The sequence below is a fragment of the Pteronotus mesoamericanus genome, unplaced genomic scaffold (assembly GCF_021234165.1).
Source record: "Pteronotus mesoamericanus isolate MK-2021 breed Mesoamerican mustached bat unplaced genomic scaffold, CSHL_Meso_final scaffold_174, whole genome shotgun sequence".
NCBI classification, from domain to species: Eukaryota; Metazoa; Chordata; class Mammalia; order Chiroptera; family Mormoopidae; genus Pteronotus; species Pteronotus mesoamericanus.
The window spans coordinates 42551238-42623132 of record NW_026555309.1 but is presented as its reverse complement, the minus strand read 5'-3'; the positions used below and the strand labels follow the sequence as shown (position 1 = coordinate 42623132).

Below are 71895 nucleotides of genomic sequence, written 5' to 3'. Positions count from 1 at the left end.
GATCAGGAGGCTGGGATTCGAATTCCCACTCCGCCTCTTTGTAGCCCTGCAGCTGGGGCAGGTTATTCCCTGGCCCATTCCTCGGCCCTTAGGGGTCACGAAGGGAGACTGAGAGCGGTCCTTCCCTCAGCGGGTCGTCCACTGAAATAACCTGTGAGAAGCCCTTGGCACTGAACCCAGCGTGGGGCAGATTCAGTGGCTAGAAAAGGGAGAGGTAAAAATGACCGCTGATATTCTACCTGCAGAGTCCAGGGGACAACCAGAAGGGGTAGGGGTGGGGACGACAGGACCCTTCAGCGCGGATTAGGGCCCTTCCTCCTCTTAGCGCCCCACGTCCACCCGTCCCAGGGTGCACCTCTCTTAGCATACTTTTTTTTCCCCCAGATCTTTCTCTACCACCGGATTGTGGCCTTCCTGTGGGTAGGGACCATGTCTCATTGACCCCACGGAAGGGAAGCAGAGTTGTCATGAATGAGAGGGGGTGTTCTCACTCTTTAGCTCCAGGGAGTAAATATCAAGAGTGGTCATTATGGGGGGGAACCTACGGAAAGCCACCTCCAGCAAGCCTGCTCTCCTGTCCCAAGACCTGAGCGCCCTTTTCTCTGGCCTTGAGTCAAAGGGACCCCCGGAGACAAGGGCCCAGTTTGGAGCCTTTGGACGGACTCAGTGCTCTTCTCAGCCAGAGCGTCCCCCACTCTCTTCCCTCTTGGGTACCTCCACTGCGCTGTGTATTTGACCGGCTCCCCTCCTAGATTTTAAACTCTATTCAGAGCCAGCAAGAACATGTTCATCCATGCTGGTAACCGCCATCAGTAAAAAAGAAACAAAAATAAGTACAAGAAAGCAAGAACTATTGGGACTTAATTCAATGTAAGGAAGAGCTCGCACAGTGCGAGAGCTTTCCAGAGAGGGAAGGGCACCATGCCTGCATGGAGGTTTGCAAACGGGAGCTGCAGCCGACTGGGGAGGCACAGGAGCCTCTGAGGAAGCCAGAGGTCAGATCGGTGGGCACCGAAGGGCATTTCTGGGCTCTTCAAAGCAAAAACCTTTGGGTACCAGGGTGAATACATTCTTCTTGGATAATCCGGTCCCTGTGCCTGCACAGAGGGAGGGACAGAACCCCAGAAACAGCCTTCCCAAATCAGAGGGTCCCTAGCCTTATTGCTCCATGGTCCCCACACATGGCCCCGCTTGAGCCTGGCTGACCCACTTCCGGGACAGCCTCCTAAAGGCAGCTCCACAGAAATGCCAGGCATACAATCTCCTAATTGGACATTTGGCAGACAATGAGGAGGATTCACTGGCTCCACTGCCCAAGCCTACATGTAGGCAGGCAAGGGAGAGAGTCTCAGCCAGAGCAAAGGGTGCCAATTTCCACTTGGCAGGGTGGCGGGCACTTCAGAAAGGATTACAGGGCCATTCTAACCAGCTGTCACAAGGCCGAGGGCTGTTCTAACAGCTGCCCCTGTGTGAAGCTTCCTCTCCGGCCAGGCCAGCCGGCCCTGTCCCCTGACCATGCCGTGCTTGCTTCTGCCCCCACCCCCCACCGTGTTCACACTGTGCCCTCCCCCGAGGGGCAGGCTGGCTGCTGAGAGCCCACCCCACCCCACCCCCCAGCCTCCAAGGCGCAGACGAAACCCATCTCCAGTTTGAAACCTCCCCAGACCCCAAGACCACAGGGAGCATGGCAACTCCAGAACCACCTCCTGGCTATTAGATTAATAACCACAAATGTCATTTATGAAGCTCAGGAACGCGGCCGGCACTGCGTATACGCTGTGCTAATTCTCACTCATTCTGCAAGGCAGGAAGGTGTTCTCACTTTAAAGACGAGGAAATTGAGACTTGACACCGTTTGTGAAGTGAGTGCACGACAAAGCCAGGGCTTCCTGGCTCCGGGTCCCACATGCTTTCCAAGCAAAAATCAGATGTAATTCTTTTCTTATGGGCTCCCCTTGCCCTTGGAAAACAGCCTGTGCTCCTTGAAATCATGCACCGTACCCCACAATCCTATGTCCTCCGATGTACTTATCATAAGGTATGAGCAAAACCCCTTCCAAGAAATTTTCCCTGGTGCCTGATCTATTTCAAATTGGGTCCTGTCATTTGCCATGAAGAGAGTCCTAGAAAAACACGGTTTGGAAATTTATTTCTCATTGTACAATCATAGATTTTAGGGTGAGAACGGGCCTTCGATGGTCAGCAGGTAATGAGATAAACCCTGGGCATCCCCACGCCACGGACTGGCTGTGATTGTGGTCTGTAAGTGTCTAGCTCACACACTTGAATGATCTGGGGACATAAATGAAATTTCCCCACACTCTTTTAGATTAGGTGTCAATATATATATTTAAAAAGCACATTACATAAGAAGTCTCAGGGCAGCTGGACAATGAGAGGAAATTATTTGTGTTGTTCCAACTGTGAGCCATTCGATTAGCCAAAGAGGCTGTCCCTCTCGCTGCGCCCTCCTCTGCCCTCCCCTGCACCAGCCCCACCCCATGCTTGCTCCACGCCCAGGTTGTTCAGCACTCAGAACATGGCCACTAAGAAGCACTGGAAGCGCCCAGCTCTGTGCCTGACACGCAGTGGGGCCAGTCAGAGGACATGCTGGCATGATGTACAACGACCTTGGCCGTATCTAGAACAAAGACCGTGGACTCCCAGGCCTGCAGAGGCCTGGTGGGTGCACAGAAGCACGAACAACAGCCACCAGCCTCCTTGCTGACGGGTGGCCGACTCCAGCTTCCAAGGTGGGGAGACCAAGGAGAAAATGGTGGAGCCAAGGCGGGGATAGCCCACGAGCTCCCTCCACCGGGGCCTGTCTGCCCAGCGGTTGCCCGGTGTGATGATGTGGTTTATAACAAGAAATGTATATTTGGTCTTCATCTGTTCTTGGCACAGAGCTCCTAAAACTCTTGGTATTTCCTGAGTGATGATAGGATAAAGGTCTTTTGTTCCATGAATGAGGTGACTTTTGGAAAGCACCTCAGGATGAGACTGGCTGCCAGCAGAACCAACCATGTGATGAAAGGGTTGGAACTCCCTGTACCCACTCCCCACACCCCACCTCGCCCTCCCAACCTCCAGGGAAAGACAAAGGGCTGGAGATTGCATGAATCACTGAGGGCCAATGATTTAAGTAATCATGACTGTGTAATGAAGTCTCCATAAAAACCCAAAAGGACAGAATTTGGAGACGAGGTTCAGGGAGAGTACGTGCCTGGAGGGGACATGGGCTCTCCCACACGCCTTGCCCTGGGTGTCCCTTTAACTTGGCTGTTCCTGAGTTACATCCTTTTATAACAAACCAGTAATCTAGGGAGTAAAATGTTTCCCTGAGTTCTGCAAGCACCTCTAGCAATGTAATCAAATGCGAGGAGGGGAGTCAGGAGAACCCCTAATTTACAGCCAGTGGGTCGGAAGCACAGCCAACAGCCTGGGTTTGGGCTGGCACCTGAATCTGAGGGTAGGGGCAGTGGGCCGGAACCTCCAGTCCATAGTTAGCCAGTCAGAAGCACAGGTGAAAACCTAGGCTTGCAAATGGTATGTGAAGTGGGGGGCTGGGGAGTCAGTCTTGTAGGACTGAGCCCTTAACCTATGGAATCTAAGTGACACTCTCTCCGGGTAGATGTGCGTCAGCCTAGGACACCCCGTTGTGTCTGGAGGGTGGCACGTTGGCGGCGCGGGGAAACCCTCTACACACACACTGAAACTGAGCCTGGGATCCCAATGACCAGGTCAAGTCAGGCCTGGAGTCGTTGGCCCTTCCCAATTTTCCAGAGAGGCCATAAATCCTTACTTTTCTGTGAAATCTACTCATCTTTAAATGTTGGCATCTCGTAGAAACTGTTTTTAAACATTTGCCTGGATCAACAATCCCAGGTGCAGGCTGGATCCTGTCTACAGGGACCGGGTTATGACCACCCGACAGGGGCCAGACCTGGGCCAGGAGAAGCGAGGCGGCCGGCCAAGGGCACACGGCTCGCTGGTGGCAGCGGCAGCGGCAGCACCGGGACTGGGCCTACGGGTGGCCAGGCCAGGCCTCTGTCCTCTCCAGCCCCTCACCTACAGCATCTCAGCCCAGTGGGACTCCCCACCAGGGATGCTCTGAGGACACGCACCTGCACAGTCATGGAAGGGCCACACCCTTGCCCGTGTCCCTGCATGTCACGCCCGTGTCCACCTCCCTAGCCCCCGGATCTGCAGTGACTCCCGATTGCTTCTTGGACTCCTTCTTTCCCTTCCTCTGTGCTTCCTCCCACGTCATTCTGGGAGCTTTAGGATTTGACTCATTCATGCACCTACTTGTCCTGAGCACCTACAGCACAGGGCATGCATGGCACTCAGCCCTGGGGACGTAAGTCAAATCGGACCCAGGCTCCCCTTGAGAAGCTGCAGTGGTCAGTTTTATGTGTCCACTTGGCTTGACCAGGGTGCCCAGGTATTTTGTCAAACCCCAGTCTAGATGCTGCTCTGAAGGTATTTTTTAGATGTGACTAACATTTAAGTCAGTGAATTTTGAGTGAAATAGATGGCCCTCCATAATGTTGATGGGCCTTGTCTCATCTGTTTAAGGCTTTAAGAGAAACGACTGAGGTCTCTGGAAGGAGAGATTATTTGGCCTCTGAACTGCCTTTGGACCCAAGTTTCCATGTCAATTCTCCCCTGGGTCTCCAGCCTGCCCACCTGTGCTGCAGGTGTTGAACTTGCCAGCCTCCAATCTCATGGGCCAACTCCTAAATTCTCCCTCTCCCTCTCTCTCTCTCTCGCCCTCTCTCTCTCTCTCTCTCTCTCACACACACACACACACACACACACCCTCACTGGTTCTATTTCTGCAGTGGACCATGGTTAACACAGGAACTCATAGTCTCATGAGAAATACGCTGGCTACAACTTCCTTCCATCACACTGAGTTCACATTTGATGTCACGGCACAGGAAAGGCAGGAGAGGGTAAGTCGTCCCCAGACTTGTAATATCTGTGCTACATGCATGTTTTGGAGAAAAGCATTGAAGAATTTTGGACCCACCGGCCACCCAAAATTCAAGAGCCACTCACTGTCCTTGTCTTGAACAGCCCTTCCAAGCCATGATGTTCTGTAATCCAGTGGGACATAAAGCATTTCTATGGTTTATTTTGCTCTCACCAACCAGGGTCCCAGAAAGCTTGCAGGGCTCATTCCAGATGAAACCACCGAGGAAAGACAGAAAGTGTCCTAAATGCACAATCTGATACTTGTGGGTTCAAACTCTGTCTCTGCCACTTACCAGCTCAATGAGTTAACCGCTCTGATTAACCTCGCTGATCCCCTCAACTGTAGAGTGGGAAGATAGCAACCCAGAGAGACCCACGATGCCCGGCCCAGGGCCTAACCTCCAGCCGGCGCTCTGTAAATGTCCCCAAGTTAATCGTACAGATGTGCCCGCGTCCTAGGGAGCCACCACCCTCAACCTGCAGATGGACTTCAGCATAAGCCACCCAACGTCTAGGTGCTCTGCTTTCCATCTCGGACACACGCGCCTGCTCAATGCATTTGCACTGAACCACAAGGAAAAAAATATAGCTCCTGTAAATTCAAACTGCCAGGGCGGGACAAGTACTCTTCCCCTGTAGAGGCAGCCTCGCCTCTCCAGCCACCAACTGGGGATAAGTGTACCTCTCTCAAAGAATTATCACAATGCCAGTACAAAAGTGCTTTACTAAATGCCTCAGTCCCTCCTTTCTCAGTTCCAGAAGACAGAAACGAGCAAAGGCCTGGAGTCTGGGCTCTAGAGCCAGGGAGACCAACCCCCAGTCCCACCTGAGACCATCCTGGGCTTGGGGCTCTGGTGTGCCCAGCCTCTAACAAGGTTGCTAAGACTGGGCACCTCATAGCTTGCAAGGACTTAATGAGATATGTCCTACAGGGCTGGAGCACCCAGTCTAGTAGGGACTAGAAGCAAGTAGCAATATTATTGTTACCACCCTACCTGTATCAGAGAAAGGTGGTCCCTGAAGTTCCCACTGCAGATTTCTCCTTTGCCTGACCTCTTTTGAACTGGCTTTCTATCTATCGCCTGCCACCCAAAGAGCCCTGGCAAATAAATGCCTCTTGGAAAGGGACTTCTCACTGGACATCTTGGATCATTGAGCCGGGCAGGCTGTTAGCTCTCCTTCCCCTTTCCAGAAGAGACAACTGAGGTCGGAGAGAAGAAGCCACTTGCCCAGCAGGACATGGCTAAGGAGCAGTGGCAGCCGGCGGCTCTGGATTGTTTCTGCAACATCTTTCTGCCTGTCTGAGGGTCAGAGGTTGATACAGCAGCCAAGAGCTTCTTGGCAAGAGCTCCTTGGTCGAGGGTCACAGAGCAGTAGAAAGCATGGGAATTTTATCCCTAATCATGTCCTGTTTAACTTGGCCCTCCTTATATCCCTACAGCCAGAAAGCCAACTGCCAGCAGAGCTCTTGCCCTTGGGTGGTCATGGGGAATTCTGACTTCTAATTTGGGCTGATTACTTTGGACAAGTTGCCCAGGCTCTCTATTCTCATCTTCCCATTTATAAGTCTGGGATAATAATAGCTCCCTCTCTTCGGGAAACATTTCAATGGCTTCTTTTTTTTTTTTTTTTAAACAGGATTACATCATTTGTCCCCTTCCTTTGCTTTGTTTGGGTAGGCAGGAAACCATTTTCAGCCAGCGTTCAGTAATCGCTAATCACACCGACAATTTGTAACAAATGAACTGCCAAATGTAGTTCAAGAGTAGATCTCTATTTCCTAATGAAGCGTTCCCTTGGGAGTGGGTTTTAGCCGGAGCCCAAGTACCACGTGACTCTGGTTAGAAGTTGGACTAGAATGGAAAGATCAGTGGACCGGAGTCTGAGCCCTAGGTGAGGCTGGGAGACCCTGGGGACATCACGTCACCTGTCTGAGTCTCTGATTCTCCAAACATAAAATGAGGATGTTGAAGTAAAAAGACTTTCAGGGTCCTCTACTTCAGCAATGCTCTCTGACTCTACCTACGATGAGCATTTAGTAAAAATAGTTCTCAGACACCCTGGTCCCTCCCAAGCTTCACCCTTCCCCAGCTCTACCCACCCACCCTCCAGGCAGCCACCAGCCTAAACTGAGTCACGTCCCTCCCTGGGTGAGACTCCTCTCATAGCAGGGGAACAGACAGGAAAATCATGGTGTCTCGTTCAAAGATATATCATGCAGTCATTTAAAATGATGTATGAAGAGGAGCTTTTAATAACAAGAGGAAGTGAAGAGCTTAGGTGAAAAAGGCGGGAGGCAAAATTATAAAATAATATCCTCAATAATTAAAAGTGTACATGACAAGGACTAGAAAGAAATATCACAAGACGTTAACAGTGGTTAAGTGACTCAGCCTGCTAAGTGCCAGGGCTGGCACTCCAAGCCAGGTGGGGAGATGGTGGGCGAGAGGTTAGAGAAATAGAATGCAAGGATAAACATCGAGTGCTTTGAAGCGTTCAAAGACAAAGGAGTACAGGAATCATGACGCATCTGCCACGTACTTTACCATCGATTATAATAAAATAAAGTTAGGGAATTCATTTTTTCCAGATCATTCATTTTATTTCTTTCCTTCAGCAAAATTTCTGCACGCATTAGGAAGTCATGTTTGTTCATCCTTCAGACCCACCCTCCAAATACCTGTGGAGACAGCAGTAAATCTTTAGCACGTTAAGCAGTGAATCGTTTTATTTACCCCATTAGATTACCATTAGAGATCCTAGGTTATTAAATAGCTAAATTGCTTGGTAGTTCAGACAAAAATGGTTCCTTTTTCTCTGGGCTGGACCGCTGCCTTTGAAATTATATTCTCCTTGAAAGGGCAGGTCATGTCCCCTGTCTCAGCATTCCAGGACCCCCGAGATGCTGCAGGGCACCGACCCTGACCATCCCCTCTCCCACCGACCACCCGTCGCCCGGCGTGTCCTGGGACAGCCCCAAAGTGTCCCGCTCACGGACTACAGACATACCCCCGGGGCTGAGGCTCACTTCTGGGACTACAGTAGGCAATAGGAGCTAGATAAGTACTAACTGAAGAGGTAGGTGAAGACCACTGGATGTATTATTTTCTTAAAGAAAAGGGTCAGCTCCAAATAAAAACTACCCTGTTTCACGAGAAGATGAGGCACGAGGCCTTAATGTTGGAAAATAATTCTACCTCAGTGGTGGATGAGGAACTGTTCATTCAAGTTAACTGGTACTTCATGGGGCAAATCTCTCAAAACAGGGAAAAAAAATGTAAGACCAAACATCAGGCAGTATTTTCACAGAAATGGCCTTGTGCCTGGCATTGGGAAGCCAGGATTCAAGTCCCAAGATATTACATTTCTTTCGTGGGTTCTCAAGCCCCCATAAGCTTCATTATTGCCATCCCCAAAAATGCAGCTAAGAGATATAGCACATAACTGGCCCTTTAGAAAGTGCAAGTGGAACATAAACTTAAACATAGAAGGGAAAAAATCAATAGCCCTTCTTAGATAGATAGATCTTTTTAAAACAGGACTCATAAGAACACCGTGTGATCTATCATGGTAGACCGTTGCTGCTGAGAGGGACCTCAGGGCTTGTGGGTCTGGTTTTTGACTGGAACCAGGCACCTCCAGGGCAGCGATTTCCAACCAGTGCCCCGCAGGAATTTTTAAAACATGCAACATCTGACTATCTAGTCAGGGACACTGACCTCTTTTCCCTTAGATTGTCCGCTTTTTAAAAAAATGACAGCAGCCAACAAAACAATAGCTGCCTCATGTGAATGAATCAAAGTTATACCTATTTTTTATCTAATCAGCAAAAAATGTATGTTTCGGCGCGCCGCAGAGTTTTAGTAACTAGTTTATGCCTGCCACGTGATGACAAAGGTTGGAAACACCTGCTCTAGGGGTTCCACAGACCCACAGCCGGTAAATGTGAGACGATGTCAGTAGTTTTCCTCTCCCAGCATCCACTGCCACTTCGCATGCTGATGGCACCCTAGTTTTCTTTTGGGAAACCCCCCTATCACTCTACACAGTCCAGGTAGGGCCAGCCCATGCCCTGTTAGAGTGACAGGCATACGGCCGATCCAGCGTCCATCCCACCGCTCAAAGGGAGAGCGTCAGGCCTAGGCGTGACTCTCCACAGAACCGGGAGAGAGCGGTGCTCTTTGTGTTGGGTTCGCTCCGTTGGTGGGATGCCAGCCCGTGTGGCTGAGGAACATGTTTGCAATCACTTGCACAGACCGTTACTGAAAGAGAAAGCCCACCACTCAGAGAGCACTGCCAAGATATACAAAGACACAGGTCCCTGCTGTCAGCGTTTGGGCTCCTGGATCCAACTATGCCTAAAGCTGTAGCTTCCTCAAAGCTTTTGAGGTCCATGAACCTTTACACTGCCTTTTGGTGTATGCCAGTTTGAGCTGAGCCTGTATCACGTGCAACCACAAAAGAGTCCTGACCAACACAAGAGAATTCATGAACTCTTTGAAAGAGTATGCAAATTTCATGTAAATATGCATAGGTATATTTTCCCGCAGAGAGGATCAGCATTGTTAACGGGCTCCCGAACTAAAATGGTGAAAACTAAGCATTTTAATCCAATGTTCACATCTCACAGATGAGGAAGTCAGGACCCCAGTCAAGAGAGTAACTCGCCCCAGAGCACACAGCAAGCTGGTGCCGGAGCGGGGCATCTACAGGACAGGACCCTGGTTGTTTGCCCTGGTTGCAGAACTGGGCGGTTGGAGTCTTCTTGTTCCTTCCCGTCCTTGAGACATGCATACCATCTGCCTTCCCTGCACCGGAAGCCACCCAAGGGCACAACCTTGAGACAGTAGGGTGCTGTGAGGCCATCTGGATGGCACATGTGATTAAACCCAGTTAGGGTCTCTGCGTAAACTTTGAAGATTCTGGTCAAGATCTGCAGAGATCTCATCCCTTGGCCCAAGACAAACCTGGTAAGCACATTCCCTTTCTCCTTTAACCCGCCACCTACCAACCTGGAGTGGCCCGCCGTTCCCCAGTCTCACCTTACCCTCCGTGTAAGGGGCCAATTTGCACAGCTGGTGACAGAACCAGAATCCAGCTCTGCTGAGTCTTCCTAGCCCTGCATCTCCTCCTCACCAGGAGCCCACCTCCGGCCACTTGGCATCACCAGGCTGCTGCTAACTGTCACCACGGGCAGGCTCCCCCCCTCCCCGGGAAGCAGAGTGACTGGGAGTGAAGATCCCAGCACTGATGGAAGAGCCTCACGTGCAGTCAGGGTGCGTGCCCTGCCTCACAACATGGACACAATGATGAAGAAACACATACAACCTTTTCATTTATTCTGACATTTATTCATAAACATTCAATAAATACCTTACTGATATAAAATGGAGTGTCTTGCTCTACCTAGGCAGCTGGTACTAGGCGTTGAGAGGCAAAATTGAAAAAAAGACATGAAAAACACTTTATCTCTTGCGTAAACAAAAGTAAGAACCACCCACCCAAAAATGGGCTACTTTTAATCCGCAGAAGAGCAGAATTCTTGGCAGCCCTGCCTTCAAATTCTCAGCCACCTAACTCTCTTCGTCTCTCAAATTAAGTAAACAGTTCCTTCAGAAAATACAGTCGAGTGTTTGCATCTGTTTGAAACAGTCACACTTAGGGAATGTATGGCATTTGAGTATATTTACAAAAATTCTCTTCAAGGGTAGAGTTTTTGTGTGATCAAAGTTAAATTGCTGTGAGCATAAAAACAGACTGCTATATCAGTAAGATGCTTTATGTAAGCCTCATGGTAACCACAAAGCAAAATCTTACAGAAGATTCGCAGAAGTTAATGATAAAGAGAAGGGAATCAAAACGCACCCCTGTGGAAAATCATCGATTCACAAAGGAAGGCAGGAAGAGGGTGAGAACAGGGAAGTACTAGAGAGCTAGAAAACAATTAATAAGATGGCATTAGTGAGTCCTTACCTATCAATAATTACTCTAAAGATAAATAAGTTGAATTTTCCAATCAAAGGACATGGAGTGGATGGATTAAAAAAAACAAACAAAAATACCACCGAATATATGCTGCCTACAAAAAACTCACTTCAGCTTTAAGAACACACATAGGCACAAAGTGAAGGGATGGAAAAAAGATATTGCATGCAAGTGGAAATCAAAAGAGAGCAGGGATAGCTATATTTATATCATACAAAATGGACTTGAAGCTGAGAACAGTAACAAGAGACAAAGAAGTTCATTATATAAGGATAAAGGAGTCAATTCGTCAAGAAGAAGATATATGTATGTGTATACGTGTATGTATATATATATGTATCACATCAACACATTGTATGCTTTAACCTTATACAATTTTTGTGTCAATTCATCTTAATAAAGATGGAAAAAGTGTTTTAATTGTTTAATTCCCTTTAAAGAATGCAGTCCGTAGATAAGCGTACCCACTATGTTTTTCTAAAGACACCTACCAACTTCCAATAGAATTTTTTCCACGGTCCTCTGCGCAGTGCCCCACCCCACCCCCACGCCCTCCTCATCCCATTAGCGGCTGCCATGCTGGCCCAGGCAGGTGCGCACCATTTCTGCCACTGCAGAAAGTGCCACTGCACCATGCTGACCCCGGAGGGCACAAGAGGACAAGAGAGAAGAGTGGTTTGTTTCAGGGAGTCAGGCAGGGCTCCGCATACTCAGCCAGTCCATGGGGGGAAAAATAAGCAGGAAAGAGAGACATAAAAACCAGCCTACCCCCTTCAACACGTGGTGAACCCATCCAGCAAGGAAGTCCAGCCTCGTCTGTGCTTCAGGCACATCACCCCCTCAAGGTGAGAGGGAGTTGGGAGAGAGGGGCAAAAGATCTGCTCTGCTTTCAAGATGTGCGTATCCGGCTCCTATGAGCCAAAAACTAAAATGAAAAGAAAAGCAGGGGTCCGCAGCCTGGAGTGAGCCCACGTGCTACCCTGGATAAGCATGACATCCCGGAGAAGGCCTGACTGACCCAGTCAGCGTTGGGCGCCCCACCTTGGGCCCCTCTCGCAGAAGCTGAAAGAATATGGCAGCCACAGGAGTGGCTGTGAGATCGGAGCGGGGCTCCTACTTAGGGACACCCCACTGCTGCAGGCAGATAGCAAGGCTGGGGTCCGTGACACTGCAGGGATGTCCCTCATGTCACTTCTCACACTGTTCAGCTAGTCCGAGCTTGCTTATTCCTGGTCTTTGCACCTTCGAGGACAAGGACCCCGTGTCCTCCGCTATGGCCAGCAAAGCGCCTGCCTCATGGTATCCTCCTGGTTCTCATAAACCTTAACTGGATGGTGGGAGATGGCTTTCCTGAGACCTGCCTTGGGCCAGACACAATGCTCCATGCATCGGCTCTATGCAGTACCTCATGTAAGCAGTAAGCTTTAAGCAGGATTTTATTCACCCTGTCTTTCAGATGAAGAAACAGAGCCTCCTCAAGGTAAAATAACTTACTCAAAAGTGCTGGATGTGGAATCCAAACTCCCAATGATGTGACTTTTCATGATGCTCATTAAAGAGAATGAGTGAATGCTAGTGTAACGGATTCACTTAAATACCAAAACTACTCGCAAAATAATTGTTAAAAATTGAATCCTACTAGAAAGCAGATATCTGGAAGGCCACATTCAAGAAGCCGTCTGAGTGTTAAAATCGATGTTTTCTATGAAGACAAAGCCACATTGGAACCATATTTAAGAAGCAAAAATGTGGGCTGGCACTATGTTAAACACAGCCTAATTAACAAGGGTGTTCTAAATGGAAACAATAAAATCATGAACGAAGCTGCCTTCCAGCCTTCCCACCTGGCACAGCCAGCCTGATCCTAGGCCTTCACCCACTTCCATTGCGCAGTTGGCCTCTGAACGGCAATGGCTCACAGTCTGTAACTGATATACAATTAGCACCCAGGGTGCCCTCCGGCTTATGTTTCTTTGCTGGAGCCAGTAGCTACAGAGTGAAGCTAATCCTACCTTCCTCAGTTCCTTATGTTCGAACTCAAATACTCTTTGAGTTTTTTGCCTCTCGGTGCTCTTCAAGTGGCCTGCCCTCTAGCCTGGTCACTAGTCCTAGAACATGCCTTACGCTTTCCTCTTTTGTGCCCTTGGTCATGCTGTTCCAGCAGTGGTATTGCTTTATTACCCCACATAGGACTCATTGAGCCCTAGGCTTTGGAAAAGACCAGGGAAACTCATGCAAAATGAAGGTGAATAACACAAATATTTCTCTGCCTTTACGGCCACAGGAGATATTTAGTATTTGACATAGGAAAAGCCAAGGTGCCACAAATGCGAGCTCGATTTTCAAGCTGGGCTTTGTATCAGTCAGTTTTGGCTGTGTAACAAATAAGAACAAAAATCTTGGTGTCATGGGACTATAAGCTTATTGTATAAGCTTCGTCTACAAGCAGCTAGAGTTTCATTGATCTAGGGTGAGCTCCTTTAGGTTTAATAACTCCAAGTGCAAATTGGGTTCATGTATGCTCCATATTGTAAAGCTATTAAAAATTACCAGTTAAATCAATTAATGCTAATCTATACATCATCTGTAGGGTGGGAGCCTTTTAAGGCATCCTATTCTCATGGCAAAAGTCAGAGCCATAGGGAGTAAGCCCACTCATGCAAGCATATCTCAAGCTTCCGCTCACAGCATATCTGCTGACCTTCTACTGGCCAAAGCTTGATGTGGCCAAGCACAAAGTCAGGGAGTGGAGACAGCACTTTCCTTTCATAGGGAGAGAGAAAGGGGTGAATCTTTGCTGAACCATACTTAATCTCTACAAACACTGCTGCCCAGTTAAAATGTCCCTTCATTAGCTGAAGCAGGCCGGCAAATGCAACCCCAACAAAGAGGGAGGAAACCCCTCTGGGGCAGGCAGGTGGCAGAGAAATGAGGCACGGCTGAGGCACCCACGGCCTCTCCTCGGGTGATGAGGAGATGGAGCCCTTTGGAGCGCATGGGGGGTGGCAGCAAAGTGTCCTCAGCAAGAACGTGGTATTGGCAGGGACTCAGAGGGACCCCAATCTGGTGTCGTCACACACAGTTGATGGGAGCGTGGACTGATGGAAACATTCTATTTGTTAATACACACCCCATTTTGTAAATGCACATGGCCTTTGACCCACATACATATACACTGCTAAGGATGTGCTCTATGAATAGAATCTAGCAAACATGTACATTGTACTCATTTGTTTGTTATTGCAAAAAAAATTAAAAATAAAGTAGAGAAGAAACAGAGAAAACAAATGGAGTACCCATCTCTAAAGGTCTGATTAAGTGAATTATGGTACAGCCATGTGGTAGGTTATAAAGCTATTAAAATTAAAAATTTAAATCTATTAATGCTAATTCACTCATTTACAAAAGACCATTTATCGTGTGTCATATTTATCATGTGTCTCCAGTGCCAAATCCTGTTCTCGGCACTGGAGATATGGCAGAAAATGAGACGTGGAGGGTCTCTCTTCTCAAGGATGAAAAGCAGTGGAAGACAATTAAAAAGCCTACCAATCAATAAGATCGTCTCAGGAAATGATCAGTGTTGTGTGCCAAAGGGAGCTGGGAGAGGGACTGCCTTTGATGGGTGTCCAGGGAAGTCCTTTCTGAGAAGCAATGTTTGAGCTGAGACCACATCGACAAGAAGGAGCCAGCCCCTTCTTGAAGAACATGAAGATGTAGGGCAAGAACACGGTAGGGAGAGGAAACAGCAAGGGCAAAGGCCCCGAGGCGGGCAAATGCTTGGCTTATTCAAGCGAAGGACCGAATGCAGGTATGGTTGCAGCAGAGCAAGAGATGCAAGCAGTGGAACGAGCTGAGGGTGGGGAAACGCTGGAGACCCGTGTTTCTTCTTTCCTTCCTCTTACACGTGGGCCCTCAGTTTCTCCATCGGTAAAGTGGAGCTACTAGTCATTGACAGCTCGTACCTCCTAGGATCTCTGCGAGGAGTCCGTGCAACAGGCCGGACAGGCATTATCCTTCCCCACTTTATAGGTGAGGAAAGAGACTCACAATGTTTAGTGACTTAGCCCAAAATCACTCATTTGGAGTCACCAGAATCAGGACTCAAATTTGGGTCTCCCGACTGCTATCACAATACCCTGCCCACCACACTGTAACTTCCTCTCCTTCTGTGTACTTCAGTAAGGGCAACCCTGCATTCTGAGGTGGGCCTTATCACCCCCAACACTTTTTAAGAGGGCTTTAATCCCAGTGATATGGATATACTGAGTTTTTTCAGTCTGCAGTTTAAGGCCACCATGCGTTTTATTTTCAACATAAGTTATTGCCTACATATTTCTCTCTCCTCCCAAAATGTGAGAGGTCAGCATGTCGGAGCCGTCCATGGCGCAGAACTTGGGCAGTAAGGATGGTCAGAGGTGGACTGGGTGCTGAGGGAAACCAGCAATGTCCACGGTCACACAGCTTGTAAATTGTGAGACTGGAATTTAAACTGTATTTGTCCAAGTCAAAGGTGTGTGCTCTTTCTAACAACTGGGGTGGCACATGGGAAGGAGCAAGCCAAGCATCTGCCACATGGTAGTAGCTCAACTAACTCTAGCTGCTGGATTGTATTGTGCACTGTGTTTTTAGAAGAGTCTCTCCCTCGTCATCTGGTCTAACGTCAAAGAATCCTCCTGGAGATCCGTGGAATTAGGAAGTTCGTGTTGTGAGGCTTCCAGACGATTCCATGCCACGAGTCCTCCCCGTGTAATTCATATAAAAGCTCAGTGGGCTCGCTCCGTTTCTCAGAACAGAATATGCTGGGGACTGGGAGATTGATCAAACTTCATTAATTCTGCATAACACACCATGGCAAGTTCACTCACGCACTCAGGGGCAGGGTCATAGATCCCCAGAATGGAAGTTCGTCTGTCTGAGTAGAGGCCCAGCCTGCGCTTAGGCCCTGGGAGTGGAAGGTCAGGGCATCCGTGGCTTCCCTGTGGCTTCACTGCTCACTGGGCCTTCCTGTGACCCACAGGCCCAGGTGCTCAGCGCCCATTTGATCATGAACAAAGTCGTGAACCTTAGCCCGGCAGTTCCGAAGGGGCTCGGGGGCTCTGTGTGTGCTTTTGCTCAGAATAAGTAAAGACTGAATAAGTTACATTCAGGGGAGATTAGAAGTTTGAGAGGCAATGATTTGTTTTTCAAGCTACGACTTCTTTAGTCAAAGCCTGACTAGGCCTTAGAGATCCAGAAAGGATTAGTCCAAGGTCACACAGTCATTAAGAGTAGATCTGGGACCAGAACTCAGGACTCTTATTCTCAGTCTAGTGCTCTTTCCACTCCAGTGCATCTGCCCAAGGGCTTTCAGTAGATTAGAATACATTAAAAAATATTTGCTCCCTCCTGGGACAAGTCTATTGTCTTCCCTGGTTTTCATCACGAGACTTCCCTTGGCCATGGCATAAAGCTGACCGACTACAGGCAGGGGCTGAGATTGCTGGCACGATTGGGCATGCTCTGCCTTCAGCATAAGAAGGGTGTACCCAGACACGTTCATGGGTCCAAGGGAGATGAGAGGCCCGTGCAGCAGACCGTGACCCAGCCAGCAGCTCAGCCTAGGTCAGCCGGTCCCCGGCTGATGCCGAGACACAGGAGTGAAATAGCGACCATCTCTGTCTCAGCAATCGCCATTGGCTGGTTCAAGGCTCATGCTGCAAACAAATGCACAATTCCAGTGATGCAGAACAATGCACTAGAAGGGTCCTGGGCTTTGACAGAGTTCATTTGAATCTTGGTTTGAGCATTTAGTTACTTTGGGACCCCTGGAATATCATTAATTTTCTCTGACGCATGATTTCCTGAACCTTGAAATAAAAATAATACTTACCTATAGGAGAATACTATGGACTTAATTAGGACACCCTTGCAAAATCACACATTGAAGCCCTACCCCGCCCTCAGCGTGCCTGTATTTGGAGATGGAGACTATAAGGAGGAGGCAGTTAAGGTTAAATAAGGTCAAAAGGGTGGAGTCCTGATCAGATGGGATTTGTGTCCTTATAAGAGACACAAGTGTCTCTCCCCTCTCGCCTCCAGCCCCTAAGCCACCCTTGAGGACAGAGTGAGAAGGTAACTGTGTACAACTGCTGATCTTGGACTTCACAGCCTTCAAAACTGTGAGAAATAACCTTTTATTGTTTAAGCCACCCAGTCTGTGGAGTTTGGTTATAGCAGCCTGCACAGACTAATACAGAGAAATTGAGAATTTTATACTAATTGCCTAGCACTCAATGGGATTGAGATTGCAAACCTCTGGCCACAGAGTAGAGGAAAAGTAGGTCATTACTACTTGAAAATCAGTAATGTTAGAAATGCATTCTTCTCTAATGTGGTCATAAAACCCTGATTTTTAGCTAGACACAAAACACCTAAAGTAAAAACTATACTTCCTAGATCTCTTTGCAGCTAGTTCAAATTGACTATGTGACAAAGTTATGCCCAAGAAGATATAATTGGAAGTGCCATATACAACTTCTGAGACATGCCCTTGAAAAGAGGGAGGACATAGTCCTGACTAGTGTGGCTCAGTGGTTTGGGCGTTGTTCCACAAGGCAAAAGGTCACCAGTTCAATTCCCAGTTGGGGCACATGCCTGGGTTGTGGGTTCAGGCCCTGGTCAGGGTGCATATGAGAGGCAATCGACCAACGTTTCTCTCCCACATGGATGTTTCTCTCCCTGTCTTTCTCCCTTCCCTCCCCTCTCTCTAAAAATAAAAATAAATAAGGAGAGAGGACATCCTTCCCCTCCCACTTTCTCATTCTTATTGGCTTGAATGTGGACGTGATGGCTGGACCTCCAGCAACCATTTTGGAATAGGAAATTCCATGCCACATGTAGCAGCAAGGAGACATGAGCCTAGGTTCATTGCAGCCCTATTTAGAACCACTCGGGAGCTTGTAAGAAATGCAAATTCTCAGTCCCCACTACAGATCTCCTAAACTAGAATCTCTGGTTCCTACAAGCTCTCCAGGTAATTCTTAGCTCAGTAAAGCTTGAGAGGCATTGATTTAGAGATTTCCACTATCTCTGTCCAATATGACAACTGAGGAAGCGGTCCAAATCTGCAGGTTTTGTCCAGGACTTGGCAGATGATATAAGCCTGGAAGGGCAGAAAAGCCAATAACTGACAGCGTCAAGATCTAACCTGGTTTCGACAGAGTGGAACACTGGACCAAAGCCAAGCAGATGAATGTCATGGGGATGTAGAAAAAGCAAATCAAAATGTCCTTTTTTAAAATGTTCTTAAATTAAAAAGAAATATAAAATTACATATTTTAAAATACAGCAAATAAAGCCATAAATCAATGCCAGTTACGGCTAGTGAAAGGAACAAAGGAAAGAGAGAGGACCGGGAAAGGGAATAAAAGCAGAACCCAAGGCAACAAAGAGATAGAGGGTCAAGGATGGAAAAGGAGAAGCGAGGCCTGGCGCAGGACCCATCAGTGGCTGCTAAGATGACCTCTGCGACGGGAGGTAAGTGTCAAGACGAGTCAGGTTGTACTGAAACCTCCCAGGAGCCAGGCACTGGGTTGTAAGCATTATGCAAATGTATCCTATCAGGAGCATTTTGGGGTAAGATCTACTATGATCATTGTTTCTCAGATGCAAAAGCTGAGGCACAGAGAGGCTCAGTTTCCCAAGGCCACACGGCCAGCGCAGCTGGAAGCAGGCTGTGAACCTGGGTGGCTAGAGGTCAGGGTTGCGACCTTTGGTCACCCCAGTCTGCTCCACCCTGTGGTGCTGCCCCACTCTTGTGGCTGATCAGTTTCTACTGATTGGAAGCCTGGCATAAAAATAGGGAAATCCGTTACTTCATATCACTGTTAAGTCCAGAGATAGGGTGGGTTCCAGGTGCAGCGGGATTATCAGCTCAAAGACGTCATCAGAGATACAAGTTCTTTCCATTCCTGGGTGCTACTATCCTCAGCATCTGGCTACATCCTAAGGCTGACTGCATTCATAGTTCCGAGGTGGCAGCCAGCAGGCCTGATGCTTTGGGCTTTCCTTCTCCTGGCCAGCAAGGGAGACAAGTCTTCACCCCAAACACGGGATATACTGGAATACATATTCTTGAACTCAGTTTCATTGTACCAATTTATGCAAATGACAGCTCTTAGACCATAGGGGCCATCAGTGGGAATGCTGTGAGTTAACTGTGAAAGAGCACTCGGGACCCTGAAGCCAGGGATGGGGTCGCTAAATCAGGGTTTTGCGGAACCCAGGGCAAATAAGCTCCACTATTAGTTGCTGTGATTCTCTCTTTTCCTTTAAAGCAAATCAAGTTTCCTCACTTGTTTGAATCCTAGCAAAATAATAAATACTGAGAAAATCATAAAGTATTTGTTAGAAGTGCCTTGGGTATAAAACAACAAGCCCCTCTCCTCAACCCTTCAACGGCCTTCCTGACCTTCAGAGGCATCAGGGGAGGGTTCTTTCGAGCAGTGACCTTCACACTCCCCTTTGACAGGGCAAACTACATTCTGTGAGGGGCAGCCAGCGTGTGCTGGGGAGAGCAGCTGCTTTAGGGGGAGGTAGGGATCCTGCGTTTACTGATCCCTACCCTGGGTGTCTAGGCACCCAGAGTGATGTGTCATACCTTATTATTTATTTATTTTAATCATTACAAGGAGATAAGACAGTCCTCCTTGTATAGATGAGAGAGCCAAGTCCAGCACTGTCGTGCAATTTGCTCAGCAGCATTCAGCTTGTCAGGGGGCAAGGCGGATTTCAGACTCAAGTCTATCTCGTTCTACCCAAGTCCGTTCCAGCCCACCACACTGACCCAGCCAGGATCATTTCCCACTTGCTGAAATTATTATCGCTGAACCTTTCAACTGAGATTTCCTGGCTACTTCTTATCTGCTTTGGCCCATGTTGGTGGAGAGAACTACTCTCAGCTTATAAGAGACTTTACAAAAATTTCTATTTTTTAAACACTCGCTTTGTGCCAAGAACTCCATGTGCACAATCGCAGTTTATCCTGATGATAACCCCGTGATACAGTTTATTATGCTGAATGTTTTAGCTGCTAGTGACCGAATCCCAAATCAGCTACATGCCCATGGCCACATCCATGATTGCTTTCTAATTATGACCCTGTCTAGACTTAATTTCAGGTATCTTGAATTTATCTGGCTACAATGGGAAAACCACACTTAGAATCTCTTTTCCTGGAGCCATTTTGTCCAATTTAAAAGACATAACTATATCGATGCCACTTAATCGATTCAGAGGTTTTAAAAGAACAATCTTACCTCCTATTGGTCCTCACCACAAGGTTGAATTTTAACCAGACTTTGTCCCTGGAAGATCTGTTTTATCTTTTATTGTTTGGGAATCAGAATCAATTACATCCTCTAGCCCTTTCAGTCCTCAATTTTCTGGATGTTTCTACTCTCTATCATTTCTCCAAAATGGACAGTTCCTTGCTAAACTCAGCTTTCTCTCACATAATGAAGGTAAGTCCTTCATTATGCACAGACCTTAGCACCTCGGGCGTGTGAGTAACATCTTGTTCATGACCTCTTTGCCTGAAGCCACAAGCTCATTCACTGCACATCTACCTTCCCCATGATCATATGTGACAGTTTTACCAAATGCATCACCACTAGATAACATGGTTGCCATTTCTATATCCTTCGATGACATATTTCTTTGCTTCCTGCCCCATAATTTAGGTTTTCTGTTATGGCAGCACTTCAATCCTAGGTGCCAATTATTGCAGCATCAGCCCAACCTAATTAATGCTGGAGTGACAACAAACAAACCCCACAGCTTTACAAAAGGAAAGATTTATTCCTTGTTTACGCCCATGGCCTTTGCAGGTCGGCTAAGGTTTTGCTTCCTGTCCTCTTTGTTCAAAGGCTCCGACTGAAGACGCAGCCCCTCTCTGAGACACAGAAAAACCGGGCACATGTGTCCCTGCTTAGAAATGGCACATATACTCCTGGTCACATTCCACTGACCAAGCAAGTCATAGGGTCAAGCCCAACTTCTATATCTTCCTCTCACAGGGAAGAGCAGCACAGAGGCACACGGGGAAGACAGCAGGTATTTTTAAGCAAATAATACAACCTAGGCAGCAGTATGCTGGCAAATGTTTAACAACTGCCTCTTGGGGAATAAAAGCCCTGATCTGTAGCATTTGTCCATTTCCGTGGTGTAAACACTCCCACAACGGCCCATTTCAAGCTACCAGTGAGATGTCATAGAATGCAGAATTCGGAGAGGGTATAGTCAGCTCTTGTGAGCCGGCGTGGGCAGGCGACAGCACAGCACTGGCCCCGTCCCATTTCACCTCAACCAATTACCGAGCATAAATTGAGCAACAGCTGTTCCACAGTAGGTGTATGAAATCTTGCTGTGGATTAGAGCAGTAGAGGCAAGGGAGGAAAATACTATTAGGTTTGACTCAGCATCGACCTACCTTAAGCCTAAACTAGGATTTGCAGTAGGGATGAGGCAGGCTCAGACACCCCAAAATTAAGTCTTCACATTATTTGCTATTCCTGTATTAACTGGCAAATCCAAGTGGAGAGGAAGAATGTGAGATTGAAATAAAAATCATTTTTGTCTCTATAAATAAAATTCAGCCCCAGGTTCCTCCTTTGCAGAAATTCTTATTAAGAACTTGGCTCTCCTCCAAGAAAAATAAAGTAGGGATCATTCAAAACCCTTTAATTCCAAACTATTCATGATGGGAGTTATTGGTGAGTGTGCCTATTACGCATTACCTTTTTCAGTAAAAATTTGCTTAAAATAGCCATGATCTTGAAATTAGCCCTTACACACGTCTGGTTTTTTCAGAGTACTCTCTAAGCACATTGACATCACCGCTGTGGTGACATGGAGTAAGACGCTTGCAGGCCCTGAATTTGCTTCCTCATCTTTAAGATAACTCCTTATTCCTTGGTACTCCTTATAACCGTGTAAGGTTGTTATGAGGCTTAAACATCTGGTATACAGAAAGCCCCAAGGCTGTTAGATGGCTTAAATAGCAAGCATATAGAAGCACCTTGCACATGGTGCTTACTCAATCACTAATCATTACCACACATTACTGAGAAAACTGATAAAGAACCTTTGTGATTATTATTGAGGCATGGAGCTGGAGGGTTTGTTACTATCTAAAACAGTACAGGGCAACCCTAGCCAGGTAGCTCAGTTGGTTAGAGCATGGTCCCAATACGCCAAGGTTGCAGATCGATCCCAGGTCAGGGCACGTACATAGAAGAAGCAACCAATGAATTAATAAATATGTGGAACAGCAAATTAATGTTTGCCTCTCCCCACACTCCCCTCTCTGAAATCGTCAGTTAAAAAAAAAAAAAAATAGCGTAAGGCTTTATTTGGTAGTCCCAGGGCATTTAGCGGGAGCAATATGGCTGTTGATTTTAAGTACATCTGACAAGAATGACTTTTGCAGCTCCCCTAGAAGCATGGATTGTTTATCATAATTTAACAAATCTGACCTCTCGTTGTTAGCACATTATGTCTCTTGGCCTCTAGCTTGGTTCAAATCGTCAGTCCAACAGAAAAGACTGGAGGGTTTGCCCAGGGCAAAACCTTGGCTTGAGGGGCAGGGGGGCTGGGGGAGGCCCTGAACCTCATCCTCGGGGAGACTGGAAAGCTCCCTTGACCATGCTGCAGTTCTTCATCCTGATTCTCTCTTAAAATATCAACAGGAAATTCCATCTCTACAGCAATTCTGGAGGAACTGGAGGGCCATTCAAACACAGAGGCCTGGCCTGACGTTGCGTGCCACATAAGGTCATAGGACAAAACTCACAGAGCGATACTGATGATTCACAAAAGAAACAGCCCACCCCCTTCCTGGGGAACACTCATTTCTTCTTCCTGAGGTCCTAAAATAGTCAAGATTATTATTTCAGACTCCTTAAGCTTTTTCACTTAAAACGCGATGGTGAGGAAGATCCTGATGTTGATCATGATGATAGCAAAAACGGCGAAAGCTGCTTGAGACTCTGTATCCTACTGTTCTGTACCAGGTATGTATGTTTTTATGTGTGTGTGACTCTATGTAGTATGTGTATATTGGTTCCTCCTAGTGGCTTTAAAAAAAAACAAACAAACCCTAATTATCTACTTTTGGAACTGCACATAATTTTCCAGCAGTGACAGTGACTTACTATGTACATAGTAAGACCATCAAACACTTGGAATAAAACTATTTTGGGGGGATGTTCCAAAATTGAGACTTTAACCCCACTTGTAGGAGCAGCTCCCCAAATTTGGGGGTATAAATATGGTCATACTAGTTACTTTTCTACTTAATCCACTGAGGAAAGCTTACTTCTAGAACAAACCACCTCCCAAATTTTCATTTCTTCCTTGCTAACAGTCCAAATCAAATGCTTGCACATGGAGGTCAGCTTTCTTCCACAGAGTGACCCACCAAGCCTGCTCACACTCTTTCCTGGACAATGGAGCCATGGGCTCACTCTGCTAAAGAGGGTCTCCCCGGCCCCCCCAGGAGACCCTTAAAGCAGCCCACTGAACTTTCTGGCACCTCTTCTGGCAGGGCCAAGAAGGAAAAATAACACAGAAAATAAGTATATAAAAAGCTTCATTATATTCAGGGGCACTCTGGTGTATTGGATTGTTTGAAATGGATGAACCATTGTCATCTCCAGATTTTAGTGGATACGCATTGATCAAATAAAGAGGATTTGGAGAACAGTTTCATGCATAAAATGGTATAAATAAACTGAAGAAAACCATAAACTTTTACTGTTTAAAAGATCAGTTAATAGTTTTTCTAAGATTCGTAGTTAGTGTTTAATACATTTGTCACATCCAACCTATTGAATCATACATGGAACTTATGCTCAATTGTTGTTTATTAGAATAATAAACACATGAATGGTAGTGATACCAGTCTAAGCACTTTGAAACATGTACAAATATTTAGATAAAACTTTGTACAATAAAATTCAATGAGATTTCTTAGACAGTAACTGGTAGGCATTCTGTATATTGATTTGTATTGTCAGACGTATAATCAGGATCATTTAAACTGCCACCATAGACAGAGATGTGCCTGGGACATGTCACTCAGTATTGGTACATGTTTATGCAGGTTGGGCACTGTACAGCCCCAGAGGATGCCATTCATATAGACGCCCATGTGAGCACAGCCTGCACACAGCTTGCAAACTTCAACACATCAGTCTTGACCGGCTATGAAGGTAGAACAGCGGATTCACCTTGTTCATCCTCAGGACTGGCTGAGCCGGTCCTGTTAACTGGGTAGGTGTGGGTTCTCTCTTCCCCACTTCTTCCTCGTTCACCACCTCTCCCTGCAAGTTTATGTTCTGGTCCAAGACAATGACCCTCCCAGATGGAGGCGAGTGCGCGCCACTCCAGGGCATGCCTGGAACCCTGCCGGAGGCCCCGCTCACACTCCAGGGGCCTCTCGGTAATTCTGGAGCCAAAAAGTCCCTCAACACACAGCTGAATGTTCTTCCCCTTTTCCTAATGAGGCACTTATGCAAACACTCGCACATGGCTCTTTTTTAGCCCCACTTCTTAAGATCTGCCTTTTAAAGGCCAAGAGTCACCCCAGGTGGCCTGGCATATGTCACATGTTGTGAATGTGCACTACACTTCTCCCTGTTGAAGCAAAGAGAGCCCTGGTATTTCTCTGATACCAAGGAGAAGCCTATGGTCGTGACAACATGAGGGAGGACACAAGAAAATGTGCGAGTCATGAGCAGCAGCAGGATGTTTTCCCTAATAGCCCATTTCCAAATTAGGTGAAGTCGTAATCAAACTGGACTTGGCCAGCAACTAAAAGTGTGACCTTGGCCCAGTCGAGTTCCCTTCTTAAGCTTCTGTTTCCTTATCTGCACCAATGCCAACAGTATAGGGTTGACAGGGGATTGATTAACTCAGCTAATGAATGGAAAGTATTAAGTTTCTGATATGTGGTAGGTTTTTCATACCTCATTACTACCCTTTCATTGATTTGCTGTTATTTCAAGTACCTACTTACTTATTATTGGCAGAGTACTGGACATGGCCTTGTGCGAATCAAAGAAATGTAATAGCTGTTTTCCTTCATGAATCTTCTAATACGTCCATTCATTCAATAATTATTGAGTGTCCACATTGTGCCAGACACTCTGGTAGGTGTTAGAGTTACAAACATGAATAAAATAAGCCAAGGCCCCAGACTTCAAGTAGCTCATATTCCGGTGGGGAAGATAAGACATGTAATCACAAACAGCATATTTACAACACAGTAAGAAGAGCTATACCAGAGGAATGTGGCATGGCTGTTCTCTCAGACCTAAAAAGCATCATCGGATTAACCTGGGAGAGAGACCCTGAGCAGAGAATTCTAGGTGGATGAGCAGAGAAAACATGACACACGTGAGGCTTCTGCAAGTTTTGAACATCTGTGGAGCAAGAGTTCTTTTAAAAGCCATGGAAGACACAGCTGAAGAAGTTACTTGAGAAGACATTGAAGAGGTTTGGTCTCTTCCCTGAAAAGCCAAGGGGCCATGAAGACTTTTAAGCTGTTTAGGGTTGGGCTCAATTTTCTGCCTTTCAGGAAGTCCCTCTCGAGTCTGGGGTACAGTGGAAGTTGGGCTAGACTGGCCCACGAAGGGGTAAAAAGACCAGTTGGGTTTCTGTTCAGATGAGAGATAATAAAGGCTCACACTAAGGCAGCGCCTGAGGGTGTGGGAAACAGTAACGGCTACCATCCTAATTTACGAGGAAGACTTTATGGGACTCAAAGACTGACAGAATGGAGATGGGGATAAACTGAGATTGACTCGTTCTTCTGGGTGCTTGGCGGAGCCCTTAACACAATCAGGAATAAGAGGACTAGGCTTGGGAAGGACTGACACACGCACAGTGAATTATTTGGCATACCAAAATAGCAATTACTACACATTAGCACACCACCGGGCTTTGGATTATTGTGCCAAATTAAACAAAGGAACAAACGCTATCTCTTCAGAGTAAGCCAACACTGATTGATCTTTTTCAAGACTCCTCTTTATATAATTTTCCTCTTTTGGGGGGAGCAGCATCACTGATATGTCTTGGAGTAATGTGCCTACTATCTCATCCCTACCCTCTGAAAATCTCTCAGTCTAGGTCCCCAACAGCAGTTAAGAAATGCCTGCCTCTTCTTCCCCTGGACCTCTTACTCTCGCTCTGTTCAGTATCTTGTGCTTCGGCCAACGCCTTCTTTTGTAGCAGGAGTGTGACCGTGTAGTTGCTGGTACGTTTTAGAGTATAGTCCAAGACTTATGGAGAACTAACTTCCCAGAAAATCTTTGGTTCAGAAATACCATATAAACAAGGTAAAGTCTGTCACTAACGACTGCATGAAATAGGCAGGGAGCCTACTCTTCGGGAGGGTTGCAGTACTGAGAAAGGTGCTGGAAATGCCAAGTGGAGCATGACTCCTGCCATTGAAGAGTTTTACAATCTGATGGAGACGGCAAATTAAGCCTTAAAGAATGCCGTATTAAGCCTTAAAGGGAGCAAGGAAAAGGAACAGGCAACCTTTCCATGGATGTTCACAGCAGCTTTCCGAAGGTGACGTGCATAAATCACAGAACACAAAGTCTACTAGGAAGAGTATCCCCAAGCAAGGTACAAACCAAATCCTTTGGAAAAGGGACGACTATTTCACTCCAGCTGAGTAGGTCCAGCAAGACTTTTTGGAAGAGACTACATTTTAGCTGGAACTTGGAAGGGTAAAATGAATGAATTCCTAGAAAGAAAGTGGGAAACACAGGGGCATGTTTGAAGAACTGGGCAACGTGCTTTCCCAAGATCAGTTTTAGGTTTGGAGGTACAAGACAGGGAGACAGACGCTTAGCACTCTGTAAATTACAAAGTTAACAGCAAATCTAGTTAAACAGCACTACAACATTCAAGAAATACCGGGCGGCAGCAAGTGATCAAGAGTTAAGTTAGAGCAAAGAGCTCTAACGCACAAGTTGGAGGAATGACGAGGTCACCAGTGAGCCTGAATCCTAAGGGGCCTGCAGCCTTGAGGTCACAGGCTCCTTCCGGCCTGGAAAGGCATTCCTGGACGCTGGATAAATGTTGGCTCACTGAGTTCATCTTTCCCCAGCTAGCAAGAAACCGTAGAGGACCTGGAGCTCCTCGTTCCCGTGTTTAAAATTGAACCAATAAACTTTAGAGGAAATTCAGGCGCCCCCTAAGTTTGCATCCTGTCCCTGGATCAGAAGCCAACAAAGAGGCCGGAAAACTGTCTCCAAAAGTCGCACCAGGGCTGTGCAGCCTCAAGGCCCCGAGTTCTAATTCTAACCCAACTTTTGCAGGAACGGGAAATGGGAGAACCAAGAAAAGATCCATAGACAGCAAAGGGAGCTCATTAGGGTGTTCCTGGAATTTGTTCCTGGACCCCACGAGGGAAGGCCAGGTAGGGAAGGAGTACGGAACTTGGAGCCTGGGTCTCTGCCACTACCTGACGGTAAACGAGTCATTTAATCTTTTAAATCTCCCTGCGTCCTGTGTCCCCATTTGTAGAATAAGGAGGTTGTGGGGTCCACACTGAGGGTCTACCACGTGCCAGGTGAGACGTTCCCCACCTTCTCTGTTAACCCTCAGAAGCGCCATGGTGTCTCAAGGCATTCGGTTCAGTGTTCAAGTAACAGGTCCAAGGTCACCCAGCTTTAGTGGCAGGGCCACACTGCAATCGAGATTGACTCGCGGTCCCCGTTTGATCGGGGTTAACCTCCCCTAAATTGGTGCGCCGGGTTCCCATTCCTCAACTACCCGACGGCGCCAGCTCCTCCTCCCTAAACTCCCGGGCAACGCACTCCTTTCACCACCCAGCGTGCTTTGCCAGGGATTTTGCTCAGATTCGGGAAATTTTTCTCGCCGCTCCGCCAGACGAGCCCGTCCCGCCCACGGTTCCTCCTCACCGGATTGGTCGAATTCAGGGAGGCAACCGGACGGCCCAGATGACCTACCACCTCCCAGCCCCTCCCAGTGTTCTGGGCGCACGCGCCCCGAGCGTGCGTGCGTGCGTGCGTCTGAGCACGTGAGGCCCCGGAACGTGCACAGGGGGAGGAGGCAGGAAATGGGAGGCGAGGGGCTGGGCCGCCGTTGCCATGACAGTGACGTCAGGCGTCGGGGAGCGAACCCGGCCCCTTCCCCACGCGCGCGCACACACACAGACAGGCACACGCGCGCGCACCGCCGCTCTCCCTCCGACACACTGGAGGGAAAGGTCAAACTAAAGGCGAGCGAGCGGGGAGGCCGGAGGAGCCGCCGCCGCCGCAGGCCATGACGGACGCGGCCGAGGCTGCTTTCTCTCCGCCGACGCCGCCGAGCCGCTGCTCTCGTCGCGCCCCCTGCCCCCGCCCCCATGTCCGTTCTCCCCCTGTCCCCTACCCCCGGCGCTGGCGCGTCCCCGCGTCCCCTCCCCCCCGGAGCTTCAGGCGCGCGTCGGGCCTGGGGCGCGCGCCGGCCGGGAGCGGGCGCGGGCGCCACAGGGTGGGGGCTGCGGCGGACTGGCGGGCGGCTTCCCCGCGCGACCCCCGACCGCCTCGGCGAGAGCCCGCCAGGTGAGTGCGGTTGGTGGGGAGAGGATGTCAGAGGACAGGGCGCCCGGCGAGCTCAGCCCCCTGCCCGACCCCTTCCGGGGGCGCTGACAGGCGCTCGGGACCCGGCCTCTGGGGGGCGTCGCGGGGTCAGCCTGTCGCGGGGCCTTTTTTGGCGCCGCTGCCCCTCGGGGTCGGGCCCCGGAGTGGTGGGAGTTTGGGACAGGGGGAGTGCAGCCACTGGCCAGGAGTTGGCAGGGCCACCCGGGCGTGGGGACGGGCGACAGGAGGCAGGTGGGCCCCTCTCTGGGGCTTGGTGAAGTGCGGGGAGGGGGGCGAGGGGCCGGGCCAGGTGCGCGCCGGGGCCCGCAGGAAGCTTTCAGGAAATGTTTGTTGGGCAGTTGAGAGAAACTCTGCCCTTGGGACGAGGTGCCTTGCTTCTGCCCCGGCCAGCGAAAGTGGCGATTTCAGCAAAACTCGGGGGAAGCAGGCAGGGCAGGATGGAAGCGAGAGGGGCCGGGAAGCCCCATCTGGATGGGAACCAGAGAGGAACGAAGCCGACTAGGGCATGATGTGCGGACGTTGCCATGCCAGTGCTTGATGTCTGCTGCTCGTGGTTATTTTAGGACTAAAGGGTAAAAAGTTACTTGGGAGAGAGGGAACTGCTTGAATGGTCAGAAGTCTTTCTCTGGTTATGCAGGAAATGGGTTAATCTTTCACATACACGCCCCCACCCCCCAACTGAATCTACGCCCAGTGGACTTTAAAAATACTAAATACAAACTCTAAAGCCTCCAAACAAGGTGATGTTTGTCTGATGAGTTTCAGGTGTCAGGCTCCGTGTACCGTGGGAGAAAAATAGGAGGACAGTGAAGTACTTGATATGCTATAGCAGTCGCCTTTTTGTAATAAGCTTTGGAGCCTATCAAAGCGGAGTTGAGCTCTAACAGCCAGGGTTAAGTAATCACATTGACCCAGCGCCACCCACCAATCAGGAGCTTCCCTGGAAGTAACTGGGAAGACCGCTCCCAGCCCAGCACCCTGCTGACTGTGAAAAACCAGTGCTTCTGCTGATTGTTTTTCCTCTTAATTTTCCACTGTTGTAACGCATGCTACCTGTGTACCAAACGTGGGAACGAATTATCCAGTTAAACTGCTCTCCTTTGAGTCACTCTTAAATGATCAAGTGCTAGCTCTCCCAGGTTTTTTTCATAGTGAAAGTTACTTGGAAATTTCAAAATGATAAGGTTTTTTGAGTTTAGCTTAAACAGATTATACCAAGTGGGTCACGTGTTTAAAATTTAAATCTCACTCAAGAACATGTCTGGTTTGTGAAAGGTTCGGGATTGTGACAGCGGAGGAAATGTCTGAAGGTGTCTTTGGTGGCCAATCAGAGAACTGCCAGGACACCCTCCCCGGAGAATTTAATGTCAACAGGTAGGTTCGGCATGTGCAAGTTTGTGCCTTTCTGACCTGTGGGGGCTTCTGTCAATGAAGGATCTTTGGTGGTTTGTCTTTTTCAAGAAGTTCTGTCAACAGAGAGCCCTCATTTTGAAATTGAGTCATTGTGGCTCGTAGCCAGGATACCCAAGGCTCTCAGTACAAGATGTGAGGGAGGATTATGGAGTTTCGGGCCTTGCTAATCCTTTCTGTGCGGCACTTTTTACCTGGTTCTGCGTTCTGGTGCCCCTTTTACATCTTGTTCCTGTTGGCTGTTGCTCGCACATGTCTAGAGTCCTGTCCTGGGGTACTTGAAGGGTACAACCTAAAACATGATTTCCTATGATACGTTAATAAATTTTTATTTATTTACCTTTTCCCTTTCTTCTCTTTTTAAAGGAGACTCTAGAATTGGCCTAACCAGCACTGACTCAGCGTACCCCCCACCTGGAGGTCTCATTGACCTTGGTGGCCTCGTGGAGGTCAGTGTTCATGAAGATCATCATTTTTTGCTTTCTTCCAGGTGATAAACATACATGGGAAAGTGATCTAAGAGAGGCATATTTTGATTTTTTTTTAAAAAATAATTTTTATTGGGCATTATTTTGAGTATTACCAAAAATAATTTATTGACCCCTTTTGGGACTACTTTTACATTTCTATTTTACATTAAAAACATAATCACTCAATTTCTTTTTTCAGCTTTTCTAGTATTGCTTGTGTACGCTACCACAGATGAACAGCTGGTTTTGGGGTGGCATTTTTAGAATTTGGGAACTAGGGAGAAGGGCAGTGTGCTGGGGTGGGTTTGACCTGTGACAGCAGCTGTGCTCAGTGTAAGAAACTTGATAGTTACAAGTGTAAGATTATACAGTAAATTAAATAGTGGTTAGTTATGTTATATGAAAATTCCATGTTTTACAAAGAGGGCTCACCAAAAGGTTTCTTCAAATAATTAATGCTTTTTTTAGAATAGTTATTAAATGTGATGTGACTTAACAAAAAATCAGTTGGCAGACAGCAATTGAGGAACATATTTTTGGCATATTGTACGATTTACCAATGTGTTCCTTGAATTGGCTCTTTCCCAAAAGTGTTTGGGGGCAAAATTGTAGTATTAATGGGCTTCTTAAATGCAAAGTTCTGCTACTTACGTGCTACTTATTAATGTTTTAACTTAAAGGGGAAATTGTCATCTGATTTGTGCTTTTACCATTGAAGGAGTACATTGAAACATAATTAAAATGCCAGAATTTTATGGTCAAGCTTGTCTGGAAACCCATCCAAGGTAGTTTAGTTACTTAGGTATCAAAAGCACCTTGTTACAAGATACTCTCGCTAGGATGGTGGTCCTGCTGCAAAGGCCAACAAGTGGTTAGACCCAGGCTGCAGCACATTTAAAATAAATAGATTTGGTCTGAAGTCCACATAGAGTGAAAACCATTACCTTGAATTTTTCTCTAGGTGCAAATTATTCTCCAGAATTAAAGGCTTGATTTTCCTAAGATGCAGTTCTATTTGGGTCACTTGTGGAAAATTCTATTTTGATAAAAGAAGAACTACATACTCTAAATCTTCAAGGGAGCATTTCTTTTTTCTTTTCGTTAGTGCAGTTGGGCTTATTTGGAATCATAAGAGATGTTAAATGAAATACTTGGGGAGTTTTCATTCTGAAATCATTTTGTTTGGATGATGTGAAAAAGATCACTGAGTGTGACTTAGCATGAGCACTTGCTAATGAGTTCGCTCCAGCTCTGTTGGGATAAGGGAGAGGAGGAGGAACTGGACACAGACTTTATTGGGGGTAATTCATCAGATTTGCTTTGTGCTCTTCATGCCTGGCTGCCTTTGAGTGACACCTCTCCTGCCCACTTTAGAGAAGTCTTAGTCTTAAAGGAGGGATCGGAAGGATGAGCGCTAAGCATACAGGTATACGCGTGTTCAACTATCTTTTGAGAAGTTGAATCGTTTTTTGTTTTGTTTTATGCATTAGACAGAAAGAACTCATCTTCGTGCTGACTGTGGGCTGAGAGCCCAACCTTAGGATAATGGGCACCATTTGATCCAAGCAGAACTGAATATTATATAAATGCTAGGAAGGGCCCAAATGATGCCACTGATTTTTCTTTCCTTTTTTTGGCGGGGGGAGGGGGAACAGGCTCTTAGTTCCTCTATTGAACAAATAAGTAAAAATGAAGATTGAAGATGTGATATTAAGGGAAGTATTTTTTTTTTTTTTAATCCCAAGGGACTGTCCCAAAGGATAGTTAATGTAGAGCATGGTGAGCTAGATAAGTTTATTACTTAGATTTATCATTAATGAGAGTATGTAATTTAAAAAATTTTCAAGTACGTGCAAAAAAAAAAAGATTACATTTAAAAATTATTTTTGCCACGATCTGGGGGAAAAAGTAATGATTAGAAATTTTAATTGGAATTTAAGGCTGATTTATGTTCTCAATTTCATTATTTAACCCAGTGTCTCTGTTTAAATGTCACTTAATTTTTCTATTCCCAGTTTTCTTTTCTGTAAAATGCAATCAGTAGTGCAACATACTTTATATAAATTGGGTTTTGAAATAATATTTGCTAGGCTTTAAGCATAAAATATTACCTAATACTAATATGTACGTGTAAGTCCACGAAGTGGGATTTAAAAATGTTTAGACCTTGTAATGTGCAGAAACTTGAGCAAAAGTTTTAAAAATAAGAAAGGCTGAGTTCAGAATTCTAGTCACAGATGATTGTAAGTTGCATTTTGCTCATTCTCCTGAAAGGACTTTCTTTCTCTGTTGCATATTTATATTTTCCATACTCCAGTCATGCTGGTTTTTAGTGTTGGGTCATCTTATCTATAGCATCAATAGAAAGTTCAGAATTATAGAAACTGTTCTCTGTATTTTTCCCCAACTGTTCCATCTGGAAGTTTGTTTGAATATCAGATATTGAATGTGGTTTAATCAGAAGTTATTCTAATAGAAAAGTTACTGCAATTTTCACAAACTAGGAGAAAATATAAATATATCTTGAGATAGTTTATGAATATTTTTGTATTACTGTGTGGACAATTAAACAGTATATAATTTAAATTTTTTATTAGCATTTAACTTTATTTGATGTAATAGTAAAGGAATAATTGTATAGTCTCTTAAAAATACCTATTTGTGTATGGAATATTTTTCAAAAAACCTGCCCTTAAATGGACAAGAGATAGAAATTTTACTCTGAAACCTTCTAATTGGATATATAGTTAAATGAATATAGTTACATGTTTGATACTGGGTATCGTTTTTATTGGTATTTTACATATGAGGATATATGTTTTTATAGGATTACTTTCAAGTATATATTTATAATAAGAAGCTTTCCGTTAACAAAAAATCATTTATTTTTAATGATTATTTGAAAGTCCTCAGACTTTTATATTTGAAATAAGTGCAAATGAATAATTCATTAAGCTGCCTCCCCAAAATGCGCTAATTTGGTTGGAACAAGTGATATACTTTATTCTTCTATAATGTACAGTTATCTGTATCTCCCAAATTTATAGCAGAATAGTTGGCTATTTTTGCAAATTTAGGAGTGTAGAATATGCCCAGAAATGATCCATTGAATGCTAAGCGTTAGAGTTTATGATATTATTTGGGATAGTATTTTCCTTGTAATGGCATTTATATTATTTCCATTTAAGTACCATTTCTTGAACGTGCCTGTAAGTGAATATACTGTACATAATGTTCAAATGATGTGTCGAAGGATTAAATGTATATCCTCTGCTTCTCTCCCCTCCTCCTCCTCTGACAGTCAGTAGTTGGTCTTCACCTACACACTGTGGGAGAACTTTTTTTTAATGCACATTAGGGTGGCCCAGGGTAGTTGTTGGTTGGGTTTTTTTCCTAAGTGTATTATCTGATATAGAAAAGTAAGATTGTCCTATAACTCTTAATATGTGTTTAGCATTGTTTTGAGGCTTTGTTTTTAATTAATTTACTATTTATATAGGGGATGACACTTTAAAAATTCTTGAGACTACTTAAATGGTTAGTTTCCTAACTATTAGTGAGGAACAGGGAAGGGTAAAGGTAGAGAGGATTGTAGGGATTTGATTGAATCATATAAAGTAAACATAATTGTTTGCTATCAAACATGAAATTACTAAATAGCTTTTCTGTAGGATTGTAACCTTGCTGTTTCATTAGCACTTCTCACCATGAAGAGTCAAGAGTAGTAAATTGTCAGGAAAGGCAAATGCATATCTAATTAGTTTTACATGTTATTGTTGGGAACAGATTAGATGGAGAAAAATAAGCAATTTCACAGTGGTGATCATTTTCAGTGATCACGTTTAGAACTCCCAGTATTATAAGGTGGGAGAACAGGTACTTAAATGATAGACGGGGAAGGAATTTCACATGCAAAGTCATTGTTAAGAAAATTCAGGTACACCAATCTTGAAAAAATTACATCCTACCAGTTACAATCATAATCTATATTTTCCAGAACTGTGCCAGTTTTGAATATTCTGTGGCCATTGTATGTAATCATAAATTTTAACTTTTAGGTTAGAAAATGTAGTCACTTAAATTTTAGTTTAACTCAAGAGTACAAAAGCTGATTATCTTCCTTTTTTTCTGTATTACAACTTTTGTCATTAATTTTAAAGGCTTAGTACTGCTTAGGTCTATATATGCCTAGTTTTGTAATTGAAGAGAAACTACCAGAATGAATCCTTACACCTGAGAAGTTAGAATCCCAGTATAGGAGAGGTAGGAAGTATGTATCGAATGTAATTGTGTAGATACATAATTTTTCTTTCTAAAGCAGTGGATTTTTAAAAAATCTTTATTGATTAGAGAGAGAGAGAGAGAGAGAGAAATGGAGAGACCAATGTGTTGTTCCACTTATTTTACAGACTCATAGGTTGGCTTCTTTTATGTGCCCTGACCAGGGGTGGAACCCTCAACCTTGGCATTTCACAACTGATCTGCCTAGCCAGGGCCTAAAGCATTGGTTTTGAAACTGTTTTGTAAAGGCCTCTGAAGGAAATCAAATAAGTTCGTTCCAATTGCAACCAATGCAGTTTTACTTCGATCAATTTTAAGTATGAAAGTTTGCATAAGATTTCATTTGAGTGCAGGGTTTTGTTGTTGAAAGTAAAAAGTGCGATAGTTACTATCGTTAGCATATTTGATCTCATCACGGTCTTGTTTAAATCCTGCAATGGTTGGGTGTTTTTATGAGGACTTCTAAGATGTGTTTATCTAGCTCCAGCTTCGTTCTTCCTTTCTTGTCGCTGTTCTGCTTGCTTTCTGGGTCCCCTCGCATTCTAGTTCTACTTGAACCTCTTGATATTCCCTAAGAGGAAAATGTCACATCACCATGCTTCTGTACATGGAGCTGCCATCATTCATGTCGTGTTAGGTGGAAGTCTGGTCCCTTGGGACCTTGGTCATAGCTCCATGAAAGCACTTGGTTCATTGCTTTGTAACTGGCCTCCCACGAGAACAGAGACAATCTAACTTACCTTTGTGTCCATACTACTGGGTGTTCATTAAGTATTCAAACGTCTGTTGAATAATTGCATTTAGAACTTGAGAAGTAGTAGAATTACCTTAATGCACACCCTTTTGAATAAAACACCCCAGATCTAGCCTACATGAAGTGTTTTTAGTGACATAGTGTCAGGCATTATGCTAAGTTTATGAAAGGCACCCAGTTACACCTATCATGAAGTATAAAAAAGCCAAACTATGTATTACATGGAAAGATTAGATTAGATTAGGTGCTATTAGTTTAAATGAAGTGATAGATTGGATTTAGTCATTTGATCTTAAAAGTTGGTTGGGAAAGCATTTAATAATAATTCTATACAACCTTGACTGCCCATGAAATAAATCTCTTCATATGTGATGAAAGCTCAGACTCAGAAGGACCTTCAGATACCAACGTGTATACTGTGGTGGTGCCCGCCCGCAGAGGTCGAAGGGTGGGTCCCGGGGCCGCCCTGCGCGAGCTCACGCTCTCTCCCCTCCTGTCCACCGCGGGGTGATGCTGTGCAAGCCACTCACTCGCTGTGTGCCGCCGCCTCCTTGTCTGTGAAATAAGGATATTGATGGTACCACCTTAAATGCTGTGATGAAGGGTGTACATGAGTTAATGTGTGTTGGGCACTTAAAAATGCCCAACATGCAGAAAACACTCATTACATGTTAGCTATAATTAATTTCTAGTGGCCTCTTATTTAAACAAATGTGTATTGTGCATCATTCCCATCAGATAATTGCTTTAATACACAACTGTCTAATTAAAAAAAAACATTTTGGTCACTATAGTTTACAGCTGGCAGCTGTCTTACCTCCTTCTCCCCTGACTCATTCTCCCCCTCCCATGGGAGTGTAGACTTTTTGTCAGAGGGATTGACATGGAGATTTGAAACTAGTTCCCCTGATTCTGCAGCAGACCAGTGTGTTCCCACGGCCTTTGCGGTTCCTGGTAGTGCCCACAGGAGATGCGAGAGAGAGAAAAGGGGGAGTGGGAGAGGAATCCAGTGACAAGTTAAACAAGCCTTAACCTGTTCCAAATCAGTCCTAAACTTCCCTGCTCCTTAGTGGAGAAGAGGTGTTCAGCTTTTTTGCTTTTCATATTTTCCTTTACTTTTTTGGCTTAGAAGAATAGATTTTTAAAAATTTGACTATACGTTCATTCCAGAAAGGTACATACAAATTTACTTCAATAAGTCAGTGAACCTGTTTTTTAAGCTCATGTTTTACAGGCTAAGTACCTGCAGTGTGGGCAGTAAGTAGGGCATTAGTAATTTATGTCAGTACAATGAAATCCTGTTAAATATGCCCATTTAGGAGGCAGAGAAATATTTAAGGGAGAAAGAAATTTGTATCCCAAGATACTTTGCAAGGACCGGTTATAATTACAAATGAGTAACACATAATACCCAGCGTGTCTTCATAGCCTGCTTTGACTTTCTCTTGTGTAGCAATTAAAATACAGTGAGAAGTTAGTTGGTAACTTTAAAAAATATTCCATTAAAGGACAGAATTTAAAACACAACGCTGAGTTTACGGTGCAGGTTGAGTGACTGAGGGTGAGGGCCGGGCCTAAAGGGGCTGGGCATTCATCTCCACACACTGCGGGGAGCCCAGAGCGAGCCCAGAGCGAGCCCAGAGCGAGCCCAGAGCGTGCGGAGTGCGCACGGGGCGCGAGCTGCGGGCGGGGGAGGAGCGCTGGGTTCGCAAAGGGCAGGGAAGCCAGGTAAGGGTTAGCCAGGAAGCACTTTTAAGTGCCAGCGGCCTGTGTGCGGTAGTCCGCCACGGGGGATCTGAGGACGTACTCAAGTTGATCGGGACACTAGTATTGTCTTGTAATTACGACATTAGTTTAATTAGAAATGTTGGCAAATTTCTGCTTGATTGCCATTGTAGGTACTCGTGAAAGATTTTTTTGCACCTCCTTGGAAATTATAGGAGTTAAGTCATACCAGGAAAAACAACTTCTAGAATAAATACAGTTTTGACTAAGCCTGTTTCCTCTGTATAAATCAAGACACTGTGTCCCTGTCCTTGTTTAACATTATCTAGCTTGGAATTTCATTTCCCTGCAGCAGCATGCCTTTCTGTGTGTGTTGGGCCAAGCAGCTTCTTGTTTTACTTCTTACTTCAGTTCTTGTTTCTTGTTGTTGTTATTAGTATTAATATTATTTAATCGAAACAAGAAATACCATTTGAGCATTTTCAGATGCCTCAAAAATGCTTAGGCAGAGGAAGGAGTGCGATGTGTCCCACCCACAGCCAGCCCGGCGTCCCCCGTGGCCCTGTACCACGTTGTCGTCCGCCCTTCTCGTTTTAGAAGAGTTCCAGTTGTCAGAAATAACTTCTCTTTGAGCTAGCTGTTTCCCTAACTTGCACTTGCTGGTAAGAGAAACATACTCCCCTCACACACAGTAACTCTTCAAGTATTTGCGAATGACTATCAAATCCTACTTAAGTCTTTTTGCTACGCTAAGGAGAAGCCCTAATTCTCAAACCATAGACACATGACGTGGTTTACAGGCCTTTTACCATCCACACCGGTAAACTCGTGACAAAGTCTGTTTGTCGGGATACCTCTTAAAATAGGGTGGCCAGAACTGAACTGACTGCTTCGGATGTGGCCAGCTGATGGCTGAATACAATGCGGCTATTATCTGGGTGCTGTGCTTTTATTAATGCTGCCTGAAATTTGCATTGCATTTTTGGCAGCCACATTGCCCTTTGATCATATTGAGCTTATGGTAAAACCTTGTCTCTTTTTCATGTGAACTGCTTTGTCTAATCTTTGTTATTCTTTACTTGCCAGTTGTTGCTTTGAAAGTAAATGCAGGATATTATGTATTGCATTACTATAAAAGTTTAAGTGAATTTATCTTTATCAAATTTCATCCCATTGGACTATCTGGAGATCTGAGCTAACATTTGCATAATATGGTACAGTTTTCATGGAGCTTTCACAAATATTTTTATTTAATCTTTACAACAACCATCCAAGAGTCAGAAGAGAAAAATGACTTTCCACTAAGCCAGGAATTGGCAGGCTTAATACTTTTGTTGCAGGTTTTTGATTCCAGGTCCCATGCTCATCCTATTACTGTTCAGTTCATAAGCATTTAGCCTGTCCTTTGCTGTGTGGCCAGCACCATGTGGTTGGTGCATCCAACGAGCAAGACAGATCCCAGTCCCCGCCCTTGGGTATTCGTGGCCTGACATATGAATAATCACCTCCAGTTACTGAGCACTTTCTACTGGGAAGGCACTGTGGTAAATTGTATTGTTGTTCAAAGTATTTGTTACCTCTCTCTACCAAGCTCCTCCCTGTAGGGGGACTATATTTCCCATTCTTTTGACATCAGGTTTGGACACTTGGCTATCCTTGACCGCTAAAAACGTTAGAGGAAGTGACACGCCCCACGTTTGAGCAGATGTTTTAAATTCCAACTCGCGGTACTGCTTCTCCCATAAAACCAGCGTGGTTCGGCCGGGGCTGCCTCCCGGGCAGGGAGCCCAGCTGACGCCCACCGCGGCAGACGCTTCGTGCAGATGAGAAATGAGTGCCGGTGCTGTGGGCACCGTGATTCCGGAGCCGTCCCTTACCGATGCACGATGTGGCCCGTGCAGGGTGGCCCGACCACACCGACGGGCCTGCGAAGCGACTGCGGCTTGCCCTCAAGGAGCTTGCAGTGTAGGCGCCATCCCTCAGCCCCTTCTCTTGGTTCTTGGAACCATCGGACAGAAGCTGCAGTATCGTTTTAAGAATCCCGTCATACCTCATTTGAGTCACCTTTGTCATTTTTTTCCATCATATGCTTTTAACAATTCTTAAGTATTTTAGAAGTTAAAAACATGGGCAGATTTCGAGAGTAGAACCTAGATAATTAGCGGAGTAGATGTGCTGATACCTGAAAAGGAAACAAAGTTGGGGAGTAAAGATACAAGTTCTGATTTTAGGCATCACCTTTATGCCGTTCTCTTTCTTTGATCAAGTCACTGACTTCTTTGAGCCTCCATTCTGTTCTCCATGCGTAAAATGAAGCCATCACGAAGTTGAGTGAGAAAGATAAGGTTCCTGCTCTCCTACAGCTTCTCTCCTGGCAGGTGTGACAGGAGAGGCAAACAGTAAGCAAACAGAGGAATAAGCAAACCATGTGACTTCGGGTCGTGCTAGAGCTGTGAAGGACCTCCAGGAGGGGGCCGTGATTGCCAGTTAGAGGGCTGGGAGCCAGCCCCTGGGCAGGCGGAGAGACCTCTGAGGAGCTGCCTTGTGAGTGGACCCCAGAAGGGTTGGAGGGGCCGGGCAGACGAAGACCTGTGTGCCAAGTTGCCTGGCAGAGAGAAGCCTGGAAATGGTGGAGCGTGGCAGAGAAGTGTGGGTTATCGAAAGCAAATACTGTTTATATCTTTTACTTTTCACTTAGACTTGTTAGGCACTTACGTGTGTTTTTAAAATGTTTTCTTATTTATGGTTGTGAACTGGTATATATTTTCAAAAGTAGTATTCTGTGGATTTTTCCCCTCTGTGGCAGTTGACTGGCAGAGCAGTAAAGAACACAACTTTGATTTCATATACGAGCATAACTGTTGACCACATAGAAGCATTCGGTCAGTATTAACAAGTCTGCATTACTGGAATACAGTGCCGTTACAGAATCATGGAATTACTGAGCGGAATGGACTTTCAGAATTATTGTCTTAATTTCTTTATTTTGTAGAAGAACTGACTTAGATCCAAGGAGGTTAAATGGCTCACATTATATAAACATTAAAAAATAAAATAAGCCTGGTTTTTATTATCCTCCCAGTTGCAGGCTGAAAGGCTCTTGAGGGAAAATACGGATCCAGGGAAAAGACAGTGGCATTGGTTTGCTTTGTATTTGCTGCCTTCTTTGTTTCTCATTCATATTACAGTACTTCACACTTATCCCTGACCTGAGGGTCCTGGGATGAATCCTGCCTCCCTCCCTCAGTGAGGAAACAGACGAGTAAACCAGCAGTCGCCACACAGGTGAAATGCCACCACGAAGGCAAACCAGGGGCTGTGGGAGTGCACGACGGGCCTGTCTGGGAGGCGGCCTCAAGTGCGGGGTCTGTTTCCCTACAGAGCTGGGTGTGCTTGGCCCCTCATTCCGGCAAAGTCTGCATTGTCTAGCCTCAGCCCTTCGGCCTTTCCTGGGCTTTTTGCCTCTCGGCTATAGCCGTGGGCTAAACAGGAGCAAATCTGAAGTCCCTAGTTAGTCGGCCGCCTCTAACCAGTCCCTGTCTAACCAGTAAAACCTGTCTGGGCAGCGCTCTCTGCTCCAGGCTCCAGGGCTCCGGGACTCCAGGGCCAGTGGTAAGCCACCTGGGTGTCAGCCTTGTCTCATTTTCAAGATTTGCATTTTTGAGACTTTTAAGAATAATTGATGCAGATTTTATTAATTCTTCATTGAAAAATTCTTAAATCATTTGGTTTCTATATTTTGGGTCATTTGCCATATATATGCACACACACACACATATATACACATATATATATATATATATATATTTTGGGGGTGGCCATTCAAGAAAACTAGCACATGATGTTCATTGTTGATGTGCTAACATGTTCTGAATCTTAAAATAAAGTACCAGAAATGCATTCAGAGTACAAGTAGCACTGCTATAATTATGGAGAAACAGTAGTTACTTGTCAAACCTTCCTCTTTCAAGAGCTTATAATTTGATACGTAACCCAGACATTATCCCTTGGACAGGTGTGTTTTATTCTTGCTCTCAATTCTGTGTTACAAGGTCTGGTTAAAAAGTGAAGATAATAACTTTGCGTCTTCCACACAAAGTATGTTCTCATTTGTATTTTTTTGATAAGATTCAGTTCGATACCCCTAAGCCTGCCTTCGTTTGAAAAATAATGCCTTTTTCTACAAGGCCTACCTTGGACGTCGTTCCTGTGTATAGAGTCGCACCCTGCCGATACGGCGTGCGTTGCCTGGAATATGAGACAGTCAACCCCTGATGACTGTCTGCCGTGAGCACAGAGCGCTGGCTGACAGCTTGTGTTGACAGCCTCACGTGGGGTGCTCAGGCGCTCTCCATCTCTTGGATCGCACGAGGATAAAATGGTCTGTCTCCCAGGCCTGAGGAGGAGGGCATTCGAATTTGAGAAGTGTTTTCTATGACGAGTGAATAAGGTATCCATAGTGAATGATTTTAGCAGGCATAGAAAACATCTCCAGCTGTACTAAATATAACACTGTCATCTCGGGTAAGGTCTCTGCAGTAATTGCTCATCCTTCTCAGTTGACAGTGGAGGCAGGTAGCCCAGGTGAGAGCAGGCCTGGAGGCCAGGCCACGGGGTTCAGAGCCTGTCTCTCAGCTACTGAGTGGCTCTGAGCAGACTGCTGTCTGCCCCCTGCTCTCCACTGTGAAGAGAAGGGTAATGCTAGTGCCCACCTAACAGGGCTGTGAGGCGGCGTAGGTGAGTTAACATACGTGATACACTGAAAACACCGCCTCAGACACAGGAAGCACTAGGTAGGTGTTAATCGTGTTATTGATGTATATCTGTAATACATTTTAAGTGGCTGGTTTTACTGGTAAGATTTTCGTAGCAAATTTGGCATTTGAACTTGAAGGATAAGCAGAATTTTATAAAAATGAAATTGAAAATAGGAAGAGCTATGTGAACAAGATTGGAAAGAGGAGGTAAAGAATCTTCTTCCCCCTTTTCTCCTGTCATTTATTACACTATCCATGTGTCTTCCACTTAGCTCAGCATTTGATGAACATTATATTCTTAGTCCTCACAGTAGCCCGACAAGACAAGTACCTTAAATTCTCATGTTACAGGAAGAGCCACAAAAAAATCCCAAAGTCACAAAGTTCCATGTTGGCCTAGTTCTGTCTGACTCTAAAGCTCAGGTTCTTATTACGCAATACTGCCTTCAAAAAAGTTGACTCTCAGAAACTGACTCCAAAAAGTACTTCAAAGGGTGACTGCTTTGTGGTTGGCGTTCTAAACATGAATGGAATTTGGATATGAAGGATGCCTGAGGCACTCTGTCCCGTGAGAGCTGGGCACTGCATGCTGGTCCGCGCAGAGGGCCGAGGGGCGACAGGCGGGGGCCGGTGCCGCGCGTTGAGCGGGCCCCTGTTGCTGCCCTGCCAGCCCCGCGGTGTGGACCTGCTTGTTTCTCTGACCTGAGAAAGAGCGTTTCGGTTGTTGAAGTTTTTACTCTTTTTTAGTAGAAATTGTACACTTTTCCCCAGTGGCATCCTGGTTGACTGCCGTGGACCGCCGGGCCTCACATGTCGGTGGCCGAGAGCTGGCCGCTGTGTGAGCGCTTTCCAGTCCCGCCCTCGGAGCGGCGTGTGCGCCTCTGCTCCCAGCCTTCGGCTTTCATGGTGCGGCTGTGAGGCTTCTTCGTTACATAATACCAACGTTCTTAATTCTGTGACTGTTGATTCCTTCCACCTTCTAGCTACTTTGTCACACCTTTCTTTTTTTTTTTTTTTTTTTTTTAAACTTTAAGGGCATGTTATTGGAACTATGGTAAAAGCATAGAGAGATCAGTGGTTGTGAGAATCTCATGTGCTCCGGGATCACCTGGAAGGCTTGTTGGGCACAGGTTGCTGGGCCTTGTCCCCACATTCCTGACCCAGTGAGCCTGGGGTCGCAGTCCGGGAATGGCTCTGCTGAGTCCCCCCGGTGGTGCTGGCACTGCTGGTGGAGGGACCATGCCTTGTGCACACTGGCTTAGATCACGCCATGGCTCCTGTGAGAACAGGATGGTGTTTTATTCAGGTTTTCGGAGAAACGGGGCTTTTCTCTGCCTCACAGGCCTCAGCTCCCATGACCCAAAAGGGCGTTCGTGGGTCTCGCCTGCGATCGCGGGGCACAAAGCAACACCGGATCCTGTGCGGGGGGCAGAAACGACCAAGCAGTTAAAAAGCAGTCTTAATAGAAAAGTCATTGATGTATACATTCTAATAGTTTTTAAGTTCCTCAGGCAGACTTAGTTGCTAATCAGTTTGAATCTCCCATAGTCAGAGTATCTAAAATGGATAGTTACCTCCAGAGATCAAATACTATTGTAACAGGAAAGATTAAAGCTGGGTGTAGAACAGGGAGTCATACCCCTCTTGCCTACTTCTCAGAGTGATCACTTTGAAAATCCACCTGAACGTGGTGGACATGCTCTGCTAACACCAGGTGCCATGATGATGACAACGATGTGCTTCGCTCCTGGGCGCTGCTTCTCAGCGCTTTCACCTGGCTCCCCTCTTTGATTGTTTTCAGGTATTTTCAGAATCCAGGAATTATCATAACTCTCCCCTGTGACTTTTGTCACAGTCTCACAGACTTCAGTGTGCCAGGCTTATTTGTCCGCAGAGGTAGTCACCAGGTAGGTGGTTCCTAGATAGCGGCTTGTAGTGCTTAGTGGCTGAGCTTGGTCAAATCACTTCTGCAGCTTTCCCCTTCTTCCTCATTCGTGAAGTAGCATTAACCCCTCCTCTACTGCTGGTAAAACCAGCTAAGAGGCTAAGAGGAGAAGCTGCGGGGAAAACACTTTGAAGCCTTTGTTATGGATAGCAGTTACTAATAAGGAGTGAATAAATTCCCAAGAACAGGAAGCATGTTCTTTTCATCATACCTAAGCATTTTGCTGTTACAGATTTTTCAAATGAGTTGAGTTGATTGCCTTGCCAGATTGCGTTGACGAGCATTTCCAGTTTCTGCACAGGAGCACTGTTCCAGCCAGCAGCTCAGTAATAATCCGTCTCTGTCTGGACAGAAAATTATATGGGTGTAATGTAGAGTTTGCCTCTTTTTACAAGAATTTGTAAAAAGAAAGGTGCTAACAGGAGTAGCAAGAAGAGTAACTCTCAAATATGTAATACATTGTGACAAAGACAGAAATCATTAACCATGCCAAAAATGGTAAATCTTTAGCCTCAGCTACAGCCTCATTAAATTTGATCTGTTTACTGTGTATTTGATTATGAGTAAAAGAACAGTTAAAGAACATTTATGAAGTATAGATTATATGTTATAATTGAAAATTATGCTTAGAAGATATTTGTAATTATAGAAGGTGTTTTATAATTGATTTTTATATGCCCTGGCTGGTGTGGCTCAGTGAATTGAGCACTGGCCTGTGAACTGATTTTTATAACATAATTTTTCAGCTTCTGTACATTTAATTTTCAACTATCTTTAAGAATACATTAAATACAAATATACAGCATTCAACACAGTTCCCTAATAACCCTGAAGAGTCTATGTATTGTGTATGAGTAAACATAGTAACTGATAAAAATTACATTTTTGATCAACCTTTTAAAAAATTAAACTGAGAACAGAGGGAAATTGAAGGAGAGAATTGTAATTACTGGTTCATTGCAACCTAATATGCAGCATCCTAATTAGTTAAGCATCGTGTACCTACGTAGGCATGAAATAGCTATTTTTTTTTTCTAATTTAAATCTGAAAATTTTCAGTTGTAGAACGGCTTGCATAGCCTTTGTTATAAATAGCCACTGGACTTCTGGCATATTTGTCTTCAGAAACTATGAAGGTCTTCTTGTGTCCATAGAGACCACATGTACCTTCCTTATTATTTCCAGTATTATTTCTATAATGGATAGAGTGAGTTACATTTTAAAAAGACAATATTTTAGGAAGTATCTCTTAAATACTATCACAGGGTAAATAGCAATGACTGAAATCCCTTCATAGTTTCTTTAAAAAAATTGATATTAGAAAATTAGTAGCCTTTCAAGGTTGTGCATAGTAGCAGTTTTGTTAGTTATCTGGTAGGGCGTGTGGACATATGATGCACATATGTATATATATGTATATATGTTAATTTCTTGGAAGTCACTATGATTTAATTGCTTTTTTTAAGAAACAACTTTACATGTTTTAGATGAGAGTAAGTCTTGGTTTTGATGGAAAGCAGATTTACTGTATTTCGCCTAATCTTTCTTTCAGGAACATGGTGTGAGAAGTGAATGGTTTCAGTGTATCACTTTAAAAACAAACCCAAAGTCATGAGTTTGTTCCTTTCATTATTTACTTTGCTTCATCCACATCCATGCACCATGCGTCCCTAACCTTAATCAACTGGAGACAGAGGAAAGAAGTGTTAGACCCCCACTCGGCATAGGTACAGCATAGCAGCCCGCTACATTTGCAGTCCGACCTGGGACACATCTTTTAATGAAAGGAGTCGCTTTTAATGATAATAGAGCAACATGAATAAATTGGGTCTTTTGGGGAACATGTATGGTCACTAAGCATTAGGGTTGTCATTTTTATTATTTTGAATCTCTAGGTTTAGGGACAAAAGAACTCATTTTTGCACATATTAAATAGAAAAATGGATCTTCATATAGGATAACTGGGTAATACTTTAATGCTGCATATCTGCCAGCATAAATTTATAATGCAAATTTTTTAATTAAAATATTTAGGGAAAACTATGATTGATGAACCATTTTCTGTCTTGACAATAGCATTGACTTACTATTTTTGTTCCAAGGTGTCACAGAAACCATTCAGTGCTAAAGAACCCATAAACCACCAGATAAAGATGGTGACTGGCAACCTTTGCCTTTCCTTCCATAAGTTTGTTCCGAAAGTCTGTGGCTGTAAACATCCCCGACTGGAAGCTGTAAGGCATAACTAAGCTTTCAGTCAGATGTTTGCTGCCACCGGCTTTTCACAGGCATCGTGGTATGACCCTGTCTGAGAAGAGGAACTGGGGACGCTGCGAAGTGTGTGGGGATGGCCAGAGACCTTGAGGTCCCTCCCCTGGCTGCCCTGTGAGAGAGCGTGTGTGCGGACGGAGCTGAGTGTGCGACGCTGTCCCGACAACAGGATATCCTGTCGCAGACGCCACAGGAGCTCCACCGGCTTCCGATGCCACTTCTGGGACTTAGAGAATTGGGCTTTTTTCCCCACTATGGGTTCTCGTTCTATTTTTGCCCGATCAGTGGAATTTTAGTTCCCTATTGCTTGTCCTAATAAGCTGCAGTTTAACTTGCCAACAGATTCCGGAGACTCTCTTCTTTTAGAAATGCCGTGGAAGTTCCGGAGAATCAGTTTCCACCACCCCCTGGCAGTGTGCAGCCTAGACTGTTCCGTTTTCTCTGCAGAGAAGAGGTGTGTGTAGACTTGGCCTCCTTCCTCTCAGTGCCCCCCCCCCACCCGCCCCCCAGAGCTGGTGGTTCTCGCCCTGAACGGTGTCACAGCTCCTAATCAGAGCTCTTCTCCAAAGCAGCGCATGACTTCAAACCACGGAGCCTGCGTCCAACGTTTATCGTCAGTTACGTTCGGCTCTGTGTATTAAGTGCACCTTCCTGAGGGGTCTCTGGCTGTGGCTTGCCTTTCCTCCTCCTCAGTGGAGGGTGGGTGCTCTGTGAGCACATGGGCTGTGTCTGTCCCCAGTGTCTCCACGGAGCTGAGGAACACGGGGCTTCTCCCCGAGGTGACGTTCAACGTGGATGGATGGACTACTTTCCTGACAGCTTTCCTTCCTGAGTTTTAGAAATGTTTTATTTGTCTTTTAGACACTGTGAAACATTTCTATTCTAAATTTCTCTTCAATAAAGCATTCGTAGTTTTATAACTTACTATTATTAAATCACTTTAAGTGTTCTGTGTTAGGTTCAGTGCATAATTAAAGCAAAAGTTAAAATTTTTGCTAATCTAATTTTATACTTATCTCTTCTTGATTAGATTACAGGCTTTTTTGAGGACATGGACATAAATAAAGCACCTTGCATGTAGAGGACTCTAATAACAATTTAATTTTATTGTAGCAATGTCTACTATTCCCTTTTATTTTTTTACCCAGATAAGCAAATGGCAGTTTGAGTCAAAATGTAGCTACTCTACATGTATCTGTGCTACAGCATTGATTTTTACATGTTCCTTTGTTCGAGTGGCAGCTTAAAGACAGACTTGGCCAAGAGTGGACAAAAGGAGGGAGGTGGTTGCTTCAGGCACAGGTAGCTTTGCGACTTGTGTGGGAAATCTTTAGCCTGATCAGTGTGCGTCACGTGTCCCTTCCTACTGAACCCTCGATGAAGCAGATTTATTGTCTACTCTCTGAAGCCTTAGATTCCAGAGAGCGAGTGGATGGAGCCATTTCTGAAAGCCCAAGAAGTGTTTCCTGGCAAAGGGGAAATAAGTTCTCTGGTTATAGGATTATTTTTGTTAGACTGGGTGACTTTATTTCCGATGAAAAAGTTGATTATTACATAGTGTTAAAATTCAGTAAGATGGATAGAAACTGCCTACCTGAATGATTTACACAGCTCAATTAGAAAGGTAGCCAGAATCTAAGCTAAAAGTGGGGTAGGTGTTCTTTGTAAAGCTGTGCGCTCTGCACGGCCAGTCCAGTTCCCCGGGGGCTGCAGGGTTACTGGAACCACCTGTGCTGCGTGACACGTGTCCCGTGGTGTTCTGCCCTAACGAGGTGGACCAGAGACCATGGCTGCTGCAATTCCGGGGGCCTTTGAGTTCACTGTGCTTGAGTACAGCTCTTTTGTCATTTGCAGATGACTTCTGCTTTAATTTTGAAGCATCGCAGACTTCCATGGGCTTGCAAATTTAGCAACGGACTGTTTTGAACTAATGTTTTAAAATGTTAGGTCATCCTTGTTCTCCAGTAAACCTGTAACAACTTGTTTCTCATTCTCTATTAAGATTTAGAGAGAAGTGTGTGGTCTGTATTGATAGGTCATAGAAAGCTCAGAACTTCTTTATTATTTAAGGAGATTTTTTAAATCTAATATTCAATTATTTTTAGTTACTGAACATCTGAAAATGACTTTTTTCCCTTAGTATTTGTCTTGAGATTACCTAGGAATTACTTTTTTAAGAAAACCACTACAAAATTCTGTCTTCCGTTCATTTCCAATCAGATATGCTTGTGTACAGATACTCCTGGTTAAAGTTAACTTGCCGGATGGGTCCTCATTGGTCTCAGAGCCTGCGTCTTTTCTACATGGGCGTGGTTTGGGGGTGACCAGAGTGGACAGTGAACCCTAAACCCTGGCACACCGTGTTCATTGCATGTAGCGTGTTCTGACTCCCTTCCGCTCCTCTGGTTAAAACTTCATCCACTGAAAGAATGAATGTGTCTTTATTTTCTGTGAGTAAGAAAAAGAAAATTTAGGTTTAGATATCAGTCTGAGCTTAATTACTTTTTACCTTTATGCTGTTTCATATAATCTCTGCCACAGTTTCCCCAGCCTGGGTAATTAATTGTAGGTGCATATGTGATACATGCTTTGACATCACCTTTTTTAAAAATCTGCAGTGTATTACAAACTTCCCAATAACGGAAGGTTTGTTGCTGTCTTTGCTTCGGCTTCCAACATGCCTGAAGAAATGGCCCCCTGGTTTTCAGATGCTGGTGTGCATCACGGTCAGTCAGGGGGTGTCCTCATTCGAGCGCAGGTGGCTGGGCCCTGCCAGCGTTCCTGACTGCGCCGCAGGCCCAGGGCCGGGCTTGGGGGTGGGCCCGTCCCCCCACTGCGAGTCGGGACCGTGGGGTTCATCTCACAGTGCTCCCCACCAGTGTCATGTCCAGTTAGTGACTGAAGAAAAATACATAAAATCCCAACATAAAACACACAGTAATACAGAGGTGTGATTTTTTTTTTTAAAGGTTTGTCAGAAGGCTGAGACCTGTTTTTTTCTCCCAGAGAAAGTTGTTTTAATTGTCTAGCGCACAAAAACCTTTTTGAATATATTTGCAAAGAAAAGTAGAACAAATATGACTGCAATAGGAGTAGTTGAAACAGAAAAACAGCACACTCACGGGAGGGGGCGGCGGGGGTGTGTAGACGTTGAGATCTGACGCTTCAGGAAGAGTGGCCAGAAGGAGGTGAGAGGCCAGGTTTCTGAGGCCCAGGAGGACGCCTGTGAAATTCCAAAGATTTTTTGAGTTCTCTGGCAGTGGTTCTTACATGTACTTTTACTTCCAAATTTGAGGATTTCCTTCATGATGCAAATGTCGTGATAGGGCCACTTTGAGGCTTAGTATAGGCGTTTGTGTGTGGTGACGCAGGAATGGGGGCTCCTGCAAGGCAGCTTAGGACACGGGGTGGGTGGGGGGGGGGCCGTGGGGAGGGCGGCTAGAGAAGGAAGGAAGAGGCGGGGGGGGGGGGGGGGGGGGGGGGTGCGGCTGGAGGGGAAGAGGAGGGAGGAAAGCGCCACAGCTAAGCCCGGAGCTCCCCAGAGGGGTTGTATAACTTTGTCTTTGACCCCAACCAAGAATCTTCTTAGGAAGGATGGATGGTCAGTGCCCCACACCGGCCATCAAATGGTTTGGAAGAGGGGGACACAGGAAGATGAAAGGCTGTAAAAGCTGCCACATTTAAATCTGGAACATTTACAGAATGTCTGCATATATTGCCATAAATTACTGCAGTGAGAAGACTGTCATTTCTGTCTTTTTGGATTCCCAATTTTGTCTTTTTCCTTGACTCGCGCCTCATTAATGTGAATCATGGTAACTGTTCTTTTTTCAACAGAATCTATGAAGTTATCTTTTTAAAATAGAATAATAATTTATCATATGTACCTTAATATGAATTTGAGTTTCAGGTAAGAGACCAGTATAAACATAGTAAAGGGTTTTGTAAGTCCTGTGTTAAACCAAGTTCAGTTCATGTAAACATCCTACACTCAGCTGTACCACATGGATTGGCTGGGAGGTGGATGTTTACTTCAGCTGTCTTGGAATATCAACCATTGACACCAATACTGCATTTGGCAAGGAGAGTATAAAGAGGCTTGATTTTTTTTTTTTAAATGTAATTACTATAAATGTAAACTACTGTCCTCTTTTCATTTGTGTTTTCCTCTCTCTGACATGACAAGATTGTGCCTGTTGAGATAAAAGAAGGTCTCTTGATGGCTGTGTCAGGTTTGTAAGCATCTCGGGGTGCTTTAAGGAGCGTGGGCTTCGACGTCATGCATCTGTAGCCATCTGGGCTCTGTCGGTGAAATTGCTAAGTGATTTGGAGGAGGGAAAGCAACTGTCGTTTCACACTTCGGTGCTTTTCTCATTTGCAAAATAGGTATAGCACCTACTTCAGTTGTAAGGACTAACCTATGTGGTGAAGGCAAAACGGCTCATTGGTAAGTGTGTCACATCGAGCGCTGAGTGACACCTGTTACCTGGTCTGGCTGCCGTGCCTGGTACAGTGCATGGGGAAGCTTAGGTGTTGAGCAGATCACTGCTGGTGCACTTCAGGTGGGCAGAGCTTGTTTTTATTTTAGCAATAAAGGTGACGTCAGCTTTCTGAGTTGATGGAAATGTTTTGAATCCTGGACACCACCATAATTTAGTGACAAAGAGTTTGGAAGCCCAGCCTCTTGAACTCATATCCTGGTTCTGCCGCTCACTAGCTGTGTTACCTCGGGGGCGTTACTAACCTCCCCGTGCCTCAGCCTCCACGGTCTGCTAAGTTGGGGTGGTAACAGTGCCTACCTAATGGGACTATTACGAAATTAAATGAGTTAATACCAGTAGTGTGTTAGAGTAATTCGTACTCTGGTACATGCTAAGGTCTTTACAAGCGGTAGCGATTATTATTTTAAAAACATGTTTGTCATCTGTTATGTTTTCTCAGAGTATAGCTGTGCCATATATTTCTAAAAAATTTAAAAATAATATCTGATAATTAGTTCTAGATATGTATTAAATGATATTTTCATATTTTGTGCTCTCACTGAAGGTACTTAAAATTTTCTTTAGCTTTGTTTTTCAGTTTCATGAAACCAGCTTTTCATTTTTTTCGTAACGTATCCATGTTCTAGATAGGTAACACAACAAAACAACTGCCACGAAACCAAAATCACTTAAGTACACGTTATTATAGCAGCTGGAAAGGGACTCTGAATGCTTATTTGTGCCTAAATGCAGAATTGGAATTTACATTTGATGCTTCTCCTATGGAAGATATATATGTGTTAGTAGAAATTCACAACTAAATAACAATGTGAAATGAAGGCATAGAGACTCGTTCTGGAAAAGGTGCTATCTCTAATTATATTTGTTCAGTAAACTAATTTTGCATTATTTCCTTTGTTATTAAATGAGAGCTGTTCTGTTATGTTCTTGGATGCAAAACATATTTCAGTGAGTTCCACATGTTCATTTGAAATTTGTCAAGTGTTTTAAAATATAATTTATAACACTTCAAGAAAAGTATCACAGTGCATTAGGGAAGCATCATAAAATCTAAAGGTAGCCTTGTGAAATGTAGTTTTCAAATTAAGCCTATTTGGGAGTTCCTATCAATTTACCTTGGAACCTCAGTGAATAAAATACAGAAATTTTCTTTCAGTCTCCAGTATAAAAAATGTTTGCAGATTGTGTGGTTTAAGGTAGGAGATGGCCTATATGCCTAATTCTACTGTTTTTACTTCACTTTTTTCTTTTGTTTAATGGTCATGTGTTTATATTTTTCTATTATATACTTTCCTGATAACATAATGGGGTCTTTGATTATGTGGGTTATCAGCTTTGTCTCACTTTGTCACTTAGAAAAAGCCCTACATTAAAGTTGAATTGTAGTTAAGTGAAAATTGGAGTGTTTATCTTGTTTTAATTAATGCAATGAAACATTCTAAGTTATACTGAGATGTCCCCCACCCTTATAGGAAAATATATATCTTGATAGCTTTAAAAATTGTACATTTATTAGAAATATTTAAAAAAACTTATTTTCTGATGAATATGTGCTTATCAGTTTTAAATGTTACAAAATTTTAATAAGAAGGCAGAGTAGTAAGTGGAAGCTACACTAACCTCCTCCCAGGATAAATGTTACAAAATTTGGATAAATGTTAAAATGTTCCCATTTCTCCAAATTGCCATTTGTTATTTGATTGATAGAGAACAATATAGAGTTGGATTTCTTTAATATTTGGGTATGTTCTGAAATTAAACTATTTTCTGTCATTTGAAGATTTACTATTTCTTCTTACCATAATTTTGTAAGCATTTGGCATAAATTAACTTTTTCCCTGTTTTATTATATCTTTCTCATCTCATTGATTCCCAACAGTAGAACTTAATAGTTCCAAATAAATGTCTCCTACAGACTGCAGTAATTTAAAATGTTGGCTAAAACGGGGACTCTGTGACATAGGAGAATTTACCTTTTAGTTCTATTTATGCCAGTGATTCTGCTTTTTCATGAAGGTCACACTTATTCAGTGCAAAATAGTAGCACGATTACAATAAGCAACTCTATGATCTCCTTTTATTGTTAATGGCCTAATATTAAGATTTTTTTGAAAGTAGAAATATGCTGGTATCAAATTCTGGGTGAAAATGAAGGGGTGGTTTCAAAAATAAAATGAAAAGTGGGTTTTTTTTTAAACTTAAATCTTCACAAAATTGCCAGTCAGTACGTTATGAAACCAACAGCAGTTTGACATTTAGCATTTTTATATGGATATAAATTAGGGTTACTTTTCTTATTAGCCCTAACTTCCTTTAATTTTATGGAAAAGAAGCAGTCCCAAAGGTATTTTTATAATTTAATACACATTATTCTTGTGAGGCTGAGTAAAACTGTTCCATGAATCCAGCTCCTAGCAGCAGAACCTGTTCTGCTACTTCACTGTCTAGGGACTAACCAGGTGCAATTATAGCTGGTTTGAAAGTGCTAACCTTTCCCTACTTAATGCAGAGTGGTTCTTTAAAGACTCTTCAGCCCTGTGTTCAGTATTTGTTCTTCTGTCTAAAAAATATTTAAAAGCAGGGTTTGGGCCGTTTGTTTTGTTTTTTAAAACTAGTTTGGGAAAGTTCTTTTGCTACTTGTTCTCCTCACAAATTTATAAGAGCTCAAATTCTCCAGAAGAAAGGAGTTTTAGAAGGTTTCTTTGATTGAACAAGTACCAGAGGTCCCCAAAGGTATACAGTTGCCATAATTTTGACATTATACGTTTTCCTTATTCTGTGGGTTATCTGTGAAAACATTTGTTTTGGGTATCCTGTTTATATTTAACAATCACTTGCTTAAAATCGATCTTCTGTGTGTAGTCAGGAGCACAGACAGAGTCCATGTTAACCAGAATAGAGTTACTTTTGAGTAAAGGTATGAGTGTGAATGAGAAGTAGAGTTTAGGGACTGGGTATTGGTTAATCCCTCATTTTCAGATAACTTTTTAAAAGCTTGGCCATTTGTTCTCTACTGTTTGTTCAAGTGCAAGGGACGGGTGCCCTTTCTCTCTTCTCGTTCACGCACCACAACCCTCCTTTCTGTTAAACTAAATTGTTGACAGTGATTCTCCTTCAAAACTCTTCTTGTGTTTTTACACATATACCCGGCTGATACAGGTGGCATTTTTAATATCATCATGAATCACACTGTACATATCTTGTCCCTTTTCATGCATTTTGGAGAACTTTCCATATTTATGTATCAAATCTTTTACATCCCTTATGTAAATGTACCATGACCTATTTCCTTCCCTGTTGGTAGACTTGGGGGTTGCTCTCATCTTTCACTATTCTAGGCAGTCCTGCAAAATATAAATACGTATTTTGATCCATAGGTGTGACTGTTTTTCACAGGACACTTTATAAGAGCGTAACTGCTGCGTCAAGGAACATGTCTATTTAAAATATGGATAGATACTGCTAAATTAACCTCAAAGAGTCTGGGCCAGTTTGTACTTTGATGAGCAGTACAGTAGGGTGCATTTCCTCACGTCCTTGCCAGGGCGATCTCAGCCTTGTTCATGCTTTGCTCACCTGAAAGTTTTAAGTAGCGTATCTTTTTCATATGCATGCCCTTGTGTAATGGTCAAGTTAGCATGTTTTCATATATTTTTATTGGCTTTCTTTCATTTTTTTAAATTGCATATTGTACCCTTTGCCCGTATTTTTTTAGGTTTCTTAGTTCTTACTGCTTTCTAGTGACTGAATATTCTGGGTATGTTTTTTTTTTTTTTCTTTCTTTGTCATATCTGCTACAAATATTTCCTCCTAATCTGTTAAGTATTTTATAACTTCATTTAAAACTATTATGTAATCTTCTGTGACTTTGGGTTTTGTTGTCTTTTGTAGGAATGCCTTTTCTACCCTCCATGTTATAAATACATTATCATAAATACATTATCTTTCAATGTATTAAAACAGTATTTCATCAATGCTAAGAAATGCCACTCATTATACAACACCAGTATTTTACGTACTTAAGAAAAATTAATCTTGAGGAACAGAGTGCTTTCTAACCATTTCAAACTTTATTCTATAGCTACTTGAAGAGCTGTTTTAGACATTTATTCAGACCAATTTTTCAAAATGATAAAACATACAAAAAGGAAAGTATTTTATCAATTCTTCATCTTTGCATTAATAATCCTTGGTATCTGGGTGTTCCTCTGAATTTATCACTCATTTAAACACACCTTTCATTATTAAGCTCTGAGTATTCATAAACACTGCAGTGTATGTGAAACACCCATTATGGTACAGATACTATCTAGGTACCTCACGTCCGTTCTCATCTAACCCTGCAGCAGCTCTGGGGGGGTAACTGGTTTTCGCACAGTTTACAGTCGAGGAATCTGGGGCTTCGAGAAGTGAAGGTGCTTGTAATCACGGAGCAGTTACAGTGTAGGGGATCCCTGACTTCAGAGGCTGTGCCCTGGACACCCTCAGGGGCCCATGTCCAGGGTTTGGGCCCAAGACATTTGTGGAGACCAAAATAAATCAATAAATGCGTGGGAGAAGTTGGCCCTTACTAATATACATACAGTCATCCTAGAATGGACTATCTAGAACTTTTTAGAAGTATGTGATTAAATGTGTGATTTCATACCTTTTCAGAACCAGCATATGCTATGCTTTGCTTCCAAGTAAATGTTTACTTTTGTCCCTGTCTTACTGATAAGTTTGCTGGTATTTTTTGGCCCCTGTCAATTTTGATATTGAGAGTTTTAGAATCAATAGAATTTTTTACTGGGTCTTCACCTTAAGGTAGGAAGTAAACACAGTGATTCCAAGAACAGTGCATATTACTCTCTCCATTTGTGTGTTAAACCTGAACCAGAACAAGAGATCATAGCTGCACACTAGCCATGGGCAAACTTACCTACATCAGAATCCTAGTCAGTATTAACAGCTGCCCACCTTGAACCTTTAAAGTCTGAAACTACGTGTACAGTAAGAATGACTGTGTTTTTATTATGACCCAAAGGAAGTCAAACTGAACAAACAGTTGGCACTATTTGCTTATGTACAGAAAATGACTGTGCAGTCAGGCAGCTCAGACAGGGCGGACAGAGGACCACCGAGCGCGGCCGGCCAACAAAGCGGGCCAGCGCGCTCAGGATCGCAACGTGGCCGTGCCCCACGGGGGTGTAGCGGAGGCTGGAGAGGCTGCCCCGGAGCACAGGCCTGTCCTCGCGCCGTGTCGGGCCGCCAGGGGTCGGCGTGCAGGGCTTGTGAGTGCGCAGCAATGGTCAGGAAAGCTGGCAGATCTGTGTTACTTGTGTCTTGGCCTTGCCGGGTCACTGTTTATAAAACACTGACATTTATAGTAAATATCTTGTTTTAAATACAGGCTGACCCTATTAAGTAGCGTGCCCTTGTGCTGCGCTCCGTGAATGACGCCCCCACGCGTAAGCTGGCACGTGACCTGCGAGGCGCAGCGCCGGCGGAGTGCTGGAAGGGGTTAAAGGGAAAAGCGGGGGGAGAATCACATTCTCGGGAGCAGGTGACCGCACAGTGGACCGGCCCTGAGAGAAGAAAGGGTATCTCTGTCTTTCCGTGTGACCTTTGGCTCATTCCTGAAGCTTGCCGGCCTCATTCATGTTCCTTGTACATAAAGGAGAACATTGTAGTCTTGAAAGCCCCTTTACCTCCGCGACCCCATCCAGAGGCCTGGCAGCTCGTTGTGTGCTCGTGTTCATTTGTGGGCGGCAGCAGAGCGCAGTATTTAGCAGAGTGAGTTCAGGTTGGACTCCTCGGGCTCATCCGTAAGATGGGCTTTCTAGCTGCTCAGTTGTAACGAGGATCCGCTGAGATAACCCGGATGGCGCTTGGCACGCCGCCTGGCGCTTGCTGAGCGCTCCGGAGAGGCCCCGTTCTCCCGGCTGCATTCCGAGGGCAAGTCTTACCACCGGGACAGCTCTGTGAGCTTGAGCTGAAAGCTGCCCGGAGCAGGGGGCGAGGTTCTGGCCTCCAGCCCCGCCGGTGGGCTGTGGGCCTTCAGGAGGAAGAGCCGTGGCTGACAAAATGCGGGGAAGCTGGGCTGAGACCTCTGCATGGACAAAAGGAGACCCCGAAGGAGGTGCAGCCTCAGGAAGGGGAGCGGGGCTGTACGCAGGAGCTGCCGGGGGCGAGGGGTGGGCTCGGCAGCTCCCCGAGAACGAGCTGAGGCGCGCGCTGCAGTCTCCCGCACTGTGGCGTCCACGTCTGACTTAATATTACTGCGAGCTGCCCTGGCCGGGCGGCTTGGTTGGCTGGGTGTTGTCCTGCACACAGGAAGTTGCGGGTTTGATCCCTGGTCGGGGCACACGCCTTGGGGGCGGGCTCGACCCAGGTTGGGTTGCGCACGGGAGGCGAGCAGGCAACGGTTCTCTCTAACGTCCGTGTTTCTCCCCCTTCCTTTCTCTCTCAAGTCGATAAACGTCCTCGGGTAAGGATTAAAAAAAAATTATTGCGAGCACTTCCTTAATGTGCCCACACAAGAAACATCCCCTGAGAAAGAGTCCAGGTGACGCTGCGGTGTCTCTGTTGGCGCCCAGGCCTAACCTGGCTGGCGCCCAGACCCCAGCGTCCAATGCGGCACGAGAAGGGGCTCGCGGGCGGCAGGGAGCCGCTCGGAAGGTCCCGCCCTCTGGGGTCTCCGTTCAGGAGGAATCGTACTCGTGTATCAGACCCACTTGAAGACAAGTTTTGAAATGTCATTTTGGAATAAGCTAGAAAGTAAGTCTTGACTCCAGATAGAAAGTAGCTTAATATTTTGTTTTAAATTGAGCTACATTTGAAGCTATTAATAAGTATTTGTGAACTACACTGTCTCCTACATTGGTCGTATTTTGACTTTCCACAGTTATCTAAGGCTTATTTCGTAACCTTGACATTTAGTCACACAAAGGTTACAGTCCATGTTAGAAAATGTGTGTAATAAAACAATTGGACAAAATGTTCCCTTCTCTTTGTATGTAATAACAGAAAAACAGTTTGTTGCTTATGATAGAATATATAATATAGAACTTAAATTTAGTATTTCTTGAGACCTTTGCTTTAATCTATTAGAATCTAACACAGATTTTGTATTTCACTAGATCGTAAATTCAGTTTTCTTATTAAGAAAGGCTGACATTTTATATACTTGCATCTAAATCTTTAAGTCCCAGTGGTTAGCATTATAGATTGATTTCCTTTTAAGAAGAGTCACATATTTAACATACTTTTGATTTCACATTTTTGTTTCTAAAAAACAGTACCTGTGTCAGTGTTCCCCCAGTGTAGTGTGAATGTGCACAACAGGACGTTGACAGGGATGCCTCTTACAGCAGTGTGTGAAACAACAGAGGGAAAAAGTAACTTCATGACCCTAGCTCTAGAGTATCCAGCAAAATCCAGTCCATGGCTTTTGAACTGAGAATGGTTTTGATATGTATGTGGTGAAGGATTGACTTAGCACGTCTGGCTTATTCAAATCCTGCACATTCCAAAGATAAGCCTGGCCCTTGACCAGCTCCTGAGAGATAACCTCAGACTCTCGGAATATTCTGCCTCATATGCGGGCCTTTGTTGACGCAGGCCTTGAGCAACACCCGACAGCTAGGCTAACACCGATGTGGGCTGGGGCCTGGCACCAGCCGCGCCAGCTGATCCCTGAGGAGCTGACAACTGAATAAGGTGGGCTCTGTGGGTGTTCCGGGCCTGTGTCCCCCAGCGAAAACGCTGGACACGGAGTCTCAGGTGAGTCTCCCCGGTCGGCAGCGCTCCATGTGTGTCACCGCGCATCGTGGTGGAAGAATCCAGTGCTGCCCGTGCCCCTCCCAGAGAGGACAACTGGAAGCTCGCCTCTGGCCTCCCGGACTGCTCCTCCCCTGTGTGCCTTTCACGTTGTGGATTTCAAGCCGTACTTGTTTTTGCTGTAATAAAGTATAGCTGTCAGCATAACCACTTTTCTGAGTTCTGTGAGTCACTGAACTACAGGGTTGTCTTCGGGACCCCAAAACAACATGTTTACAGGGTTATTTTTCAAAATATAAGTGTTCTGTGAAGCCTAAATTATTTTCTGACTCTACAGAAAACATTGGTCAGCTAGTGCAGAAATGTCGCAAATAAATCACCTGTGTAATTTTACACGTTGAAATCCTAACAGTTAAATTGATGACTATCAATATAAATACATCTGAAACTATTTCAAATGAAAACAGGAACAGAAGGATAATACATTACAGTACTATTTATGTTGTGTGTAAATGTATGTAAATCAAAAAGACCCCACCAGGAGGATCGCCACAAACTTCAGAACAGCGGTGAACTCGGGGCGGGGGGTGGACGGGATGGAGAGCAAGACTACCGCATCATTCTTAAGCGATTCGGGGGCCCGGCGGGGGTGGGGCAGACCTTGTAAAAATAAATGAAAACGTGGTTTTACTTTGCTAATATTTTTCATTTATTTCCTTAAATCAGCTTAGTTCAGAATTATAAAATGATTGTGCTAAAGACTTCAGCTGCCTCAAACTCCTCATGTTCTAAGAAAACAGTCTCTGTAGGTGAATTCTCGTTGATTTAGAGAGGCCATTGTATAGGAAGGATATTAGTGCTGGCAGGTTTAGTTACATCTCTAAACATAAAGATGCAAAAGCTATGCTTACGACGTCAAATTCTCTTTCAGTTTTGTGCTTCTATAAATTGAAGACCATTGAGAGATTAGGAAGAAGAAACTTTATGAGAATTCATACAACTGTCTCTTCTACAAATAATAAGGCCCTGCCTTCCCAGAGGTCCCCTTCCTTCCTGCGGGGGCACTCACAGAACGGTGGGTTTGCAGGGGAGCAGTATGCTTAATTCGGTTTTTGTTTTTTATTTCCTCTTCATAGCAGTCATAAAGATCATACCAAGTTTAGTGCCTATTGATAGCTAGGAGATTTTAAAGGTATTAAAATTTAAGGACTACTAAGATCTTAAGACATCAATTAACAGTTTTTTAAATGATTTGTAAACAAGGTAAAGGGATACTACTATTAACCACACTGAATTAAGTTTTCTAGTATATAAAATTTAATGACACCTTTCCTACCTACATTCTGGGAGTCACAGAGAGTCAAATGAGATAATAAACTTAACCCCCCCCCAAAAAAAAGTCTATCCATGTTAAAGTACTATGTAAATGAGCTTCATTAAAAGTATCACTACTGCCGCAACTGCAATGCCGCTCACGTGGGCTAAACATAATTGTGAAGAGGGGAAAAAATCTCATACTCTGGTTTCCTGAGACCACAGGTGAGTTGCATCAGTTATAAAGAAAGAAAAGTACCATTTGTCTAGTATTTTCTCTGTAGTCCATATCAGGTTATATGAAACATTTATAGAGCACCTACTATGTGTTAGGTGGAGGGAAGCTAAGTACTTTATTAATTGTGCTCACATTTGCCTGACAAGGTATTACCCTTGCTTCTCTATGGAAAGTGAGGCTCAGATAAATTAACTTAAAATCTGATAGATGCAGAGCTAGCATTTGAACCTATTATGTCATTATTTCTCACTTCAAAACAGATGCTTCACAAAATGACTGACAATACAAGAAAGCTAGGATCCGAGTGTCAAAAAGTCTGGTGAAGAGAAATAAGAATATAGGAGATAAGTGAAAGAAGACAGTGGTGTGAAAGGAACCAGCCCGGAGAGGCTTCCTGAACCAGGCGGGACCCGGAGAAGAGCTAGGGCCTGGCGCGCCAGCCGGGCATGGCCAGGGAGGGGAGCGGGCCCCACGGCTGCCTCCGGCTCTGCGGAGCAGAGCGCTCGCTGGCGCCGCTGGCGGCCCCTGGGTCCCAGGGCAGGCTGCGTGAGCGGGGCGTTGTGGGGGCACCTGGGGCTGATGGAGGAGTCGACTTCTTCCCGAACTCAAGAACAGGGCCAAAATCCGTACTCTGATACAAACACGCCACATCGGAGAGCTATTTAAATGTTTTGTGGATGGCAACTGATTTTTTTTAAATCCCCTTAAAAGGAGGCATCAAAGTGGAGTGACGGGCTGGTGTTTGGAAACCCTAGGGTAGGGTTCTGTGGGTCTGGGTTCTGGAACCGTCCATTTGCATGATTCACTGATTGTATGCATTTATGTGAATATATCGGGCCTCCGTCACCACATTCCTCCTGCCTTTAGGGTTGTGAGTGTAAAGTGATCGATATAAAAATACTTTGGAAAAGATCAAGACTGGTGCAAATGACAAGTGTCGTTTTAAAGCAGCAGTGACACCAACCCCAGAAATGTGTAAGAGGGGGTTCACCCTGACACGCTCTAGTAGGGTTTGAAAGGCTTCGCCCAAACTTTAAAAGGCTTATAAAATGGGCATTTATATATATATATTTTTTATTTCTGTTGGCAATGACTTTGAAGAACTAAGCCCTGTCCTTGTAGCCAGGCTTTCCCAGTGAAAGCGGTGACCGGAGCCAAGGGAAGCTTCGTTTTGGGCTTAAGGCACTGTGAGTGCTGTAACAGTTGAATTTTCATCTTTTTAACAAAAGTAAGGACGGTGAATCCCCTACATGCACGTCCTCTGCTGGCTTCCAGAGGCAGGAGGGCATGCGAGCTACCAGGGAAGTTGTCCCGCACCGTCAGCAGGTTCCCACCCTGCGCGCAGCAGTTGACCCGCGCAGCAGTTTTTGTGACATTTTAACCCACACTCACCAGCCAGCTTTGTCCGACCCAGTTTCTTAGAGTTGATGTTGTTAGACCAGCACACAGGCTGTGTGCGACCTAAACTCCTGTTGGGATGCAGTCCCTCTGGAGAACGAGGCAAAAACAAGACACTCTGTTGCTCAGTCTGAAGATAAGGCTCAAACTTCTCGTCTTAGCACAAGTACTTCATTGCTTAGATCGGTGGTTTTAAAATAACATTTTTAAACCTTTGAGTAAAGCCCAGGGTTAAGGCACACGGGAGCACACCTGCGAGCCACTTCCCCAGTTTCCTCTGGGAGAATGTGAGCCTGCCTTCTCTGCTCTCCTGGTCTTCGGCCGCCAGCCTCAGAGACCTCTCCAGCCTGGTCATCTAGTCGTTCCTAACTGCGTCTCGTTCTCCAGAAAGCTCTCTTCTGCAGGCCTGTGCCTTTACTGCCCTTCTGTTGGGAACGCTCCACTGTCCTCTTGACCCTTTATTTCAATGGCGTTTAATTTTCCTTGATAGGATCTTTTCCTAGAAATCTTCCTAATACCTGTGTCTGGGCTTCCGAAGCATTCATTTCAGTCCTCTGTTGTAGAAGTTACTACATTCTGATAGTAAGTTATTTGACTCTCCCACACTGCGATTGTGTTCTTTTTGAGGGCAGGAACATATTTAATAATCTTGCTCCAGTTTGAGGCATATAGTAATAAAATGTTTTTTAAAATATACATTTATTTTTAGAGGGGGGAAGAGAAACATCAGTTAATTGCCTCCCATGTGCCCTAACAGAGGACCAAACCTGCAACCCAGGCATGTGCCCTGACCAGGGATTGAACCAGCGGCCTTCTGCCTTGCCGAACAACGCCCAGCCCACCGAGCAACACGAGTCAGGGAGATACAAATAATGTTGGACGGCTGGGTGGACAGACGACAGAACGAGGGATAGAAAGAAGGAACTGACCAAAGGACCATGTGAATGAGGTGCCCCAATACTTTGAACCAGGACAGAGGGTAGAAGGAACTGACAAGAGAATTCCCTTCATGTGACGGCTGGTTTGGAAAGTGCTGCGGGTCCAGAGCGACCTGACACCGTTTCCCAGAACGCAGTCGTCACTGAGCCGGCCTGGGGAGCCGTCCAACGTGCGTCACGCCTTCTCAGATCTGGTGCCGTGTATTTATAGCTGATGCTGGGGGCGTTTCACTTGTTAAACAGCAAAGGAAAAATGGTGGCATGATGGCCAAACAAAAGGCTAATGGAAATGGTTTTAATAATTAATTTTTTTAAAGGCTTACAAATGACAGTCCGGCTGAGAAGCTACAGAAGAAGCATTTAAGGTGAAATTTCAGCAAAAGGATGCTGCTCTTTGGATTGTATTTCCAGAGTTAAATAGGGGTAATTTAAAAATTGGAAGGAAGGAGGCCAGTGATAATTTTATTTGCTTGCATTTTTTTCCTCTTTAAATAGCAAACCATTTCTTGAAAGAAAGATTTTTTTACATTTAAGAGCTACGAGATGGTGAGAGTTAATAAAACGTGGAGTGGAATGAATTGGAAGCTGTATGGCATAATACAGATTTTATTGTATAACACAGTTTTCAAAATCATTCTTCAATAGTATTTTAGCTTCTTTTGTCCTTTACCCTGCTTGGTATATTACTTCTCCCAGATAATTATCACAAAGCAAAAAGTTCTGTGGAGGTGTTTACTTGAATTTTCCTCTTCCATATGTAATTCTATTAATGGATCTCAATGAACTCTTAATAAATGGTTAACGAAATTATTTTCATAAATGTAGCAATTCCTGTATGTGAGAGAGAGAGAGAATGGAACTTGCATTTATTGAGCACCTACCATGCTCAGAAAACTAGTAGGCACTTTTTCACGAGGTATCTCAGGAAATCTCCACAATTGCCCTAAAAGGCATTTCCTATTTTCCAGGTAAACACACGGGCCTGGCTGTGTTCCCGCCCACACAGCCTGTGTCACAGGTGGGGTTAGACCGGGCCCAGCTGACTTAAGTCTGTAGTTTCCACTTTGCGATCCCGTGACCTTGCAGCAGGAAACCTTGTTATCAAAGGCAAATACAAGAGACAAAGAGAAATGCCCCTGAGATGTTCGTTTCCTAGCTCCTCCAGTCTTTTGCCTTTTGAGAAGATGAGCAAACCCGGCTTCCCCGCTTTCACTATTCTACTCAGCGCCCAGACTGGTGACGTGAAAAGATGGTCATTTACATTTAAGTAGTAATTAGAGGGTTACCCTCTTTTACAAAGGATAAAAATGAAAAACCAGATCGGTTTGTGACTTACCCAAAGTCGCATAGCTAGTTAGTAGCAGAGGAATTTTAACTAAATCCAGCATTCCTGATTTCAGATCCTCTCCACTACTTCCTCAAGTGAGAACACGTGTGCTGTTTCTCTAGCGATGATGAGGATGTTCCTCTCCAGGGTTTCATCTGTTTCTTCTCTTCCCTTAAAAAAAGCTTACCCCTCCCAGGCATGAAATTTATCTGGCATCTTTCACAAGTCTCTCCGTGCCCTGTGGTAATGATCTAGATGCGCAGGTACCACTCGGCAGTGAAACATGAACCATTCCACAAATGGATGTAGGGGAACACGCGCAGATGGTTGAACCATTATTGATTCCGAGTGATATAAAGGCAGTCCTCAGCACAGTAGAGAAAGTAGATGGTAAATTTCATATGTTAGTAGTATTAAACGCTGAAAAACAAGTGAATTATGATCTAAATAAATTTCTAAAATCCATTGGAAGTGGTTAGCATCAGATTAGACACAAAGAGAATGAATAAGAAGCTTAGAAGAAATTATACAAAATGAAGAATGGAAAGAAAAATATGGGAGGTGGGGAAGAAACAGGAGTGAGAATTTTAAAGAATTCAATGTGTCACTGGAGTCCCAGAAAAGAAGAGAATTGGAGTTCATTTTGTATTTTCTAGAAATGGTGAAAGGCATTAGTTCACAGATTTAAGAGACTACACAAATTTCAAGGAAGAGAAAAAGGAATGCACAATGTAGTGAAATTGTAGAAAACTAAAGATAATTAGAAAAACTTAAAGACATATAATACAGGAGGAAAGAGAAATAGATTTCTCAGTAGCATTAAGAGAAATGAAAAGACAGTGATTAGATGAGCTAGAAGAAAGTAATTGTCAAACTAGAATTCAACACTTAAAATATCCTTAAAAAAGGAAGGAGAATGATATTTCCAGATGATCAAATCAGAGAATGTATCACCAATAAACCTGCACAAGGAGAATAAATTCTAATGATAATCTTCAAGCTGATAGAAGGTTGGCAATGCCAGAATAAATGACAAAGAAAGTGATATCTTGAGGAATAAAAATATTTAGAACTAAAATGCACAACACTAGGATATAAACAAGGAAGCAGGTAAATGCAGTTAAAGTTCTAAGGTCCTTACATTGGGTGAGAAGAACATAAAGGTACCAATTTCACATTAGACTAATAAGTCAACAATACATGTTTTAATTCATATGACCACTAAAAGGATAAAAATGTGTTCCTTCTGATTAATAGTGAACCCAAAGTGGAATGATTAAAAAGGACATAAGCAGGACAAATAAACAGTTAATAAAATTAGATTTAAATCTAAATATTTCATTAACATCAAATGTAAATAGAATAAGTACTCCAGTTAAAAGACAAGGATTGTGAGACTGACTTTTTAATTGTTTTTTATTGTTCACTTACAGTTGTCCCCATTTCTCCCCATTACTCTCCCCTGCTCCAATTGCATGCTATTTACAAGAGTCATCTAAAGCATATGAATACCAATAATTTGAAAGTAATGGAATTAAGTTATATCATAGTATTATCACGTAAAATAGAATTTAAGGCACAAACCATTACGAAGAATAATGATCACTTTATAATGATCCAAACCACCAGCAGAATGTACTAATTCTAGAGTTTTATCTACTCATAATATGACTTCAAAACATGAAGCAAAAACTGGTATCTACAAGGACAACTATATAAAGCCACAATTATAACGAGAGGTTTTAACACATTAAAATCCCATAGGAAATGCTTACCCACCAGGGGGTGAAAGCCAGTCCAAAAATATTTGCCCACCCTCAAGTGATGGGTTCTACATGACCTCCGAGCAAAATAATGCCCTGATCCCTCTCAGCTGTGACCAGCTCAGTAGACCACCCTTGGACGGATTGTGTTCCTTCCCTGTGTTATCTTTCTAGGCCGCATTGTTTTTCCTTGAGGTAAGATCCCATAATAAACTTGTATGCAACTACTTCTCTCGATCTGCTACTTTGGGAACCCAGGCCAAGACATTTGGTATCACCAGCAGCCCTACAGACAGACTTTCCACATGGATCCTGGTTTTGAGCCAATCAGATAGTGAGGGCCCCCATTAATGTTGGAAAGGGGTGACGTTTGCCCCTGGCATGTGGTAGCATCGCAACTGCTGAGATTTCCACCAGTGGTGAATTCGTGAATGGGGATGAGGGAGGTGAAAGGTGAAGCGCTGGTTTATGTGCTACTGGTAACACCAAAAGTGTGATCAGTGTCAATTACAGGGAATATAGAACTTGTTAACTTTGATTACTGGTCTTCAGAAGTCTCGTAAAAGGAAAAGAAGATGGCAGGTGTGGTTAGGCAACTGCCACCCCCCAGGAATGCTGCGAAAGTCAGAGTGCCCCCACAGCAACACAGAGGCACCCCCTTTCCATGGCCGTGGGAGGGCAGCTGAGATTCAGCCCCAGAGTCAACTGTGACTGGGGTGCAGTTTTCAAGGAGAACAAATACAGCCTCCGATGTCAACGTCAGGGCTCAGGTAAGGAACGAGTAGACTCTGAGACATAGGATAGGGATATTTGACCAGACAACCCTGAGAACCTTGTAATCCGGATTGCTCTGAGCACCAGGACAAGCAGCCGCCTCCTCCCCCATGCCAGAGGAGAGCAGTCTGCCTTGACTGCAGACGCCAAAAGGACGTCACCAGAAGCAGGAGCCCCACAAGGTGATGTTTGTCCTGTGGGCTGCCTCTACCTCCCTTATTTCCACCAGGCCAACAGAGTCAGATCAAGCACAGCCCACGCTGGTCAATCAGAGCCCTTCCCCAGGAAGAAATGTTGTATACACCCAAAGAATTGCAAGATTTGGCTAATATGCACTAACAGGAACAAGGAGGCTCATGCTGGCATGGATCTTAAGGACAGCTGAGGAATATGACCTCGATTTGTTCACCTGTCAAATCTGATTAGCAGTGCCTTCTGACCTACTTCATGTGGTTATTGGAGTAAATGAAATTAATATTAATAGGGAACTCGCTGTGAGGCACTGTATTGGACACTTCACCTAAATTAGGATCAAATCGGGTAAGTGTAAACTTCTAAAAATTACAATCTTGTTTAGAACATTTTAAAATTATTTTAATAGTGTGCCCTTGGAAAACTTAGTTCTAAGATTTGTGAAACCCTAAAGAGTAACAGTTGGAAGAAGAAAGAAAGGAAGCTGACATTTTGAATCACCAACGTGCTCGATAGAATATGGCTTTGAGTAACTTGTTATCCTGTCTAGGGGTGGGTGGACCACCTGAGCTGTCTTTCAAAGGAGGCATTCACCGGTCTTGGGAAGAACTCGTCAGCAGCAAGTCCCACGCAGAAGCTCCAGGTGAGCAGTTCAGTGTTGAACTGCGCGCTGTGAGTTCCTGGGTTGGTGCATTGGGTTGCGGTGGCTATAGGCGTAGCCTCTGCACCCGGAGGGTCTGGGTTTCCATTCCAGCTCTGGCCTTTGATTTACTGGGCGATGCTGGACCAGTTACTTAACATCGGAGCTTCAGAGTCTGTTGGAATTCAGTGTTTTAACGTATAAGACGAGAGGAATGGTGGCAAGCGTTACAAAGTAGTGACATGGTGCTGGAGTGTCTGCTTGCCTTGTAGAGCTGTGAACACAGTGCACAGTGTCTAGATGCAAACAGAGTATATGAAATGCCCTGATGCCTGGGGGGTGCAAGGAACACGACTGGCTGTGTGTTGAAAATGGTGGAAGCTCAGTAGCAGGTACGTGGAGATTTGTTATACTGAGTCCCCGACCTCTGGACATTTGAAATGCTCCTAATTTTAAAAAGCTTTTTCAAAGTGTTAGACTAGGGAATCCAATCATTTCCTAACTATATGCTGTCCCTTCAGTTCACCTCTGTACTTGACCATTTGAAGACCTCTGGAAGGTCTGGAAGGTCAAGAACTGATGTAATTATGCAAAGTAATGCTCATTTCCTGTTCACATTTTTAGATAGCATTGGCTTTATAAAATATTTGAACTAAGTCATACTTAGAAGTAATTTTGCCCAGCTCTCTAGTCTCTAGCTGTGGCTGGCTGTTGGTTCTCCCCTCAAAGTCCTTTCCTTTTTCTTAGGCCTAGAACACCCCAACCGAAGACCAAATTTCCCAGGCTCCCTTGTAGCCAGGGAGGGCCAGGTAACCGATCGCACATAAACAGAAGGACAGGCGCGTCTTCCTGTGGTCCGCACCTGGGCGGGCTGCGCCCGTCTTCAACCGCGCGGATCAGGCAGCGCCCTAAGGAATATCAGAAGAACGAAACAGGAGGACCTATGCCCCGGAAAGACCTGTAACAGATTTACCCCACTAACTAGGTCAGTTAGACTGTTACTGAAGAGACGAGTAAATTTCCATTTTCTTGAACCTGCCTTTTGGTAGGAAAGCTTTTGGTGTTTCTTTGTTACAGTAGCCTAGCCTTTACTCTAACCAATACATGAGATAAAGAGTTTGAATCCTAGGTAGGAGAAATGACTTCCTGTTAATATAAGCAACACAGAACTCAAACCAGTGTCTTCTGACATCCATTTTGGTGTATTTCTCCCCTTGCTTAATTCATAAGTAGTGTAATCTGTCCCAGAGTAATCTCGTTCAAACTAGGTTTTTCTACACTTGTTTCTCTTTGATAAAGGGCCCAAGTCACCATTTCTTTGGCCAAAGAGACTCATCTCTGTCCTGAAGTTCAGTTTAGACCATGAAATTAGCTATTCTGTGCCTCGGTCTGAATGTTTGTGTTCCCCGAACCCCCACTGAGATTTTTTTGTTGTTGAAATCCTAACCTACAATGTGATATTAGGTGGTAGTGCCTGTGTCAGATGATTAGGTCATGTGGGCAAAGCCCGCACGAATGGGACTAGTACCTGAATAAAGGAGGCCCCGAGAGCTTGCTTGCCCCTCCACCAGGAGGGGACACAGTGAGAAGTCGGCAGTCTGCAGCCCCGAGGGAGCCTCCAGCAGGACCCAGCCTGCCGTGCTGGCACCTTGATCTTGGACTTCCAGCCTCCAGGACTGTCAGAAGGACATTTCTGCTGTTGACGAGCAGTCTGTGGCGTTTGGTTCCAGCAGGCTGAATGGACTGAGACAGTCCCATGGCCTTTGCGCACGCCTTTACTGCGGGCCTTCATCAGAGGTGCATGTCTGCAATGTCTGTTTCTAAGCCCTGGCCAAATAGCTCAGTTGGAGCGTCATGCTGATACGCCAAGGTTGCAGGTTCGATCCCCAGTTAGGGCACCTACAAGAAGCAACCAGTGAATGCATAAATAAGTGGAACAACAAATCTCTCTCTCTCTCTCTCAAATCAATCAATAAAAAATTTTCAACGTGTCTTTCTCATGCTGGACTATTAACTTCTAAAGTTCAGGAACGTACTTTACTCATTCTCACTGTACCTATTTCTTGTACATAATGGGCTTTGTATGTGTTCTTTGATGACTAAGTGAACTACTGAATGAGTGATGAAGCAGGTATTTGAAAACAAGAAGAGAATGTGGCTAAATTTTAGTCCTCCAAGGAAAATTTAGGAAGCACTTCCGTGCGAACACACACCAAGGTGAGTGGCACCGGCAGAGACAGGGCCAAGGCCGGCAGTGTGCGGACAGCATTACTTATTAACAAACGTTGTAAAGTGAAGCAGCAGCTAAAATACCTGAGCCGTCGTGTTAATGATTAGCTTATGTCGCCTCCCAACACCACCCTGAAAGTGGAGCTCATTTATTTTTCATGCGTGCTGTGAGCAACAGCACCTGGGCTTCGGCATGGAGTGCGCACGTGAGGAGTAGCGCAGTTTGATTGGGAAGCAGGTGATTCTGAAGCGGCTTTGCTCGCCGCCACAACGCGCCGCAGTGCTGGCAGCCAATGAATTTTCTTAAAAAAACTAAGTGCGTCAGTGGTGGTAAGGTAAGGAGAACATTATTGTCTAAATGGCATAACTCCCCTCTAAATTTTACCGAAGCACAGGTCTGAGACAGACCACAGTCTGAGCCCTGTTTCTTCTCCTCCGAAGTTGTAGGATTTTGGGTAAGTTTCATAACTACCTGAGCCTCCTTTTCCTCATTTATAAAGGAAAATCGCTGTCAGTCTCCAGCAAACTGCTAAATGTTTCACAATTGGCTCTCAGGGCAAAACAAAAACAAGAACCCTGGTTTTATAGTGTTTGCTGACTTCCACAGTAAAATTCTTCCCACCTTGGTGTTTTTCAAGGTGCCAGCGTGATGTCCCAGAACGCGGGGTGGGGCCGAGACACAGCAGTGGGACACCGTTGGGTGCTCCTTCCACCACCCAGTAGAGTGCAGTGACCCCCTGGGCCTCGGCAACAGGCCAGCATAGTGAGATGAGGGGGCACATGGTGAGTCTGGCGTGTGTATTGCTTTTGTTTTTACTGTATATACTTCTGAGTAATATACACGAGACACTAACACACATAGTCCAACTTTCAGTGAGGGCCGCTGGTTTCATGGAGAAACCAGCTCAGCAAATTCCTGAAATGTTAACAGTTGTCCCTCATGAGCTGCACACACACCAGTTTCCAACACCACCTGCCCCTCCCCAGACCCTGGGCTTCATAAACGGCACCCACAGATTTCTCCGTGGTACCTCTCCACGCCCTGAAGGTATGAGTGGAACGTGGCCGAGAGCATGCCAGGCTGTCCTCCAGAGTGGCCACGCCGGCCTGCCTTCCCCTGGCAGTGCCCCGGCGAGGGGCGTCACCCAGGGAGGAGGGCAACACGCCCCGCAGCGCTGCGCGGGGCTGGGGGCAGCAGCTAGGCGTCTGTCCCAGAACGTGGACCGGTCTCATACGTGTAGTACTTAGTTATTAAAAGTAAAAGCAGATTGAGATTTAAAACACGCTATTTTCATTTAAATGTAAACAAACAATAGATTTTTTTTTTCCCCAAGAACATAAAAATAAGAAAACTGCCCCGCAAATGTATTTGAACGGCGGCCCCTTGGGGGTTGGGGTTTCGCGCGCCAGCCGTGTTTCCTGAGCACTGAACAGGATGGCGGAGCTGTAAGTTTCTAACACGGCGCTTGCCACGTGGTCTTTCCCCTCGCCCCTGGCCAGCAAGAGCTATGCCGATTCTGGGAGTCACACGGTTGTATTCTTACTGACTTTAATGATCTGTGCAAGAGTGCATGTTTAAATAATTTATTTCCCAGAAAAAAAACGCAGGGGTCCTGCATGCAGTCCCGCAGTTCAGCAATATTTTCAACAGAGGAGCCACCTACAGCGATCTTCAAACCCCTGTCCTCAAGCCCGCGCGGCTGGTTTGTCTATGTTGGCAGCATTCGCTACAGTTACACAGCAACAGCAATTCCACCTGTCTGAAGTATATTGTCCCACTTAATCTTCACAAAAGAGATTTAGAGCTTAGAGGAGTCGGCTGTTTCGCCCAAGATGAGAGAACTAGCAAGGACAGGGCAGCGGCCGCCCAGCAAAGCCATGCGTTCCCAGGCACTCTGCCAGGGAAAAGCACGGGCCACGTGGGCTTTGCGGGGCCTGAGGCCACGGAGCTACGCATCTGCATCTAGATTAGATGCAAGGTCCCCTGCATTTTGTGTTCTAAGGCAGGAAGCAAATAATATAACAATGATTAACTTACCAGTGTGCATTTAAAGGTCGTAGGGACCTTGGAGATTTCAGAACAGCCCTTGCCTTTATTTATGTGATTAGAATAACATTGCTGAGAAAACTTAAGTTTTCTACTTGGCCCAAGGTCACAAGATTGCCCACAGAGCCAGGACAGGAAGCCAGATTTTCGACCCTTTAGGCCAGGTGTGGTTTAACAGAGTCAGAGGGGTGAGCCGCTCTCAAAGTCCCCAGGGTCATTCTGTAGCCATAAAGCTTGTTCATGCCACTGGACACTCTCAGGCTTCTGTTTCTTCCATCATAAAGGCGGCAATGCTTCATATGGCTCATACGACTTGTAGCGGTGGCAAAGATCATTAATTCACACATTTATTCATTTATTCAACACAGATTTATAGAGGCACCTCCTGTATGCCAGCCACTGCTGTAGGCACAGGGGTACAGTAGTGAGTATTTCAAAATCCCTGCACGTGAAGCCTACATTCTAGTAAACGTATGTTCAAGTAGCTAAATATAGCAGTTGGCAAAAGTAGGTTTACAGTTATCATAC

The 71895-nt window shown here is 44.8% G+C and overlaps 1 protein-coding gene across 2 annotated transcripts; it reads left to right on the top strand.

The window, feature by feature from the left end:
* The first annotated feature begins 28206 nt into the window (after positions 1-28206).
* Positions 28207-63641, top strand: LOC129084341 (serine/arginine repetitive matrix protein 1-like). Of its 2 annotated transcripts, XR_008530586.1 has the most exons (4): positions 28207-28592; positions 29907-30005; positions 30408-30490; positions 62215-63641. XR_008530586.1 is itself a non-coding variant. In XM_054590523.1 (3 exons), the coding sequence occupies exons 1-3, from the start codon at positions 28312-28314 to the stop codon at positions 30415-30417; spliced, it is 390 nt and encodes a 129-aa protein (XP_054446498.1). In that variant the 5' UTR covers positions 28207-28311; the 3' UTR covers positions 30418-30780. The 2 variants fall into 2 exon arrangements, 1 of the variants encoding a protein (XP_054446498.1); XM_054590523.1 differs by lacking the exon at positions 62215-63641 and having other exon boundaries at positions 30408-30780.
* Positions 63642-71895: the final 8254 nt, after the last annotated feature.

Coding starts and splice junctions, on each gene's coding strand:
- LOC129084341 (XM_054590523.1), top strand. CDS start 28,312: ATGACGGACGCGGCCGAGGCTGCTTTCTCTCCGCCGACGCCGCCGAGC. Junction 28,593..29,906: donor CCTCGGCGAGAGCCCGCCAG/GTGAGTGCGGTT, acceptor GGTTTGTGAAAG/GTTCGGGATTGTGACAGCGG.